This window comes from Canis lupus, chromosome 21 (assembly GCF_011100685.1).
Source record: "Canis lupus familiaris isolate Mischka breed German Shepherd chromosome 21, alternate assembly UU_Cfam_GSD_1.0, whole genome shotgun sequence".
Classification (NCBI taxonomy): Eukaryota; Metazoa; Chordata; class Mammalia; order Carnivora; family Canidae; genus Canis; species Canis lupus.
The window spans coordinates 10018024-10090112 of record NC_049242.1 but is presented as its reverse complement, the minus strand read 5'-3'; the positions used below and the strand labels follow the sequence as shown (position 1 = coordinate 10090112).

General features: G+C 35.1%; 1 long non-coding RNA gene and 2 pseudogenes across 4 annotated transcripts; 2 read left to right on the top strand and 1 right to left on the bottom strand.

The window, feature by feature from the left end:
• Positions 1 to 45760: 45760 nt before the first annotated feature.
• Positions 45761 to 71713, bottom strand: LOC111091491. 4 transcript variants are annotated; one of them, XR_005375502.1, is made up of 7 exons: positions 67889 to 71713; positions 66982 to 67056; positions 50798 to 50850; positions 50032 to 50131; positions 46776 to 47725; positions 46544 to 46650; positions 45761 to 45886 (listed from the first exon to the last, which is right to left on the bottom strand). It is a non-coding gene; the product is annotated as an uncharacterized LOC111091491 (long non-coding RNA). The 4 variants fall into 4 exon arrangements; XR_005375501.1 differs by lacking the exon at positions 50032 to 50131; XR_005375503.1 differs by lacking the exon at positions 50032 to 50131 and having other exon boundaries at positions 66982 to 67053.
• Positions 47996 to 48538, top strand: LOC111091490 (annotated as a pseudogene).
• On the top strand, positions 53815 to 54761 carry LOC100684219 (annotated as a pseudogene).
• Positions 71714 to 72089: the final 376 nt, after the last annotated feature.

Genomic DNA, 72089 nt, shown 5'->3' with positions numbered 1-72089 from the left:
CTTTTTTCTTTTCTTTTCTTCTTTTCTTTCTTTCTTTCTTTTCTTTTCTTTTCTTTTCTTTTCTTTTCTTTCTTTCTTTCTTTCTTTTCTTTTTCTTTTCTTTTTTTTCTTTTCTTTTTTCTTTCTTTTCTTTTCTTTCTTTTCTTTTTTCTCTTTTCTTTTCTTTTCTTTCTTTTCTTTTGTTTCCTTTCTTTTCTTTTCTTTTTTCCTTTTCTTTCTCTCTCTCTCTCTCTTTCTTCTTCTTCTTCTTTTTTTTTTTTTAAGATTTTACTTATTTATTCATGAGAGGCACAGAGAGAGGCAGAGACATAGAGGGAGAAGCAGACTTCCTGTGGGAAGCCTGACATGGAATTTGATCCCAGAACCCTGGGATCATGCCCTGAGGCAAAGGCAGATGCTCAACCACTGAGCCACCCAGGTGTCCCCATAAGGGACTTTCTTATTGGTGCTTTTATATGTAAAATTAGCTCAGAATTTTAAGAATCCCTTTTCTCTTTCGACAAACCTTTCTTCTCTACACTGTTGTCAGATTTAGAAAAAATAATGAAGTCAACTGTGATTCAAACCTAAAGAAGGACCATAGTTCAAGGTAGTTTACTTTTACCCTGAGGGGACCAATGACATTGACTCAGTGCGTTGCAAATATGCAGTGCAGATTTATAGGTTATGAAAGCATATATGAAAATACTTCTAAAGAATATTATCATCAGCATAAATGTCTCATAGCACAAGCTTTGGGGTATGCTGACTTAGTCCAAACTATTAATTAACTAATGAGAAGACACAGTCCAAGAGATTCTGCAATGTCAAAAAAGTCTTTAGTGTCAGGGCTAAAACCCAAATCTCCTATTGCCAGATCATCTTGGCCTCCACTTAACCTTTTCAATGTATCTTTTGGATACAGTCCTTCATGAAATTTTGAATTAGCAGCACCACACAGATATTAACCTCGACCTTTCATGAGATTCCAACCAGAACAAGTTGGAAGGAACACAAAAGCTGAGAAGTCTCTTTCTCTAGGTAATAATGGCTAATGTTTTTATTTTTTAAAGATTTATTTATTTATTTGAGAGAGAGAGAAAGAATGGAGGGAGAGGGGCAGCAGGAGAAGGAGAGAGAGTCTTAAGCAGACTCCACACTGAGTATGGAGTCTGACTTGGGGCTCTATCTCATGACCCTGAGATCACAACCTGAGCAGAAACTGAGTTGGTTGCTTAACTGACTGTGCCACCAAGGAGCCCCAATAATCGCTAATGGTTTTAAAGTGCTTAAATGCAGATACTATTTTATGCTCCACTTATATTAATGCAATCATTTCTTACACCATCCAATAAAGTAAGAATTATTGCCCCATTTTACAGATAAGGAAATTGAGTTACGGAGAAATCAAATAACTTGCCTTTAATCACATAACAGGTAATTTATAAAGCTGGGAATTGAACACAGGTCTGCTCTAAAATCTATGGTTTGCCCACTACATTTATTGCCTCTTACAAACCTTTGGAAGAGCCATCCTGGACTTCTTCTAATTGCATTTTCCATTTTTCAAGGATCTTCTGATCCAAGAGAAGGTGCATTAGAAAAATGTCTATAATTAATTTCTTTGTTTAATTCTGGAGTGTTTTCAATAGCTCTGGTAGGAAAACAGAGTTCTAGGTTGACTATCATAGGGATTTCTTGTTAGTCCATGCCCCACAATTCAAGCCAATCTGAATAAAACTGGATTTGGGAAGTAGGAGATAATATTAAAGGGAAAGCTTAAATACTAAAAATAAATTTTCTCTTTCACTGTAAGTTTGTGATATAATCTTGGAACAGTCAATATCATGGTTCAAGAAAATCTTTTTATTCCTCTTCCTCAGTGACCCATGGTCATTGAGATTTCCCAATCTCAGTATTTCTACATGGGTAATATGCAATGTCATCCAAGAGAGAATAAAGGCAGTTGAGATTCTTCATGTGAGTATTGTTAATAGCTTGTTAATTGCTCCTGACCACAACTTCTAAGAAAGCTCTTTGCAAATTTTCTAGATTCTAGATTTCAATTGTGATCAAGTGTGAAGGTCTAGAATTACAAGTCAATTATGGGCCCTTAACATTTGAGGGTAAATATGATCAATCACTTTCCAAAGCACTTGAGCTTGAGCACTTGAGCACTTGAGCACTTGAGCTCATCACCAAGATGCAAAAATATAGCTCAATTTAGTTCTGGCTGTCCAATCCTTTTACTTTTTGCAATTGTCTACTTTGGAAGAACCCTCAAACAATGGAGATAGATACCATTTCACAATAGATTACGAAATGGCAGAAGAGAAAAATTGGTGTAGTGTGGTAGTGTAAAGAGCACTGATCCTGGATTTGGGCAGACCTGGCACAAATTCTAGGGCTACTTCTTATTTCTTATGTGATGATGCTGTATTTCATGCTCTTAATCTGTAAAATGGAAATAATATCTATATCCCTAAGGTTTTCTGAGAATTAAATGCAACATTAGAAAAAATGTCTACCATATATTAATTTTTATTTTTAATATAAGATTTGCCTTGATTTGGGCTTCTAAGGGTTTTCTTTCATTAAAACTAGAGTTAATTTTTCTTCTAGTTTTATTGCGAAATAACTGATATACATTGTATTAATTAATTAGGGTGTACAATAAAATGATATATCATTGTACACTAATTAATTAATACAATGTATGTCAGTTATATCTATATATATTTATATTTATCTATCTATCTATTGAAAAATGATCACCATGGTAAGTGTAGTTAACATCTATCATCTCACAATTATAATTTTTTCTTGTGATAAGAACTTTTAATATCTCCTGTTAATAGCCTAAAATGTTGGAGAAGGATAGAATTAAAAGTGTTAATACTTGAGCCTGGATGTCTCAGTTGGTTAGGTGTCTAACTCTTGATTTTGGCTCAGGTCATGATCTCAAAGTTGTGAGCCTGAGTCCCATGTCAGGCTCTGCACTCAGAAGGGAGTCTGCATGGGATATTCTCTCTCTCTCTCTCTCTCTGTCCCTTCCCCTGCTCATGCATACTCTCTCTCTCTCGAAATAAACAAAGAAATTTTAAATGTTAAATGTCTTAAAACAGGCTTTTATATAATGGAAGAAATTATAGATTTTGTTACTGAACTAATCTCATTAATTCTCATCTAGGTAGCTCAGGTTTACAGATCTATGTTTGCCATATTCCAAAGCCCTTCAAATAGCTCTCAAGGTTTGTTGTTTTTTGTTCTTCTTCCTCTCCCCAATATCAGTGGTAGACAGTGAATGTATTTTGGTTCCTTCAATGTTAAAATGTGTGTGATATCTTAATAGTAGAGGTTTAATGGACAAACTATATGAAACATTTTATGAACTAGTGTTTTAAAAGATCTGGAGAGATAATTACCATAACTATAAGCCTCTCAAATTACCTACCATACCTAATTAATAAGTACCTAAATATTTTCTTCTTCATGAAGATCTTCCAATCGTAGTATATAATGTCAATCATATTATATAATGTCTATTTCTGTAATAACTATTTTCATGCCCATTTTTTGACTAAAATACTCTATCTTTGGCTTTACAGAGTCTCAAAAGTGCTGGCATCTAGAGGGAAAATATGGTATATCCAGAAATCTGTATCATCTTTGGCTCTTCTTTTTTTCTCTCATTTCCACTATCTACTCACAGAACTGAGTTAATGGCTCTTCCTACATCTGTCCTTACCTGTGCAACTCAGCACTTTTTCCCCCACCCAGTTAAATTTTTTTCAGTAGATATTAATAAATATCTATATGAATAAAAATTCAGTGTGAATAAATATGTCCTTTTTTTTTTACTGCTATGGTACCAATTTCACCTGATCAGCACAAATTTATTGAGTGTATGATGTATCCATTCCTGAAATGGGGACATCAGTAAATAAAATAAATATAGCTCCTGCCCTTTCTAATTTTTGGCTAGTGAAAAAAAACAGAAGCTAAACAAATAATTATAAATACTGAAATAAATATTCACAAGATGTTCTATGTCCTATAAAATGAAAGAAAATAGCAGATACTAATAAGTATTTATTTAACATTAATTTAAGTCAATTATATTTTGACTGATAGGTCACAGATAGTTGTTTGCCCATTATGTTATTGCTGACTGAGCTTTAGCCTAAGTTAAAAAACACATTTGTGCCCAGACACTTTTTTTCTCCTATAAAAGCATTAATTTTTATTTAATGTTTATTATTTCATGGGTATAAAACTTATAGACATTTTTCTATTAGAGATTTGATGAAATGTTTCATCTCCTTTCCTTAGCACAAGAACCATTTCATTGTGTCTATAAGTGCCATAATAAGTTCATTTTCTTTCATGTAGCATGAATTCTTTAAAAGTGCTCTGGTATTATGTAATTTAACTTTTTGATACAATGTAAGGGAATAATAGTGTTTTCAGCCCTTGAGTTCCGTGAATGGTGCATAGCAGGTTTTCAGTTACTGATGAAAATTATAACTTCTGTTTTGATCATATCCTATTTTTCCTGTATGGAATATTGGAGTTAGTTTCCAAACTGACATTGGAGTCCTGGTTCTGTTACTTATCAGGTGTGTGACTTCAGGAAAGTCAATTTTCAGGACATCAGCTTCATCATTAATAACATGGGTGTAGTTATATCTGCCTCATTGAGTTGTGTTCATATTAGAAGACTTGATTATCTGTAAAGTTAGGCATATAGTAGGTGGTTAGTTTCTTTTTTATGATCACATTTTCTATCATTGCCTAAGAATCTAATAATTCTTAGGCACCTATTTAGAAAGAGGAAAGTACAGACTGATATTGTTCTGTGTGCTGCAGGAAACACATTTTAATTGATTTTTACTTGGTATATATTTTTTTCAAAATTTATACAAATTCTGTAATGATTATGAAGAAGTCTCAAAAGCATTATTCCTGGGTCATAATAACTTCTTAGAAAACACAAAATTAGTATTAATGTTGAACTTACTTATTCTTTCCTTCCTTCCCCCTTGCTTCTCTTCCTCTTCCGTTTCTCTCACTCTCTTTTCTTTTGGAAAGAGAGCTATTCTCTGTGTAAGCAACCATGACTTACCAAAGCCAGCCTTTTAGCTATGTTTCCAAGAGAAAGCATTCTTTAGAAAAACTTCTTTCTAACTACTAGTTCATTAATTCTTATTAATCTTAAGAATATAAAGTAATGTATAAAGGAAAAACTATCATAACTATAGTTTTGAGTTGAAAAAATACGTAATATTTTTATGAAACTTTCAGAGGTAAGGAAAAAATAATAATTCTTATTCCACTACATTATACAATTTTTATAAATTTTGTGTATATCTTTCTTATATATAAAGTGTATATATATTTTAAACATAAATGTTCATGTCTTAATTTTAACTTAACTTTATGTGCTACATAGTTTTGTAATTATCATTTTTAGTGGATACTCATTACTTCCTTGAGTTTGTACCAAGATATATTTAAATGATGCTATTTTGTTAGATATTAAAATAACTTCTGTGAGTTATTGTAACAAAAATATATATTGAGGAACACCTGGGTGGCTCAGTGGTTGAGTGTCTGCCTTTGGCTCAGGGTGTGATCCTGGGGTTCTGGGATCAAGTCCCATGTCAGGCTTCCCACAGGAAGCCTGCTTTTTCCCACTCTCTATGTCTCTGCCTCTCTCTCTGTATCTCTCATGAATAAATAAATAAAATCTTTAAAAATTATATATATATTGAACCCTTTTACATACAACTTTATTATTTTCATGGAACAAACTTTCAAAATTTAATTATTAACTCTAAAATAAAGAAAGTTTTTATGGTTCTTTATATATATCACCAGATTATCCAAAATGTTTAAATAATTTTTTCTCCCATTATATACATCAGCTTCACCTTCTACCCTTCCAAAGTACTGGTTTTCCTTCTTTTCTTTTTTCTTTTTTTTTTTTTTTAAGTTTTTTTTTTTTTTAATTTTTATTTATTCATGATAGTCACAGAGAGAGAGAGAGACGCAGAGACACAGGCAGAGGGAGAAGCAGGCTCCATGCACCGGGAGCCCGATGTGGGATTCGATCCCGGGTCTCCAGGATCGCGCCCTGGGCCAAAGGCAGGCGCCAAACCGCTGCGCCACCCAGGGATCCCCCTTCTTTCCTTTTTGCTCTGTTAAATCAACATTTCTTTTTTCCTTCGTTCCTTTCTTTTTTTCTTTCTTTTCTTATCTTCCCTTTCCTTCCTTCCTTCCTTTGACAGAAAGGTGGCAGTTGAATCTTGAGAAAAATTTCCCACTCCAGATTAACTGAAATTTTTGCAATGAGATAATTAAAAACATGGACTCCAGACCCAAACAGCCTATTTTTACTGCTTTTAGTTGTCTTACCTAAACCAAGTCATTTAACTTCCCCATGGTGGTTTTTCCTTCTCTGCTATGTTTGTAATAATAGTACTGGGATGTTATGAAGATAACACATTTTTAGGACATGTCTGGTACACATAAGCAATTAGTAAATGTCTACAGCAGTTGTTATTACTTTTCATTATCTATTTACACTCTCTGGAGCATAAACTCTATGAAGGCAAGTACCTTATCTGCTTTGGTCTCTGCTGTGTTCCCAGAACCTAGAGACAGCACCAGTATTTAATAGATGTCCACAACTATTTGCTGAATAAATTAAAAAATGAATAAATGTTGTTTAATATCTTAGAGATCAGGATTACTATCTACTGACTTCTGACAGAATTGACTGGATTATTTGTGAAGTCAGGTTCTTTGCTGCATCCCAACACATTATTTACTCTGTGTTGATTTATAATTGACCCTCTGACTATTACCAAGACTAGGCCTGCAGTTTGATTTACAGTGTGGTTTTAGCACTGGATACCTCTCAGTTCTTGGAGTTTGAGTATTGGCTCCACGGCATTTAAGTTGAATATTGTCAAGTCATTGAAGCTTAGTTTTCCCAAGGTACAATGATGCTAAAAATTTCTACATAAAATTTATTGAGAAGACTGTCCTCATCACAGTGATTGATGTTTCTCTAAGGAGGATTGAGTAAATCATTTCAGACAGAAAAAAAAAATTCTGTTCTTAAAAATCTACTATAAAAGGGATACCAGAACTTCCTTAAATTGCCCAAACTAGTGCTTAATCATCCTCTCAGGAAATTCTTTCTTTTGGCTGGAGGTGATTTTGGCATACCCTTTATCATGAAAGTATTTGTTTAGTAGACCACCCTCGATGTATATGCTCTGAGAATTCCCAAGAGGATTTTTGTAAATTCAGGGGGATCATGGATTTTTTTGAAATACAGAAACTTCCTCTAAGAGTAGGGTGACCACATTCCCCTAAGGAACCATTCATCTACATCCACTCTTAAGTCTCACACTTCTTATATGGAACCTAAATCCACTTAATGCAATTTAAGCCAATTTCCTGAAGTGTATCTCATTAGAGATGGAGAACAGCTGGCCACTATTTTATGTGTAATAAATCTTCATATGCTTAAGATAGTTTTTAATTTGCTATTTTTTTCCTAAGCAAGCTGCACCTTCCCTGGTTCTCCACACTGTCCTTCATCCCCTATAAGCCTTTTTTCCTCCCATACTAATTTAGATCTGTTTAATCCTCAAATATTACCAGTCATATCATTAATTAAATATAATATTTAAGATGCTTATTCATACCTCCTACAGAATATAATGACAATATAAAAGATGGTTTTAACTAAAATATTTTTCTTAATGATTGCACTACTTGTATTTTTTGGGTCAGTCTACACTTATATAGATTTCACAGTAAGTAAGGATTTTGTACTAAATCACAAAGCATGATTAGTCTTACTTGCTTATAAATAGTAAACATAGTAAGTTTTAATGTTGACAATAGTTTTTATTACTTCCCTTTATAATATCCTCCACAGTGACTACTTTCTCATTGTTGCACTATGTGATCCAAAAATCTTATGTAACTGCTTAGATAACTCAAAATACTCAAGTAATTAATATGTAGTTTTGTTATTGGAAAGAAAAATAATTGATATAACTGATAACTTTAAAACCAATTAGGAAGTTATTTTTTATCTTGCAGACACTGCCTTAATTATTTTATTTTAAAAAATATTTTATTTATTAATTCATGAGAGACAGAGAGAGAGAGAGAAAGAAAGAAGGAGGCAGAGACATAGGCAGAGGGAGAAGCAGGCTCCTTGAAGGGAGCCTGACTCGATCCTGGACCTCGGGATCATGCCCTGAACTGAAGACAGACGCTCAACTGCTGAGCCACCCAGGGATCCCTGACTTAATCATTTTAGATTAAGATTCAATTAGCATACCAACACTTTGAGAACTTTCAATATACTGAATAGTGTAGGCTCTTTTGCTTATATGTCCTTACTTAAATCCCCCAATATATTAGGAGGTAAACAGCCTTCTTCTTCATATATATTTATATGAAGATATATAAACACAAAAAATTGATGTTAAAAAATATCAATTGCCAGGACACCTGGGTGGCTTAGTGGTTGACCACCTGCCTTTGGCTCAGGTCATGATCCTGGGGTCCTGGGATCAAGTCCTGCATCAAGGTCCCCACAATGAGCTTACTTCTCCCTCTGCCTGTGTCTCTGACTCTCTCTGTACCTCTCATGAAAAAATAAATAGAATCTTTAAAAAAATCAATTGCCTAATCACTCTAGGTAAACAATTAGAGAATAAATAAAATGAAAAAGAAACGGTTTTTGTTAAAGTTCCATTATCAACTGCTGACAGGGGACCACCAATGTGGGTGATAACAAAGGAAAAAACAAGTACTTTGTAGTCTTTCAGTACTTGCTGAATACTAAAAACATTTAGATCCTTTTGTTGTTTTTGTCTTGTGAGAGATGATAATAATATAGTTATTCTGAGTTAATCTTAGGAGCTAAATAAACCAATAGCTACATTATACCCATTCCTTCTGAAGTTACAAACTCAGTGGGACAAGACTGAGAGGAGCATGTCCCTCTCTGTTTCAAATGACAGAATTGGGAGAGAAACACCATAGTGGAGCCCTTGTTATGGGTGGTAACTTTTCCAGTTATTGCTGTGCAACAAACCACTAAAACTTCATGGCATTTATTATGCTCACAGTTTCTGTAGGTCAGGAACTTGGAGTGGGCAGTGTGCTGATGGTTTGTCTTCCTTCCATCATGTCTTAGACCCTGTCTGAGTGGGGGTGACTTAGTGTCTGGGAGCCGGAACAATCTGAAGGCTTACTCACAAGCCTGGTGGTTGATTCCAACTATTGGCTTAAATAGCCCCAACTATTGGGGCTATTATCTTGAATGCCCCAATGTCATCAGGGATTCCTTGAACATGTCGGCTCAAGGCAGTCGAACTTCTTACAGAGCAGCGTAGGGCTCTGAAGGTGAACGTCCAAACTAAGAAGACAGAATATGAAAGGCCCTCTATAACCTAGTCACATAATGCCACTTTCACATTTTTCTGGTTAAAAGCAAGTCACAGATCCATTCAGATTCAAGAAAGGAATTCAGCTACACTCTTAGATGGGAAAGTATCACATTTCTAAAAGTACACAGAGTGGGAAATCTTTAGAAAATAAAATCTGCCACAAATATTCTTGGCAGACTGGATAACTTGGATCAGCCCTGCACCTAAGGACAACTAAAAGTGGGAGACAAGATCTTTTTTTATTTAAATATTTTTGAAAGCTGAAGTGCTAACAAGAAGATGGAGAGTATTAGTAAGACAACTTGAACAAAGTGAATCAGAAAAACACCACACATAACAAATAGGCACACAGGATCTGTAGATGTTTTGGAAATGAGTTACAGAAGTTTGAATTAACTATACTAAATGTTTAAAAAATAAATGGAAGATTGAGATATTCAGCAGAGAAGAGGAAATGAATTACATTATGTAACGGATATTTTAGAACTTAAAAATATGATAATTAAAATTAGTAATTCATGGCATCTGGGTGGCTCAGTGGTTGAGCATCTGCCTTCAGCTCAGGGAGTGATCTCAGGGTCCTGGGATTGAGTCCTGCATCAGGCTTCCCACAGGGAGCCTGCTTCTCCTTCTGCCTATGTCTCTGCCTCTTTCTCTGTGTCTCTCGTGAATAAAGAAATAAAATCTTAAAAAAAAATAGTGATTCAATGGATGGCTTAATAGCAGACTAAAAACAATTGAAGAGCTGGCTGAAAAATAGGTCAGGAGAAAATATTCAAAATAAAGTATGGGGAGGCAGAAGGATGGTAAAAACAAAAGAAATTGTAAGAGGTATAGAAATTATAAAAGGACATGTATGTATCAGTCGAGTAACTGAAGTCACAAAGATGAGAAAAAGGCAAATGAAATAATAGCTGAAACTTCTTGAAAACTGATAAAAACATCAACCCAAGGATTAAAGATATTCAAAGATTACCAAAGAAAGGAAATAAAAATAAAACTCCATTATGCAAATACACCAAACTGAGTTTCACAAGATGCAAAAACAAGTAACTGGAGAGAGAGAGTAGCCTTTTTAACAAATGTCACTGGACCAGTTGGACATCCGGAGGCCAAAAATTGAACAACAATCTAAACCTTACATCTTACATAAAAATGAACTTAAAATGGATCATAGACTTAAATGTAAAAACATAGGACTGCAAAATTTTTTAGAAAAAAAAAAATAGGAGACAATCTTTGGAAATTAGGAGCAGACAAAGAATTATTATGCTTGACACTAAATATACAACTGATGAAAGAAAATTGATCAATTGGATCTCATCAAAATTAAGAAATTTTACTTTGCAAAAGACCCAGTTAAGGGTATTAAAAAACAAGTTACAAACAGGGAGGAAATATTTGCAAACAATATATCTGACAAAAGACAAGTATCTAAAATATATTAAAATTCTCAAAACTGAACAGAAAAAAATCTAATAACCAAATAAAAAAATAAGCAGGGGATATGAACAGACATTACTGAAGAGGAAAGAAGTGACCAAGAGGCACATTAAAAGATGTTCAATATTATTAACCATTAAGGAAATGCAAATTAAAACCACAATGAGATATCACTACATGCTTACCAGTATGGCTAAAATAAAAATAATGACAACCTCAAATGCTGATGACAATGTGGAGAAACTAGATCACTCATACACTGCTGGCAGGAAAATAAAATGGATAGTCACTCCGGAAAAATAATTTGACAGTTTCTTAAAAAGCTAAATATACAGTTCTTACACAATTCAGCAATTAATACTCTTGCACATTTATCCCAGAGAAATAAAAACTTATGTTCACATAAAAACCCATACAAGAATGTTCATAGCAGCTTTATTTGTAAAGTCCCAAACTGGAAACTATCCAAATGTCCCTCAATAAGGGAATGGGTACATACATATTATAGAATAACAGTAATAAAACTGAATAAAATGTTGATACACACAACAACTTGGATGAATATTCATAGAACTGTCCTGAATGAATTAAGCAAACCATAAAAGTTACATACTGTATAATTCTATCTATGTAACATTCTTAAAAATGTCAAAATTATAGAAATAAGTATCAGATTAATTTTTCCCCAAATTTTTATTTAAATTCTAGTTAGCTAACATACAGTGTAGCATTGATTTCAGGAGTGGAATTTAGTGATTTATCACTTACATATAAAACCCAGGGCTCATCATAACAAGTGCCTTCCTTAATACCCACCACCCATTTAGCCCATCTTCCACTCACCTCCCTCCATCAATGCTGTTTCATCTCTATCACTAAGATTCTATTAAAGTTTGCTTCCCTCTCTCTTTTTCTCCCCTTCCCACATGTTCATCTGTATTGTTTCCTAATTTACATATATGACTGAAATCATATGATATTTTTTCTTTTACTGACTTATTTTGCTTAGAATAATACACTCTAGTTCCATTGATGTCACTACAAATGGTATTTCATTCAGCTGAGTGATATTCCATTGTATACATATACCACATCTTCTTTATTCCATTCATTAGTCAATGGACACTAGGACTCTTTCCATAGTTTGGCTTTTGTTGATAATGCTGCTATAAACATTGAGGTGCATGTATCCCTTCAAATGAGTAATTTTGTATCTTTTGGATAAATACCTCATAGTACAACTGCTGGATCATAAGGTAATTCTATTTTTAACTTTTTGAGGAACCTCCATACTACTTTCCAGAGGGGCTGTGCCAGTTGATAGCAGATTAATTATTACTATATGTTGGGGATTAGAGGTGGAGGGGTGAGGGTGGGAAGAAATAAGTCCAATTATAAAAGGGTAGCATGAGAGATTCTTGTGATCATGAAACTGTTCTGTATTTTCACTGTGGTGGTGGTGACGTGATAAAATTAAATATATACACATATCCATGTATGCAAATTAGTCCATACAAAATTAGTAAAATCTAAATAAGAAGAGTGGATTGTATTAATGTGAATTTCTTGATTTTGAAATTGTTCCATAGTTCTGTAAGATATTACATTGGGAGAAACTGGGAGAAAGGTACATGGAATCTCTTGACATTATTTCTAATAACTGTGAATCTCAATTATCTCAAAATAAAAAGTTAAACATACAATATAAAGTAAAACCACACAAGCACATTATAATGTAACTGACTTAATTTATGTAAGAGATAAAATCTTAAAAGAAGCCTTAGGAAAAAAAAAAAGGTTACTTTCACAAGGGCATCAATTACATTGGCAGCCTCTCAATAAAAAAAGGGAAGCCATAAGACATTAGAATGATCTCTTTAAACAGTCTAAGGACAGTAACTACTAATTCAGAATTCTATACCCAGAAACCTTGTTTCTGAAGAATGAAGAGAGATAGTATCAGATAAACAGGAATGGAGAGAATTATCACCGGTGTCACTGCAGTAAAGAGTTTGCTTTAGCAGGAAGAAAAATGACCCCAAATTGAATATCAAAAATGCAGGAAGTTATCAAGAGCAATAAAAATAGTTAAATACGTCACTAAATCTAAATGATTATTGACTGAATAAATGTTTGGAGCAAGTTCAAAATATATGCAGAATCAAAACAAAGGACAAGGATGGCTTATAATTCAGAGCAGGATAAATGGAATTGTCTGAGTGTAGGGTGAAAGTACCAATTAAGATTAAGCCTTGACAAGTGAAGCATGTTTTAATTTAGGAAACAGGAGTTAAATCCAGCCCATGGCTTTTAAATGTATGGCCTACAAATAAATTTTACACTTTAAATCATTATTAGAAATATTAGAAACAAAGAAGAGTATGACAGAGACTTTATGTTGGTTGGCAAAGTCTAAAATACACTATTTAAAAGTTTACTGACCTTTTTCCTAGAGCAACAAGAATAATTTTTTTAAGCTAATAGAAAAAAAATGATAGTGAAAAAATTTCCTAAAGGAAGACAAACAGAGAGCACAGGACAAGGAGATAGCACTGAGTAAAATGGGAGAGATAAATGAAATGCATCAGTAATTGTGTCAAATGTAAATAGAATAAATGCTATAATTTTAAAAAGAGGTTACTACTTTATATTAGATAAAAATAAAAACCTAATTATGTAAATTTTACACATAAAGCTCAGAGGTTGAAAAATAAAATGATGATAAAATATATAATATCCAAATAATAACACCCCAAAAAGCTCATTTATCTAGATTAATACAAGACTTCAATATAAAAGCATTGATAGACCTTGCAAAAGACATTTCATAATAATGAAGTCTTTGATTTGCTAGAAGATATGTCAATTCCAAGTATGTATAATACAGTCTCTCTTTTTTTGAAAAATTCACAATCAGTGAATTTAACACACTTCCTCTTTAACTGATAGAACAATTAAGCAATCAGTATGTGTGTGTATGTGTATATACATATATATAAAAGATATGAACAACGATAAATTAAGTTTAACTTGCATTTATGAAATATTGTACCTAACAACTGTAGAGTTCACATTATTTATGATTATACACAGAACATTTCCAAAATTGACTACATATGTTTTATAACAAAGCAAAGTCTTTGCAAATCTTAGGGTATTAAAATCCTGCAGAATATATATTCTCTATTATGTCATTAAGCTAGAAATCAATGACTAAGAAGATAACTAGAAAATAAATCCCAAATTCCTAATGTTTTGAAATTGGCAGATAAACTGCTAAAAAACCCAGTTTAATAAATCACAGTGGAAATTGGACAAAAGAAAAGGTGCTGACTGATAAACAGTAATTTTCAGAATAAATTGTTATTTGAAAAAGAAATAAAGTGAGAATAAGGAAATATATACATATCTGCTCATTTGTGCAAAAATAAACAGAAAAGTAAACTAATCAGATTGGTTTTCCAGAAAAGAGGCATAAGGCTAGAGGAACAGGAAAAGGAGTGGGCTGGAGTGGGCTTCTCTAGTGAAACTTTATGTACAGTTTTGACTATAAGAAGCAAGTTTTTTTTTTTTAAAGAAATTAAATCAACAGGGGATTACAAACAGAAACAAATGAATCATATTGTATTTCAAATGTATAAATTAAGCACACTTGTAAAGACTGAAGGAAAGACTTGCTTGACCCAACTAACTCTAAACCAATATTTTGATTATATACCGTTAAGCTAAAGATGACTCAGACTACAAACAATAACACATTTATTAATAGGTTTCTTTCTTCATTGTGGTATGGGTTAGCAATTCTCTGATTAAATACATATCCTAAGATTGAGAAAATATTTTTGGATAGTAGCAACCAGATTTTTGTCAGAAAAGGGGATCACAAATATGGGAATGTTGTTGTGACGTTTATTGAAATTTGATTGATCAGCATGAATTTATCCCTAGATTGATGGACAGACAGAATGATTAGATAGATGATAGATAGATAGATAGATAGATAGATAGATAGATAGAGATACACAGAGTCCAGATTTTATTTTATTTATTTTATTTTTTATTTTTATTTTTTCAGAGCTCAGATTTTAAATTCTAATTTCTATTTTCTACTACAAGCCATGCCAGCTCTTTGGGAACATGGCTAATTCCTGGGCTGGGCATGGAAGAGTCCACAATAAACCTGGAATAATTTGCTCTACCCGAAGTTAAGGAAGTATTAAAAACAACAACAAATATGGTGCATGTCAAAAGGCATAGAAGCTCATTTGAATGGGCTTATCAAGTCTGGATCAATTTTAAGTTTCAAAATTAAAAATTATATTAATGAGTCATACATCATAGAATAAAATTAGAATCCATAAGTCCACACTTATATAAATGAATTAAATGTAGAGAAAGGACTCCCCCCCCCCAGTAGAATGCCAATTACTAATTGCAGAAGGAATTATGGCATTTAAAAAGTCACCATTTTGGGTGCCTGGGTGGCTCGGTCAGTTGGGCATCAGACTCTTGATTTTGGCTCAGGTTATGATCTCAGAGTTGTGAAATGGAGCCCTTCACTGGACTCCTTGCTCATAGCAGAGTCTGCTTGGGATTATCTCTCTCCTTCTTCCTCTGCCCCTCCTCATACTCTCTTTCTCTCTCTATCAATCAAATCTTAAAAAGAAAGTCATCATTTGGCAACCACTACTGTAATAATAGAAAGTCCCTGCTGAAATTTGAGGGGACAAGCTTGATGAGAAGCAAGATATTCATACCATTTCAAAAGCATCTCACAACAGCATACATATTAATTTAATTTTATTTTTTTCATATTAATTTTAAAAAGGAAAATAGCATTGTTATAATGTGAAAACTGACAGATACCACCTTAACCACATGTTCAAGGTTAGGATCACCAGTCGTGGAACAGATAGATAACATGTACTTCTTGATATGTTGTGGTGAGGACACAGCATCATGTCTGTGGTTGATATTCCTGCTAACGATGCATAAAACGAATCAAATCATGAGGAAACTACAGACAGACTGAAACTGGGGGACATTCTATGAATTAAGTGTTTATACTCTTCAAAAATGTGAAAGGCATGAAAGGCAAAGAAAAAGTAAAAGAAACTTCCTGCTTAAAGGAGACTAAGTAGTTATAATAATTAAATACAATTTTAATTGTATTTTTATTTTTGCACTAAAAATTAGTAGGTCAATCTTCAAAATTTGTATATGATCTGTAAGTTAGATAAAAGTATTTCATCAATTATACAGTGATTGTATAAGATCATGTGCTTACTTTAGAAATGAAATATTTAGGGAAAGGAGGGCATGATGTCTGCAACCTGTACTCAGAGTTTCAGAGTTTGTGCTCATTCTCTCTTTCTGTCAATAAAGCTGAAGCCAATGTAGTAGAATAGTAACATGGAGAATAGGAGTGAAATATGTGTGAAATCTGTTATTACTGTTTAGAAAATATTTATGTCTAATATTGTTTCAAAATAAAAAGTCAAAAACTGCTTTATGCCTATTATAGACTGTTGGCATTCTACCCGTATAGTGGTGCACCTACTTCTGGTCTCTGAATGCTGTTTACTGGTAACACGTGCAGTTCCTTGATGAGGACTTCTGTCTGCCTGCAGGTGCATTATGGTCCCTCTGGAAGGAAAGCCAGAAGTGACAGAAAGTTAATGCACTGGAAAAAACCCTCAACTAATGATGGATTAGAATATATGGTGGATAAATACTCCAGACTCTTTGACTCTTTGTTGAGGTAAGGCTGAGATACATATTAAATTGTCTCCCAGAGTTCAGTGGAGGAATTAAGTTCTAGTTGCCCATGCTGTTAACTTGCTTAATAATTTATATATTCTATTGGCTTTCTTCCCTAACTTCCCTATTGTTAAGCCAGATTGCTGTGATTTTCTCTCAAATACATCCTTGCACTTGAATCTTCGCTTGGGAGTCTGTTTTGAGAGGAACCAAAGAAGATAATTACTAAAGGACATGACAATAAATAGATTCTCTGTGTTGAATGCTGGAATTTATATCACATATTGGCCCTATGACTATAAATGTCCATTGCTGGTGGTGAGTAGGGTAGGAATAATTTCTGGTATACTGTAACATCATCATTATTAAGACATTTACCTTTAGTAAATTGAGATGACACATGGGTGACAGAGAACACATTGGTGTACACAATATATCTTGCATTTGGCAGATATGGGGCATTAATAAGGATTGTGGAGTTAGTTGGTTATTGTTAATCAACATTATAGTACTGATGGAATAAAATGATAGGTTTAGGACTACCAATGAACTCAAGGTCCAGTGTCAATGTCAGAAAGTCTTATGGCAACATTTAGAGAGCCCCATGTCCTGCAAGTGAGACTACACCAGCAAACTGTCTGGTTTTGAGAGTAATGAAATACATGCAGAATTCACAGTCCTGACAAGACTATAGGAGGGACTCTGAGGTGGGCTGGGATATTTGGGTGTATGTTCTTGACAACTTTCAATTTCTAGATTCCATTGAATATTCTGGGATTATGAATCATCTACTTCCCCTTATAAGAGTATAGCAGCCCCTTGGTAGATGAAGGCAACTTTTTATTAGCTACAGAATGCACAAAGTCATCACCTGACTCATTATGTATGGCCAGAGAACCCACAGGTGACTATATTATCAAAGGATATTCTTCTTACTACAGTAATAAGAGATCCCTTAGTGAGGGAATAGAGCTTGTTGGAAAGCCTTATGATGGTTATATTCTGTAGACCATGTTATCAATAGGAAATTCAGTCCTGGAGTCAATAGTGATGGGATCTTGAAATGAGCAGCATTAAACTGCAGGAGGCAAAGTAAACATAATTAGTACACTTGGCAGCAAGGCCAGAATATCAGTCATGGGTCTTGACACCCAGAGTTCTATGGCAATGGTTAAAAGATGATCGTATTCTTATGGGTCAAACAGATGGGGGAGCAATAAAATTATTAGTTAAAATATAGAATCAAAATAGATTAAAGTGGTACGATAGATCAATAATAAAGTAATATTTTTCAAGTGGCCCCTAACTCACAATATATATTAAAACTGTGTACATAAGAAAAACAGCAAATGTTTAGGAAGTTGTACAATAGTCCTATGCTTTATTGTTATTATTTTTGTCCATAATACACAAATAAATTGACTGCTATTCATCTTTTAAGAGCCCAATATTGAGTGCTCATGTCATTTGGTCTCTTCTGAATGGATTAGAAAAGCTTTGGATGAACTGTGCCTCATGACTTCTATTCTTCAAGCCAATAGAGAAATAAGTGAAGCAAGAGTATATTTCTGACCTGAGTTTTTCTGACTCCTACCTCAATGTCTTTTTTATCCCAGCATACTGAAACAAATATAAAATAGCACTTCCAATTTTGTGTCATAGTTCTTTTCTTCTTTTTAAATGAGTCATACATAGCATATTTCATTTTGTTTTTGAGTTGTATGAGCTCCTTATCTATTTTGGATATTATCATCTTATTGGATATAAGGTCTGAAAATATTTTAGGTTGCCCTTTAATTTTGTCGATAGTTTTTTTTTTTTTTTTTTTTTTTTGCTGTGCAGATGCTTTTTAGTTTTATGTAGTCCCATTTGTTTTTGTTTTTGTTGCATTTATTTTCGTGTTAAGTCCAAAAGCGTCATTGCCAAGACCAAAGCCAGAAGCTTATCCCCTGTTTTCTTCTAGGAGCTATAATAGTTTCAGATAATAGGTTCAAGTCTTTAATCTATTTTGAGTTGACTTGTGTGTATGGTGTAGGATAGGGGGCCAGTATCATTCTTTTGAATTCAGCTTTATAAGCACTCTTTGTTGAAGAAACTATTCTTACCCCCTTGTATATTCTTGACACCTCTTTCTGGTAAATTAATTGACTATGTATGCATGGGCTTACTTTTTGGCTTTCTATTCTGTTCTATTGAAGTATGTGTCTGTTTTTATGTCAATACCATATTGTTTTGATTATGATAGCTTTGTAATATTGTTTAACATCAGGAAAGGTGATGTGTTTAGCTTTGTTCTTTTTTTCTTGAAATTGCTTTGGCTATTTGGGGTCTTTTGTGGTTCCGTACACATTTTAGAATTGCTTTCTCTATTTCTGAGAAAAGTGCCATTGGAAGTTTGATAGAGATTGCATTGAATCTATAGATTGCTTGGATAATATGGGCCTCTTAATAATAAAACAATTTCTACTGCATTAACACATAATGCCATTCCACTTACTTGGGTCTTCTTAAATTTCTTTTAGCAATGTAGTATAGTTTACAGTGAACAGATCTCATAATTCCTTAAAAATAAAATCTTAAGTATTTTATTCTTTTTAATACTTTTGTATCAAAATAGGATTATAGGACTGTTTTCTTAATTCCACTTTCTAGTAGTTTATTTTTGGTATTGGTATATAGAAACACAACTTATTTTGTGTTTCTTGCATATTGTATATTGATTTTGTTACTTGCAACTAAACTAAAATAATTGACTATTTCTAACAGTATTTTTGGTGGTCTTTAGAGTTTTTAAAATATATAATGCCATTTCATATGCAAATACAGACAGTTTTACTTTTCCTTTCTTATTTGGGTGGCTTGTATTTCTTTTTCTTACCTAATTGCTCTGTTTAGGACTTCAGCACTATGTTGAATAAAAGTGAAGAGATTGAGCATCCTTGCCTTGTATCTGACTTTAGAGGTAAAACTTTCATTGTTTCATCACGGAGTATGATGTCAGCTGTAGACTTGCCATATATGGTCCTTATTATGTTGAGGTATGTTTTCTCTATACCAAATTTTTTGAGAGTTTCTATCATGAAAGGGTGTTGAATTTTGTCAAATGCTTTTTCTGCATCTACTGAGACAATCATTTGATTTTTATTGTTCATTTTGCTAATATGATGCATCATATTTATTGATTTATAAATGTTAAACCATCCTTACATCCTTGGAATAAATCCTACTTGATTGTGACATATTAGCATTTCATTATATTGTTGAATTCAGTTTGCTAATATTTTGTTGAGGATTTTTACATCTATGTTCACCAGGGATAATGATCAATAATTTTCTCTTCCTATAGTGTCCTTCTTTGGCCTTGATATCAGGTTAATCCTGCCCTTGAAAAATGAGTTTGGAAGTATTCTCTCCTCTTCTATTTTTTGGAACAGTTTGTAAGGATTGATTTTTTTTTTTCAAAAAAAATGTTTGGTAGAATTCAGATTCTTGATTTTCCTTGTTGGGAGGTTTTTGATTGCTGATTTAATCTCTGTTATTAGTAATTGGTCTGTTCAGATTTTCTGTTTCTTTCATAATTCAGCCTTGGTGGGTTGTATGTTTCTAGAAATTTATACATTTCTGCTAGGTTGTCCAATATGTTAGCATAGAATTGGTCACACTAGTCCCTTAATGATTATTCATATTTTTGTGGTTTCCAATGCAATGACTCCTCTTCTATTTTTAATTATTTGGTTCCTTTCTCTTTTTTTATTGGTAAGTTTAGATAAAGGTTTGTCTATATTTAAAAAAAATTTCTTAGGTCCAATGATCTTTTCTATTAGTTTAGTCTCTATGACTATTTCCACTCTGATCCTTGTTTTTTTACTTCCTTCTGTTAACTTTGGGCTTAGTTTGTCTTTTCCTAATTCTTTGATGTATAAAGTTAAGTTACTTATTTGAGATCTTTCTTTTTTCTTAAACAGGGATTTATCTCTATAAACCTCTCTTAAAACTTCTTTTGCTATATCCCATAAATTTTGGTATATTTCTATTTTCATTTGTCTCAAGATACATATTTTTTCAATTTCTCTTCTAATTTCTTCTTTGACCCATTGGTTGTTAAAGAGCATGCTGTTTAATCTTCACACATTTGTAAATTTTCCATTAACTGGGATATTTTATAATAACATAATAAACTAGTTGGAAGCCACTCTATACCAGGTAAACATTGTAATAGGTGGTATAGCCATCCTAATATGGGTAGAATTTTGAAACATGATTTATTTACTTTTGCTTTTTCACTGGGTATTATCATGTGAGCATTTTATATGTCATGAACACTATTCAGGATTGCAACTCAATTATTTTCAACAAATATTTATTGAATATTTACTGTTTCAGGGATTTTGTAAATTGGGATTAAGAGTGAGCAAAACACCCTGAAATCCCTGTAACAGCTTAAACCACATGATTCCTTATATCTTTGCATCAAAAAATAAATTAAGAAGCCTATAGATCTTAACATTTGAAAGACAAATCAGCCAATTGTAATACATGGGCCTAATTGAGCTCTTGAATCAAACAAACATTTTTTTAAAAAAGCAGTCCTGAGACAATTGGAAATTTGAATATGATAGGTTATTTGAGGCTATTACATAATTATTGTTAATTTTAGGCTAGATAATGGCATTGCATTTATGCATTTATGCTTTAAAAAGATTACTGTATCTTTTAGAGATACTTAAAATACTTTGAATGAAATAATTTGAAGGCTGAAATTTGGTTCAATAAAATATGAGAAATAGAATATAATGAGAGTAAAGATGAAACAATAATGTGCATGAGTTGATAATTGCTGAAGCTGGGTTATGGGTGCTTGGGGGTTCATGATATTTTGTCTATTTTTGTATATTTGGAAATTTTCCATAATATCACTTAAAAATCATAGCCAGTAATTATTATTGAAAATCATATAACATTGTTGTTTTTTTTCCTTGAATGTTACTGAAGGTATATATTTTTCTTAACTTATCTACCACTTTTACTGATAGTCTGAGGAAATACATAGTAGATTTGTGATATATCATTTTTCTCATTTGTATTTTATTCACATGCCCCTATTTTTTTAGAACAATTGTAAACAATTTTGTTTTTTTCATCATTGCTTAGAGTAAAATTCAAGAATCTGTCTGACAACCACTGAATATATAACCTTGTTTTCCTGGGGCGTACTTAAATTTTTTATTTCTGTTATAGTCCATCTCTGGGTATGTACTGACAAGCCTTTTGTTTTCTTAGGACTTTCTAAATATATTTCTCAGCAAGGAGTCTAGTGAGGCACCAGATTTCAGCAAGTTCCTGAGCATTATTGAATTATTTTCCCTGTTGGCCTATTGAGAAATTGTTTTTCAACAACCTGAGGCTTTGTACTCATACTTTTCTGGAATAAATTGTTCTCATTGTCTGGTTCTACATGACACCAAGATAGTTGAAATGAAATAAGCAGGCTATTTTGGGAACCTGAGGTGAGATTGTCTTGTTTTTCTTTTCCCGCCTAGAAATTTTTGAACTTAGCAGAAGTTATTTTATTCATTACATTTAAGTAAAACCATAGAGTGGTTTCAGCACTGAAGGGTCTACAAGTTCAACATGTCTCATTTTTTCTCCTAAGCAAGTGGCAATTTATGAACTTGTGCCAGGCTTGATGAAGTTAATGCATAGTCACTGATACACAAGAAGGAACAATTATGGATAATGCCCTGAAGAACAAGAGAAATAAAAATCTGGACAAATTATGCCACTAGATTGTAAATCTAAACAAGAGAAAAGGGGGAAGACAGAGGTGTCAGGAAGCAAAAAAGAATGGGTGGAAGCCAGATAGGAAGGAAAGACAATTTTCTGTTTGTAATGACTCAGGAAGGAAATAAATAGTTTAACTGAAAAAAATAATAAATCATCCTCTTCAAGTTTGAATTATTTTCTTCCTCTCTATTTATGAAGCAGGAATGAGATGTGACATTAGGAAAAATGCTAATAATAACAATAATATAAATACTAATAATAAACTAATAATAAACATTTACTGAGTGCTGATTTAAGAGCCTAGAATTATGTTTAAAATTGTCATACTTTTCCACTATAATTATAGTTCCTCAGGTGGGAAGTAGTATGATTGTTTCCATTTTATAAATGAGGAAATGGAGGCAAAAAGAAGTAAAGCACATTTCTGGAGTTTCCAGAATAAGGAAAAAAAGGGCCAAATTTGAACTTGGATACTGTCAGTCACTCCACGGCCAGAGCATGTAATTAAGTGCTCTATTAAATGACTGGATAATTATTCAAAAATTCCCCCAAAAGGAGTTGCAGCAAAATATGTAACTTTAAACAAAGGAGATGTTTAGATTCAGTCAATATGTATGAAAAGCATGGGTCAAATTCTACACTGGTCACTTTTCACATATTATCTTTCTTACTTAATCCTCATAAAATATTCTGTAAGTATATGGTGCCAGCTAGTAAGTAATAAGGCTTGGTTTTTTAATTCTTATTCAGATTCAATGATATTTCCATATTATCTTTCTCCAAGAAGCTACCAAAGGATTTATATTGTTCTTTCTTCTAGCTTGCTTGTAATTTTTTTTTTTTTTGAGTATGGTAAAACATAGAAGTTTACTTTTAGTGACATTTACAATTTTGCACAAACATGATCATTATCTAGTTTCATAACACTTTCATCATCCCAAAAGGAAACACCATGCACATTAAGCAGTCTTCTCTATTACCTCCTACCCCAGCCCCTGGCAACCACTAGTCTGCTACTGTCTCTGTGGATTTGCCTATTCTGGATATTCATATAAATGGAATCATACATGTGGTCTTTTGTGTCTAGTTTCTTTCACTTATTCTAATGTTTTCAAGTTTCATTCATGTTGTAGCATGCAGAAATACTTAATTAGTTTTTATGGCTGAATGGTACTCCATTATATGAATATAGCATGTTTTATTTATTCATCACTTGTTGGTCATTTAGTTCACTTATTTGATTTCCTTGATTTGGCTATTGTGCTGCTATAAAGATTCATGTGCATGTTTGTCTCAACATCTGTCTTCAATTTTGGGGGGTAAATACTCAGAGTGGAGTTGCTGAAACATATGGTAATTTTTTTTTTAACTTATGGAGAAATGTCCAGTTTTTCACAGTGCCTGCATTATCTTTCATTTCCACCAGCAACGTGGGAGGGAAGGTTCCAATTTTTTCCATAACCTCAGTAACATTTGCCATTCCCCTTACCCTTTTTCACTGGTGTTATCTTACTGCATATGAAGTGGTATCTCATTGTGGTTTTGATTTGCATTTGTCTAATGGATAGTAATGTTGAGCATCTTTTCATCTGCTTGTTGGCCATCTATATATCTTCTTTGGAAAAAATATATATATTTAAGAGATTCAAGTCCTTTGCTCATATTTGAATTGGGCTGTTGGTTCTTTGTTGTTGAGTTGCTTTTTCATATGTTCTGGATCTTAGATCATTATCAGATACATGATTTGTAAGTATTTTCTCCTATTATGGGGACTGTTTTTAACTTTCTTGATAATGCCCTTTGATGTGCAAAATATTTCATTTTAATTTAGTCTAATTTATCTATTTTGAGTGTATGTTTTATAATTATTATAAATTCTTGATGAATTGTCACTTTATATGTAATGTGATTTTTCTTTTTGTAATTATTTATTTTTAAATTTAATTTTATTTATTTTTTTAAGATTTTTAAAATTTATTCATGAGAGACACACACAGAGAGAGAGAGGCAGAGACACAGGCAGAGGGAGAAGCAGGCTCCAAACAGGGAGCCTGATGTGGGACTCGATCCCAGGACTCCAGATTCACGCCCTGGGCCAAAGGCAGGCAGTAAACCACTGAGCCACCCAGGGATCCCCTATTTTAAAATTTTTAAAGTCTATTTGACTAATATCAGTATAGCTGCCCCAATTCTCTTTTGGTTTTGCATGTCTTTCCAATCTTCATTTTTACTCCGCTTAAAACTTCAGAACTTATCTGAGTCTCTTGTAGACAGTATATAGTTAGGTCATTTTTAAAAAACCCATTCTGCCTATCTCTGCCTCTGTCCTTTAACCCATTTAAGTGTTATTTTAATCCATTTATATTTATAATGATTACTTCTGCCATTTGATATTTGTTTTCTTATGTCTTATATATTTTATTTCCTCAACTCTTCCATTAATATCCTTCATGTATTTAAATGACTTTTCTAATGTACCATTTTGATTTCCTCATTTTATTTTCTCTCTATATTTGTATTTATTGTCTTAGAGGTTATTATGAGTAAGTATGTAATTACTTACATAACTAAGTTAACATCCTTAGTACATAAAAATCTAGTCTAAACTAATGGTAACTTAGCTTCAATAGTATAAAACTTCTGCTCCTATGCAATTCTGTCTCTTCTTATGTTGTTACTATCGCAAATTACACATTTGTACCTGTGCTCTCATTGATGTGGATGTATAATTATTGTTTTTGCATTTGTCTTTTATTTATTTATTTTTTAGACTTTATTTATTTATTCATGAGAGACCCACAGAGAGAAGCAGAGACATAGGCAGAAGGCGAAGCAGGCTCCCCATGGGAATCCCAATGTGGGACTTGATCCCAACACCCTAGGAACATGCCCTGAGCCAAAGGCAGATGCTCAACCACTAAGCCACTCGGGTGTCCCTGTCTTTTAAATTGTATTTAAAAAAGAGGAGTTGCAAACTGAAAAAAAACAAAAAACAAAAAAACAGCTTTTATATTTAACTATATAATTACGTTTACTCGTATTCTTTATTTTTTCATATGGCTTCAAGTTACTGTCTAGTGTTCTTTCATTTTATCTTGAAGGATTACATTTAACATTTCTTGTAGAGCAGGTATAATAGTGACAAACTCTCTGAGCTTTTGTGTATCTGGGAATTTATTAGTTGATCCTTCATTTTTGAGAATAGTTTTGTTGGATATATAATTCTTGATTGTCTTTTAGATCTTGAAGTTTATTACACACTGCCTTCTGGCCTCCATGGTCTCTCTGAGAAACTGACTGTTAATCTTATTGAATATGCATTGTACATGATGAACTGCTTCTCTCTTGATGCTTTGAAGATTCTCTTTTTGTCATCATCTTTTGAAAGTGTGATCACAGTGTGTCTCAGTGTGGATCTTTTGGTTTATCCTGCTTAGTTTTTTGAGCTTCCTTGAGGGATCCCTGGGTGGCACAGCAGTTTAGTGCCTGCCTTTGGCCCAGGGCACGATCCTGGAGAACTGGGATCAAATCCCATGTCGGGCTCTGGTGCATGGAGCCTGCTTCTCCCTCTGCCTGTGTCTCTACCTCTCTCTCCCTCTGTGTGACTATCATAAATAAATAAAAAAATTAAAAAAATTTGAGCTTCCTTGATATGTAGATTAATTATTTCATCAAATTTGAAAAGTATTTAACCATTGTTTGTTCAAATAATTTCTTCTCTTTTCTTTCTGGCTCCTTGCCTGAGACATTCAAAATGCTTGTGTTGGTAATCATGGTGGTATCACACAGGTTCCTTTGGCTCTGTTAATTTTTTTTTCCATTCTTTTATCTTTCTGTTCCTCAAATTGAATAATTTCAATTGATCTTCAAGTTTGCTTTTTCTTTTCTTTGACTACTCAAAACTGCTATTGAGCTCTTGTAGTGAAATTTCACTTTAGTATTGTAGTTCTCAGCTCGAGATTGTCTATTTAGTTAGTTTTGAAAGTTTTCTACTTATTTATTGATATTATATATTAGTTTTATAGATTAATCTATTCTGTAATCATTCTCCTCTTTCATTTGATTCTTTGCCAATGGTCTCCTTTAGTTCTTTGAACATATTTAAGACAGTTGATTAAAATCTTGGTCTAGTAAGTCCCATTTCTGGGCTTCCTCAAGGATGGTTTCTGCAATTTTTTTTTTCCTGTTAATGGGCTCTACTTTCCTAATCTCAGATTTTTTTCTGTTAAAATGGAACATTTTAAATGTTATATGTGATAACTCTAAAAATCAGGTCCTCTTTCTAACATTCCCACTGGGTTTGCATTGTTGCATTTTTGTTGCCTGAAGGCATCCATTTACTCAGTGGCTTTTCCAACATATATTTGCAAAGACTGTATTTCTTGTCATGTGTGGTCACTGACATCTCCAATCCATTAGCTTAGTATTCAGCCAATGACCAGACAGAGATTTCTTTAAACTCCTGGAGCCAAAAAGAAAGACAAAACAAAGCAAATGGAATTTCTTCAATGCTTAGCCAAGATGCCTACAATTCTGCCTTTGGATTTTCCTAGGCAGAATTTGCCTAGGGTCCCCTCAGCTTTTTTCTGAGCATGTATTCATCACTAGGCCTGCATTTGACCCTCTAGTTTCCCAATATATGCAGAATCTCTTAAAAGCTTTCATTCTTCCATCTCTTTCCTTAGCCTTATTCTTCCTAGGCTTTTAGGTATATCTGCTTCTTGTTGGCTTCCTAGGCATTTAGGTCTGTTTCATTTGCTGTCCCTTGCCCCAAGGTGGCTATGGTAGTATAGGTTTTTAAATATTTTTGGAAAATGCTACTGAAAGGCCACTCCAGACCTGAGATGTCTTAAAAGAAGGGGAAACAAAGGCAGCCTCTGAGCTGATTGCTTAGCAAACCCAATCAGGTCAAAATACACAACCACAGGTCAAAATACACAACCACAGTGATCCATGATTATTTGAGAATGAGGTTTATACTGATTTATCAGGTCTCTAGAGGAATGTAGGTTGTGGTCTTAGCAGCTGCTGCTGATCTGAAGAATGGAGGATGGTAGGCTGTAAGCAAAAATGTTGCAACATTCACTAAGTTTAATTTGTAAATTTGGAATAAAGAAATATATCACAGTATGATGATAAGAACTGAGGTAGATAATTATAATCAGCTTCCAAAATGTCCAAGTACATAGTAAGTGTTCAGTAAGTAGATGCTATTGTTATCATTGCTTATGAAAAAGATGTGTTTATTCTTGTTTTTAGTTACTGTGTTGTAGACAAAGAGCAGAGTAATTCTTTATGAACACACTGGAAAACACTTTAACCATTTGCATACTAAATCAAGAGTTAGCAACTACTGACACATGGCTAATCAAGGACACATTGTTGCTTTTGTTCATACCACTCTCACATTCTTCATAATCATACCTTGTCAGTAGGGTCATATTTGCCTATTGATGAACTAGTTACTTTGATGCATTATTTACTTTGATAGTGAATTTCAAGGGACAAGATATAGTTCCTACCTCCAAACACCTCTTCCATCACTTTTGTCAAGATGGCTGGAATATCCTTTGGGTTAAGGTATTAAAGATGTGTCATAAGATAGATTTAAATTAGATGAAGTAATAATTCATATGTTGTCGCTGGTTTTTTCAACTTTGTTCCATAATTTCATTGTCCATGTAGTTGGCTATTTAAATATTAAATGCTGATACAGTCAGAGGTCCCTAAGTTTTCCAGGATGAGTTGGAAATCTGGATAGGACTCCTCATGCTTTTCATTTAAAAGATTCTGGGGATACATATTGACTAAACTTTTTAATCAAGGAAAGCAGAAGACACTGTACTTATTCTAAGTATTAAAGACTTAATATTGAAGTTAAGAGATTACAAAGCAATGGGAAGAGTAGAGAAACAAAGAGTAGAAAGTCAAGTTTAAAAGTCGGGGAAACTGCCTCAAAACAGACCAAAGCAATGAAACTAAATTTATTAGTTCCATGATATGTCATTTGTTGCAGGGTATTCCTACATAAAACTTAGAAATATGTGTCCTGTAGTCAGAGGACCAGCGTTTAGATTCTGGTTCCATCATTTACAAGACATAGTACCCTCAATAAGTTGTTTAACTTATTGTTTGTAAGCCTAGATTTTCTTATCTGCCAAATGGGCATGATAACAGCAGCCTAATTTATGGATTATTGTGAAAATTAATGTAACATTAAAACACTTAATTTTGTACCTGATATATAGTATATACTAAGTACTGCCTAACACGGGACATAATTCAATAAATGTTCATTAATAAAAATTAATGGGATCTTAACAATACAACCACTTCTGTTGATTTTTTAAGATGTGGATCTTTCTGTATAGCAAAAGTATGGTGAATTGTAGCCAATTATTTGATGTTTTCAGCTTTGTGAGAATATTTTTTAGGTGGTCTCATGAACTATAAAAGAAATCCCTAGAACCAAAGTGCATTCAGCTCTGCTGCCTAGAAGTAAAGTCAGTGGACCTCACAGATATCATTGTGCAATTTTTATAACAAATCAAGGAAATTATTTTCTCATATTAACTATATCTACTCTAACATTTCATTGTAACTACATTGCAAACCTGAACTTTTTTATTATACTGTAAATGCAAGTTCAGAATGTAGACTCTCTGTTCTCTTAAAAGGTATTATTTCTGCCTGAGGTGTAGCTATAAGCATTTGAAAGCCACAACACAACTTTTAATTAGCTAAATTATCAGAGAAGGATTCTGCAAAATACTGTTTCTTTCTCTGGAGCATATAGGATAGCCTCAGAGTACAACTTAAATTTCTGTGTTCCCAGAAAACGTGAATCTCCTTTAGCAGTTGTGTAATACAAACCAAGCTGTTAATTAATTAAATTGCTGTGGCAACAAAATATTCTACAGGTAGCTAATCTGATAATAAATCTACAGCATCTTTTTTCCTTTTTAGATAGTCAATAAGAAAGTGGCATAAAGTTGCCACCATCCTAGTTTATGTAACACACCAATATTCTATTTTTAAAAATCCTATACATAACAACATCATTATAGTGGTAACCAAGGAATGAGGTTAAAAGGTTAATATTATCTCTGATATTTTGCTATTTATTATTATAATTTTGTATTCATTGGTTTCTAGGTGCTACAGTTTTTGAGTATTTTTATGGAAAAGGAATTGCCTTTTGTTAATATAGCCTCAATATTTTTGTTTTCGGCAGCAGTTAGCGAATCAAATTTAAAGTGTGTCATATGGGATCCCTGGGTGGTGCAGCCGTTTGGCACCTGCCTTTGGCCCAGGGCGCGATCCTGGAGACCCGGGATCGAATCCCACGGCAGGCTCCCAGCGCATGGAGCCTGCTTCTCCCTCTGCCTGTGTCTCTGCCTCTCTCTCTCTCTGTGTGACTATCATAAATAAATAAAAAATTAAAAAAAAATAAAGTGTGTCATATGCCAAACATAGCATGCTAGTTACTGGCCACACAAAGTCAGCTTCCTTGCCATTAAGTTGCCTGTGGCCTAATTGGGAAAACAGGCTTATAAATCAGTGATGATAAATGTGGTAGACAAACTTTAAGGTGACTCTCATGATATCCATATCTTAGTGTTCACACCCTTGTATAAATCACTTGCAGTGTGGGTAGGACCTGTGAATTACTTTTAACTAATAAAATATGGCAAAAGTTATAGGATGTGACACCTGTGATTCCATTATGTTATATAAGACTCTTTTTCAGTTAGTAGACTTGCTCTAGAACCTTCCTCCCCTTGTTGCCTTTGAAGAGCAAGCAGCCACAAATTGTACAGCTTTAAGTGAATAAATTATATGAACAAATTGAGTGATCTTGGAAGCTGATCTTTCATCCTGGAGCCTCCTGATGAAAACCCATCCTTTAATGACACCTTGATTGAATTTTTACATAGTCACACAGCTTAGCTGTGCCCAGAATCCAGACCCACACAAACTGTTACATAAATGCATGTCATTTTAAGCTGGTAAGTTTGGGTAATTTATCATGCAGCACAGAACACTAATTCAATGGTTCAGTGTTAATCTTATAATTACACTATTTGTGGAGCACAGGGTATGCACACTAAACCCACATTCTAGGACCAGGAAGAATTTCTGGAAAATGTGATTCCTGAGGTAAAATTAGATGAATTTTACCTAGAAGAGGTACAGGAAAATTTAACTTGGACTTGGCCAGAGGAATGAGGAGTAACATTTCAGAGAGAAAGAAAACCCAGTATGAAGTCACAGAGGCAAGACTGTGACACTGTTCAACTGTATATTTTTGTAATGTAGCTTAAATTTTAGTATATATTTTAGTGTATTGAGAAATGAGAGCTAGGCAGGGGCCAGAGTTCATATTGAACTTTCTATCCTGGCTAGATTTCCAAATTTATATGATGAGGAAACCTTCAATAAAATTTAAACCAAGGAAGATATGATCAAATCTACATGCAAAAGCATTTTAGCTTAGAACATATAATACACGACTAGTCAAAAGCCAATTCTAGATTTAAGAAAAAAGATTACAAGGATAAGAAGAAACAGGCCTCTCCCTCCTTTCTCTTTTATTTTGTCCCCTGAGTACTCCCACAAAAACCTCACCTCCTTGTATTGAATCTATTTACCTGCATCTCTAAAAGACTGTTTCCCATGGGCACCAATCATGGCTTACTTACTTTTGTTTCTCCAGAGGTTAAAACAGTACTAGGTACATGATGAATAGTACTACACCATAAATTGTTTCGGGCTTAAAAATTGCTATTGTTTTAACAGAACATTCAGGCATAACTCTTGTGAAATTGAGAGTAAGTTTGGAGTAAGTATGAGAGAGATCAAATTAAGAGCAAGGATTTTTACCTCAGGAAACATTCCCAAAGCATACCTGAAATAAATGGTAAGATAGTAGATTTTGTTACTATTTATCAGTCGATGATATAATGTGTATACTACCCTTATAGGCTTATTTAAAATATTGTGTTTTGAGAATGAAAAAGGCAATAATATCCAGTAAGGAACTTAAACAGGCACATTGTATGCAACAAGCTTTGGAGTTCATTTTAGGCTGTAATTAGGATTGGCAAATGGGATTAGAACAATAATTAGCAAGTACATTTTTAAAATAAAATTGCATTATAGACCTTTGGGTAGTGGCCTTACCCTACTTTGAGTCATATTAAAACATTTTGAGAAAACTCACATGATAAGCATCATCGTTCTTTTATTCCCCCCCTCTTTTTTTTTCTAACCCCACTGGTGTAGTCTAGCCACTTTTACTTTTACATCTAAATTATTGTACTACCTTCCTGGTTAATATCATTGTGTCCAAATTAAGACTAACATTTTGGAAGGAGGATAGATTTTAGGTCAAATGGACCAATATTGAAGCCTAGTCCTCTGTCTCTTTGTCAAAAACTTAATTTCTTCAGGCTTAAGTTTCTTTCCTTTTCATGAAAAACAAACAAAAAAATCACTCCCTATTTGTAAGGATTATTAGGAAGATTAAGTAAATACTTTATATATATTTAATCACAATGAATATAATATTTATATATTATTAATTATGTCTTATTTCTTATCAATTAAATAAGATCAAATAAACTAGATATTTACTGTGAGGTAGCATGGGATGGAGGAAAGAACATGACCAATTGGACTTCATCTACAATCCTGTCTTTATTTCCTACTTGCTGTGTGATTTTGGGCAAGTTACTTAACCTTTTAATTCATCTATAAAATGTAGGTATTGTAAGAATTTAATGAATCAGAAAATGTATATGCCTGGTACATAGCATATACTAAATGTATTTTATGGACATCTCTGCCAAGGATAGTATTCTATATTCTAAATAAAGATTTTAAAATTAAAAACTTATACATGACCTTATGAAGTTAAAAAAAATAAATGCCCAAGCAAACAGATTATGTCAAATAGATATTTTCTACCTACATTTCTCACTTTAATATATCCTTAATGAGAATTCATGTAAATCTTCTGATTTAGAAAATTTAAAGTACAACTTGGGTATAGCTTCAAAAAGGCAACCCGAGGTAAGAATCCTAAAGTAAGATTCAAATGTTGTTTAGGAATAAAGTTATTTCAATGGGCTAACATAAGTATTCCAGTTCCTATGGGACAGAAGCAGCAAGGCATCATGGAAAGAGTGGGATCTTTGGAAATAAGTAGCTTTGATATTGAATCCACATCTCAGTATCCTTAAAAAAGTGGAGATAATAATTCCTATTTGAGGGTTATTATAAGCATTAAAAGATATAAGATATGGCACATAAGAATATTTAAATTCTAGTGGTGCCTAGATGGCTCAGTTGATTAAGTGTACAACTCTTGATTTTGGTGCAGGTCATGATCTCAGTGTTGTGAGATCAAGCCCTGAGTCAGGCCTTGCACTTACAGAGCTTGCTTAAGATTCTCCCTCACTCTCTTCCTCTGAGAGTGAGAGGCCCTCACTCTCTCTCTCTCTCTCTCTCCCTAAACCCACCTAAATTCTAACTCATTTCTCCTGTTTCTTTCCCTTTATAGAAGACATAGGTACATCCATCTATCATAGTTTGATTATAGCAAACAAGATCACTCTGATTCTATTGACTTGAAAATAATCTTCTTATGGTAAAGAGTTCAAGTTGGAAAATTTTCTAGGGATAATATCTTCTGGGAAGTTGGTATGAATCTTTAATTGCTCGGTAACATTTATATCATTATAAATTAAGATTGACTCTGTTGTAACTATCAGTCTCCTCTCTTGAATTGTGTCTATAACTGAACTTGGCCAACTCTAATAATACAACTGACTTGATCCTAAAAAATAGAAATGAAATTTTGGATGTAAAAATGTACTTCCATGATTTAGTGAAGTACTTGGCATGTTCTTAATATATATGGATATTGGCATGCATGGGTGGCTCAGTGGTTGAGCATCTGCCTTCAGCTCAGGTCATGATCCTTGGGTCCTGAGATTAAGTCCCACATCAGGCTCCCCATGGGGAGCCTGCTTCTCCCTCTTGCTAAGTCTCTGCCTCTCTGTGTCTCTCATGAATAAAGAAATAAAGTTTAAAAAAAATTAAAAATAAAAGAAAAATGCAAAATAAATAAATAAATACATAAATATGGACATAATAAATTTTATAGGTAATACCTGCTTATGATGCCATGCCTAAGGGAGCCAGATAATAATCTTCTTGATATTTACCCATTAATAAATTCAACAAATATTTATTAAGCTTCTACTATGTGCTAAGCATGCCTAGGTACTGAGGATAAAGCATTAGATAAAAGACAAAAGTACATGCTCCCATGCATTCTAAATTCTAGTGGGTGGGGGAAAGATGTCTTATTAACTGAAGTTTAACTACATAATAGAAGCTTTTTTTTTAAAGCAAATTTTCTTTATGTAAAATTATGACTTTATAGAGATATCTAACTATAGACACAGCTGACATTTTTCTAGAGTTTTTTTAAATTTTTAATTTATTTATGATAGTCACTCAGAGGGAGAGAGAGAGAGAGAGAGGCAGAGACATAGGCAGAGGGAGAAGCAGGCTCCATGCACCGGGAGCCTGACGTGGGATTCGATTCTGGGTCTCCAGGATCGCGTCCTGGGCCAAAGGCAGACGCTAAACCGCTGTGCCACCTAGGGATCCCTTTTCTAGAGATTTTAAAGGCATATTTAATCATAGAACTATCTACAGAACAAAGACACTGAAGCACTAACTTATTCAATAGATGTTTTAGGGGTACCAAATATATAATAGACAATGAACTAGGATGGTGAAAATGTGAGAACTAATAACATATATATTATCCTCAAGTAGTGTGCACAGTGTGCAGCCTGGTAGGCAAAACAAACAATTAGCCAAACATTTATAAAAGTGAGTGGAACTAGTCCTAGTATTGGCTAACCACACTGGATGAAACATGGTAAGATGGGAAATTTGAGTCTTTTAGGTTACTATTTTGCTATGCTCATTAAAACAGCCTCTGACAGTAATAAAATAAAAGTAACAGCATTAACATAAGAATTAATATCTAATTTATTCTCAGTATATTGAGAACTTCATGAAATATGATAAAATTGTTTCCTTGAATACATAAAAATACTGGTATTATGTGCTTTGAAAATCTTTTTTGGCTGTGGTCCAATCTAAACTTGTCAAAAGTCAGAAGTAAGCTTTCCATCATCACCATCATCAATTTTCCAAAGTTCTAGAAACAAAATTATACACATGTGTAATTTTAAACTTTTTTGACTATGGTAAATTTGAGAACAATTTAACTGTCACAGCAGGAATCATGGATAATATAGAATTAAAGAAATGAGAACAATGAGATACCATCATTACTGATAAGTACAGTCTAAAATTAGCTGCTGTAGTGATTTTAGGCATGAATGCACAGCTGCACCTTATACCTCTGAGAATTGTTTGCCAGAATCCAGTTTCTAGGAGCTCATTTTTAACTATCAACTTTTGCAAACTTAAGTCATTGTTTGTTAAAATTTATTTTTTTCCCTATATCAATTTTAAACTAATCAAAGTCACATTAAAAGACTATATTCATTAATAAATATTCAATCTAAAAATATTAATTACTTTTGAATTAGATACATTTTTGAAAATAGTTTGAATGCTTTTACGTGTTCTGTAAGGTAACGCTTGGTATCTCACACAATGGGTGATCAAGAAATATTTTTGGAAAAGTGGAAAATTAGTCCTCTCTCCTTCCTTATTCTACTTCTTATATTTGTTCTCCATTTCTCTTTCATATATTTGTTGAATAGCCCTTTCTTTCCTTCACATATTGAGTAACACTTTCTCTCAAGCTCCCCAATATTCCTACTATGGGGAACACAGACTTGAAATTTAGTTGGAATTGTATGTTTCGTGGAATAATATAAAGGTCAATTTTCCTTCAGGAAATTTTAAAAATCTAAATCTATTTTTAAATCTACACACACACACACACACAATAAATAAAAAAAATAAATCTACACACACAAACACAATATTTGTATATATTTTTCAAAAGAAAGTACCATCTCTCCTCCTGCTCAAAATCACTGCCAGGTTTAAAACACATGGGAAACTAGTGTTCTTCGGAAGGGATCTGTGCGGAAAGAAATAACTGAATGGAGATAAAAGTTAACTAAAAAGAGATATGGCATTTGAAGTTTCATCCTACAAAGGAGTTAGGAAGCTGGTTATATTGAGAGACATAATTCTGACAATATTTGAACACTTAGAGACTCAATAGATGGAAAATGGGGGGGGGAATCAAGAAATCAAATGAACAAGTATTTCAAGGTAGTTAAGTTGTGTTGGGCACAGACCAAGGGATCCTATGATTGAATCTGTAACTCTAAACACAGTGACAATGAATCACAATCTATATATTATTGCTTGGATCATATATTGTGGAGTCCTGTCCACACTAATTTCTCATCCTGTGACTCTCTGGGGTAGACTTTCATCAGTCATATTTATATAATAGGAAGACCATTCATTTCATACTAGAGACTCTAGCTCTGTCACTTGTACTGGCTGATGTTGGGTAACTTCTTGATCTCATTTGATCTTAATTTCTTTATCTCTAAATAACAACAATAATACCCAACAATAATACTTTGCAGTATTGTAATAACGTAAAATTGACACATGTAACATAAATATAAAACATATATATAATATAATATAATATAATATAATATAATATAATACTGAAGCATTAATGCCCTACACAGTGTTATTTTGATAATTTATACAGAAAGAGATTTAAAAATGTAGTTTTCTGGTGATTATAAGGCAACAACTTTTACAATAACTTTTTAAGATAAGTGTTTTTAAATGTTTTTGACTCAATCCTTTTGAGCCCAAAATAGGGATTGATTCTCTAATGATATAAGATATATAGGAAATAAGTTGTCTTTAATCAAGTTCCTCTGGTGATATTCCTTCAGAGACTAGGTCAAAACTTAAAATTAATTTTAATCAAAATATTGTTTAATTATTAAAAGGTAAATTACTTTGAATCAATTTAAAATTGCCCAGAAGATTTGTGTCCTCTTAAAAATAACATGTTTCTTGAGGGGGTGGTTCTAAATATGTTTACTTGTATAAAATCTTCTACAAAAATAGATGAAGTTAATAAATAACATTGCTACATTTTAAGTCAATATATGCCTCAGAGTTGAAATGAATTATGCCCAAAAGAAGTTCAAGACACAGGTATAGGAGAATAGATTTTTAAACCCCAAGACAATTCATTTTTGTCTCTTTGGAATATTTATTATTTTAAGCTGGCTATTTTTAAGAAACTGCAGACACAAGAGAAGCTTCAAAAAATGAGTAGAAGTTACTCTTTTATAAGAGACATTTACATGTATGAGGATTATCTCCATTTTAAGGATACCTTCCTATACCAGAAAGAGCTAAACTGCGGACCCACCCGGGATGCCCTAAAATAAAGTTTACTGTGGTGCCTGGGTGGCTCAGTTAGTGAAGCATCTGCCTTGATGATTCTCAGGTCATGATCCCAGGGTCCTGGGATTGAGCCCCACATCGGGCTCCCTGCTCAGTAGGGAATCTACTTCTCCCTCTTCTTCTGTACCTCCCCCTGCTTGTGCTCATGCTCTCTCTCTCAAATAAATAAAACCTTTGAAAAAAAATTATTTTCACAATATCTTATTTACTGTAGAAAATGGCTATCTATAAATATACCTCAGATAGCTCTTATTCCAGCCTGTTGAACCAAGATCTAAAGTTCAGAATGGGTAAGACATAAAATGTTTCCTTTATCTTCCTTCTTTTCTCCCTCTCTTCCTCTTCCTTTTTCTGTCTTCTGTTCTTTGCAAACTCTTATTGAAAACATACTTGCTTGCTTAATTTTCTTAGGTGCTAGAACTTAAAAAAATAAAGTAAATTATGCATACCTTTCTCTCTAGGAGCTTACAAGTGTTGCTATAAAGATAACCACAATAAAACAACCTAAATAACAGTGGCCTCTTTTATGGTATAGTTTCATGGGTGGCAAAAATGGTCTTCCTGTTGCAAAAAAAAAAAAAAAAAAAAAAAAAAAAAAAGGCCTTCCTGGTGAAAAAACAAATGCTTTTGATTGAGGAACAGCAGCACATTGACGAGTCCTTGAAATAGGCAAAGGGACATTCCTCTATTGACTCAACTGCCTCAATGTTAATATTTTGCTAAAGGCAAATGGCAATCTTAGCCCAACCCTCAGGATCCTATAAGTCTACTTTAACATATAAAAATTCCTTTAGAAGTTTCCTTTATCTCTACCGCCCAAGATACATGTTGGCAACATCCTCCAAGCACATGACCCACCGATATACATCTGAAGGGTCTCATGACTCAGGTTTTATTAGATGGTACTAAGTGACCTTTTCTCAACAATAGCTAGCCTCCTCAAGGTCCTGGAAACCTTGCTTCCAAAATTCCTTGGAGAATACGTTATCCTCACACCCCTCCCAACTCCCGGTATATAGTCAGCCACCTCTCACAGGACCCAGGCAGCTGCTCTTGCTGCCCATGGGTCCTGTCCCTGTGCTTTAACAAAACCACCATTTTGCACTAAAGAAGTCTCAAGAATTCTTTCTTGGTCATTGGCTCCAGACCTCACCTATAATTCCAAAATTTCATTACTTTGGAGTCAGGCAAGCTTGAATTTGAAGTTTGGCTCATTCATTTGTCAGCCAACCAGTTTGATGCAAGCCTCCTAAGTCTCACTGAGCTTCGATGTCCTCATTTTTAAAGCAGGGAGAATAATGACCCTTAGAAATTCTTTGAGAATTAAAGACTGTTTAGAGCACACAGCCCAACTATTTTGCATCTAGTAAATACTATTTTTATTTTTTATTTTATTAATACTTGAGAATTCAACAATAAAAACTACAGAATGTTAAGGGCTGGTATGAGCATATCTTTAAAGATAACCGAGGTTTAGTTCATTGTGTTAAAGTTAAAAGCAACAAAAACCAAACCAGATAAAACAAAAACTTGAGGCTTAGCATGGGGGGTAATTCCATAGTGATTAGTTTAGGGTCATACAAATTGAAAGTCAAAAGACTAAGAGTACACTGCTTATATAAGATTAAGATTCTTTTCCTTAAGATTTTATCCCCTTTCAAAATTCAAATTACCTTAGAGAGTTATAACATCTTATTCTACTTAGTTATAATTTAGTATTACTGTTTATAGACTCACTAAAACATTTCATGAGATAGTCATAACTTTCACATTTCAGATAAAGTTAGAAACTGTAGATAAAGATGGAATATACCACATATCCTAAGGAAGAAAACCTTGCAGAAAGAAGGCTACATACGGAACACCAAAGGACAGAGGAAGAAGCTCTGTGTTTGGCACTTTCCCATGGTATTGCATTATCTTTTTTGTTTTTCTTTAAGCCTATGACAATGTTATGAGGTAAGTGACATTATATCCATTTTGAAAAAAGATCTGAGGCTCAATGAGAAATCTGGAAATGAGCAATCAAGTCTGTATTTAAAATTATGTTAGTTTGACTTCCCATGGTGATCCCATTATATCATCAGGTCTTCAGCCAAGATTAGGTTCCTAATGAGCAGTTCTGGCTAAGCCCCACCTTGCTGCTCCACCCAAGTTCTAGTCCCAACATAAATTTATAGACCATTTGTTAGTCTAAAACAAACCAGCAACTCTTATTAAAAGACCATTACTAAAAGGAAATGGGAACTCAAACTTTGAAAAAATGAGTAAAAATTTAAAATTAGACCTAAAGATTAAGAAAAAAACAGACTAGATATTTCCTTTTACAACTATCAGACCAGGGCTTCCCTAAGTTTTGTTTCCCTTTTCTTTTCTTCTATCCCCACAGACCTCACTAAGGTCATTGGGTTTATAATAGCAGTCATTCTTAAATTAATGTAGCACTTTATACTTTATGAGACATATTTATATCTATTAGTTCTTTTGACTCCAGTAGCAATCCTCAGAGGCAAGATTGGCAGGTAACTGAGACTTTTTTCTTGTAGGCATCCGGACATATTAAGAGTATTAGCAAGAATGGCAGAAAGGATGAAGACAACAGGCGGGGTTAGGGGCATGGCATGGGCAATTGAAAGGGCAATTTGTCTCCTGCATAATTGCTCACAGTGGGCCTTGGTGGGATAAAGTGAACAGGAGGAAATCGTCATAGGCTCAACATTCATGCCTTAGTCATCCAAAGTGTTTATTCAATTCATTGTAAAAGGCTATCATTCATTTTGTTTTTACTTCTAAGGAGTAAAGACAATCATAATCATCATCCACAGTCATAGATTGAACACGTATTTTTTTTTCATGTAGGGAGGACACAAAAAATAAAGTAATAGTTGCCAACCTTTAGGAGGTTAATAGATAATAGAATCAACCCTGGGCTCAAGCTCATCTTTCTCACTTTGTATCTTAATGCATCAAATGTTACATTTACTCAATGCTTATGAAATATGGTATTCCTAGTCACTATATATCCTGATTTATCTCATGTATGCCTCAAAACATGAGAGGATTATATATATTTGCCCATTTAAACCAAGAGTAGACATGTGACTCTCTTTGGTCAATAACATTTTGGCAGATATGATATGTGTTATTCCATGAAAAAGCTTTTAGAACCAGTATTCAGCTCAAAATACTCTATGATTGTGGAAGAACAAAGTGAAATGAAATTTCTGTCATACTGGATCAGTGAGTGACCACAGTGAGCAGAGTCCTCTTATGAACCTGTGATAGACATATAGTATGAATAAAAGACGTACTTTATTGTTTTATACCATTAAATCTTCAGGCTGTTTATTACTACAACATAACCTCACCAATCCTGACTGATGGAGTATCTAGTATTTGTTGAAAAAATGAATAAAGGGTGAACCTGTATTTAGTGTCTAATATTTGCACATGACTTATTTTCTATAGAAGGCTAAAAGTCGAATACTACATTTTGCAAATAATCTATTAATACTATATTTATAAAATAGAATTTATAAGTTATAAACATAATTATTTAATAATAATTTTATTTTAGGATTAGCGACAGTTTAATTGAGTGGTTATTATGCAACAGGGTTCATAGAGGGCTATAATAAGAATGCGAAAAGAGAGGATTTCATTTAATAATTTTAGTCTTTAGTCTATTTAATATTTCTCTTCCCCTCTCTCTCTCCACACACACAGACACTCACGCACACACACACACACACACACACACACTTTCTGTACTTGTTAGCAGAGCAATACAACTTTATACCTTTCCATTCACTGACCAAAAGTCAGAATAAGAACCCAAGAGATATGTTGAAATAGGAACTCCATTTTGTTTGATCTTGGACAGTTGCTGTGATTGTAATTGCTGTTATTTGCTCTTCTTGACTATAACCACAGCATTACAGGACAACAGTCATTTAAATACCATAAGCTGAAAATAACATGGTTAGGAGCCATGTCTGATGTTCATATGTGGTTTCTTGGCGTCGCATGTGCAGATCCATCTGTTAGATGGAAGCATGCCTACTTATAAGGTAGTGTGCCATTTTCTTTGGGGGTAATAATGCTAATTAAGAATGCTTTTCAGTGGGCAAGTTGCCTAGTGTTACAAGTACCATTTCCCTGTTGAGTCTTCTCTTTTGTTTCTATATTGACACTTTGTATAAGCCTCTTTAAATCAACCTACTTCTTGGATTTTTCTTTTTCTTTTCTTTCTTCTTCTTTTTCCTTTGATTGGGAAAGACTGCTTGGACATAGGCTATAAGCATAAAATCGAGGGGCATACTAAGAGCAATGCACATTGATCAGACTCATTTTGAAAGTCAATTACCAATGAAATCAAACACGGTTTGAGAAGACAATAAAGTCATTTCACTTCAGATTACATTTTTCTTCTTTCTCTTCCTTTCTTTTCCTTGGGATGTTTGCTGTAGAAGCAGGGCTCAAGCACATATACAGAACAAGAATGCTATTTATGCTATTAAATGCATAAAGACATAAAAGACCAGTGAATAATCAATAATTTAATTAAATTATTATAGGCACAAAATTGATCAGGTGAAAGTGTAACACACTGGAGACCAGATTCCTAGGCTGTAGGTCAAAAGGTCAGGGAAAAATTAAATGAGGTGTCATTGAACTAAAGAAAGATAATCATAAAAGCTGCTATGGAGAGTGAAAGCTAAATAGTACTGGAATTACTTGTTTATGTTAATGAGTTTTAGAAATTAAATTCAAGTCAATGCAGATTTATAAAGCGTTTATTTATGCAGCATGTTGGTGATGGGGGATTGTGGGGAGGAGAGCAGGATAAACCTTAATGCTGTCTCTGAAGGAACATATAATTTAATGAGGTGAGTTAAGAAAGAGGCAATTACTTTTGATACAAGGTGGAAGGATATACACACTAAATAAATGGAAAAAATAACATGTTATAGAAACATAAAGGAAGAAATATTTGTGATTATTTCATTGTAGAAGGCTTCTAAAGAAGAGGCCATATAGGACTTGGAACATTAAGGTAACAGTGTGTTCCAATAAGCAAAGAATATAAATGGTGGAGGGGACTATGTTATGTTATGTACTAACATAAGGACCACCACGAGTTAAGGCAAGGAAGTTGAAGGTGGCTTTGCAATATTGGTAATAATGAGTCCATTGTTAAATCTTGGAGAGTTCTCACCATACAAAATCTTGAAAGCTGTGGTAATACATTGTAGGCTTGATGCGAGGACTGGGGAACCAGAATAGCTATTTTAGAAAGTTGAGTTTGGCAGCCCCTTGAAAACTGTTTCCGAGAGGTGAGAAACCCAAGTTAGAGCATCAAGTTAGAAGACTATTTTAGAAAAAAAAATTATTGTGACAGAGTCTCTTTTTTGTACTAGCTGCCACTTTGAAGGTGCAAGTCTCTTTAAAACCACCCATTTAAATTTATGTAGGCTGAATATCTGGAAACAGAAAAGAAATATGAACTAAAGGTGAAGATTGATTAGCTAAATATATCTTAATAGAAGACTAAGAATTTTAAATGATACACACTTAACATACCCACAGAATGAAAAAAAAGAGAAGCTTTATATCAAATATAAAGAGTGATGATATAAAAGTCAGTGTATGAAGTGTCATTCCTTGATATGATAACAGCCACTATATGTGATTATATTTCTTAAATTTTTTTTCTTTGCAGTAAATAGGAAGTGAACATTGTTGAGCATGCTAGCATCTCTTCTGCTTTACTTCTGAGAATAATTTACAGAAAGGATTTATGAGAGAGAGGAGATATTTTTAAAATATAGGCAAAATAAGTTTTAGAAAAAAAAATACAGCCACTCAACCATTAGAAATGAGAAAATAAGGAGACTTAAGAATAGGTAGGGGCAGTTGTAGGCCTCTGCTAGCTGAGACTGAGAGAAGCTCTTTTAACTTCAGTTTTGCTTTTACCACAAATCAAGAAATTTGTCGATGACATCTACCCCTTCAAATGCAGATATATTGCCTGAGGCAGTTGTGTGAGTCTGATGTTGCCCAATGGAGACTAGAAGGGAAGGATTAGATAACAGGTGTGCTTGTTTAGCAATGTGTGATTCTGTGAAAATTCAAGGTCTCTAGTATTATTAATTAATAGCTTCATGAAATCCCACCTCAACCTTCTTCCCATAGGCTTTGCTCCTTTTTGCTTCCTTACCCTCATCTGAGGGAAGCCAAATATATTAGCATTTAGAGCACGGTCGAAGTGTGCCCAAGGAGAAGCCTATTTGGAGTAAGCAGACTTGAATTATGAGAAGCAAGAATTGTATTATGCAAATGTTCTATTAAAATTACCCTAAAATTAAATTTAAATTACACCTTTTCACACAGAATCAGGCATTGAAAATGAGAATAGATTTGAAATGCACTGGGCACTGAGGAAGGCTCTCTGTACTTCTGCCTTTTCAGCCAGAAGAAAGGTAATGGGCAGCAAGATCATTCAGGGACAAAAAGACTGAAGAGCATGCAAAAGTCTAATATGGAACAAGTGGCCCAAAGACCATTAACAGTTGATGCAGCATCTTAAAGCATAAATCTTTTCCTACATATTTAGATAACAATTACCTCATTTTACTACAATGCCTTCTTTATATATAGTTTTTTTTTACCTTAGAGAATATGTCAGTAAGTACATTAAGTATAGTAATATAAAAAGTACAGTCTTCTCACTCTTGATCGAGCCCACTTAACTGGTCTCCTAAAAAAGACAAATATCTTATTTACCTGAGGAAAATTACTTGTCTTATGTTTGGGAAGAATACTCATTATTCAAATGGCAAATCTTCCTGTTATTATGAAAGGCAAAGATAAAGGTACTTTATTTAGGTGGAAGTGATGTATATAAAAGGCTATGATAATATTCCTTAAATTTCACTCTTCTTAAAATTACTGGACTTAGGCAAATATTTTATTTATTTATTTATTCATTCATTCATTCATGAGAGACACAGAGAGAGGGAGAGAGAGGCAGAGACACAGGCAGAGGCAGAAGCAGGCTCCATGCAGGGATCCCAAAGTGGGACTCGAACCCGGGTCTCCAGGATCACACCCCGGGTTGAAGGCAGGCGCCAAACCGCTGAGCCACCCAGGGATCCCAGGCAAATATTTTAAACTCTGTAAATTGGATGCAAGATTTCTCTTCACTTCAGTTACATACAGATAGCATGCTTTGTCTAATGAAGACACAACACAGTCTTCCAAGGCACAATTCACTTCCTGGGCATAACTACCTTCCTACTCTTTCTCTGGTCATCTCTGAATATGCCTTTGAGTAAAATCTAGTCAATGAAGTCCTAGCTGGCCTCTTGGGTTAGGAGGGGGCACCTGCAATTTGCTCTAATTCCTTGCAGCTGGAAGCAATTCTTACCTTCCATTGATCAATGATCCTATAATCAGTGTCACTGTCATGGTAGACATACTTATTCGGGACCTCAGCATGGGTGAAAAGTGCAGGAATGGTTGACATTCTGCTCTTTATTTTTTGTCCAGGGCACACATTAATAATCAACCACAGTGGTCTTTTCCAATGAGTCAGGGCTTGGCTTCAAATCCTTTCTAAAACAGAACTCTAGATAGACTCCACTAGTCAATAAAATTTTTCATGAAAGATAAAGGGTATTTTGTTTTTGGTTTTGTTTGTGTGTTTTTAATATATATATTGACTTTAGGATAAAAAAGCTGGGTTGTAGTCCCAGTTTGCTACTTAGACAATCACTTAGCTTTATTTACTTAGCTTCTTTAAAATTGGTTTCTCATCTACCAATTGGGGTTTATAATGACTTTTCTGATTATACATGTGGTTAAATGTGATAAAACTTATCTGTTTCTTTTTTTTTCTTTTTTTTTTTAGAGAGAGAGAGAGAGTGTGTGTGCGTGAGCGAAGACGGGGGACAATATAGGGAGAGGAGCAGAGAGAGAACTTTAAGCAGGCTCCATAACTCCAGGGAACCCAACTTGGGACTTGATTTCATGACCCTGAGATCACGACATGAACTAAAATCAAGAGTCAAATGCTTAACTGACTGAACCATTTATAGCACTTTTTAAGCTGTAATGTGCTATTCAGATATAAACTATCTATTCATTTTCTGCTAGTGTGGGAGTGCCTAACATAACATTTGCCTTGCAGGAATATCTTTCGCCTTCTCCTCAGCCTTAACTAAGAATGACTAGAAGCTCTCTGCTAACTTCTGGTCTCTTTCTTCCTTCCTACAAAGAGAGACTTGGAGAATTTTTCCCAAAAGTTTTATGAGTTTCAAAAATTAATAACATTCCAAGTCTCCTGTCAATTGCTCTTGTTGCCAGTACTCCTACATAATTACTTATCCACGTGAAAATAAGGATTCCAACATCTCTTGACATTTCAGCCCTTTCTGTCTACAATAGATCAGCATCTTGTTTTAGGTGTTTGGTATCTTGTGTGTTTGGGGAGTACTGACTAGAAGTACATATGTGATTCCAAAAAGGCCCATAACAGTGAAAAGTAAGATACATAGTGGCATTTGAAGGAATAGTTTAAGGCCTAAATGAGATCTTAAACTATTCAAGTTCTTCTACCTTAAAGGAGTTTCAACAAACAGGTTAGTTAGGAACAGGAAGTTAGTTCTCTTTATAGTATCAGATCTCTAGTAATTATTAATCTTATACCCCAATAACATTTATTTTCTACCTTAACTCAATGGTAGTAATGCAAATAATCACTAGTTTGTCAATATATGATTTAATTTCATCCATCAATAGGAAGATGCTTTAGTTTCAGGTACTGTTTATTCATTCATTAACAGCTACTGAGAGTCTTCCAAGTATGAGGCCCTGTGCCAGGAACTCTGCATGGCTGTCTTCTAGAAACTTACATTCTGATGAGGAAAAGAGACATGCACACAAATTATGTATGAAATATTTTCTGTATGCAAACACTAAACATAGGTAAGGTTACTTCAGAGCATGGAAGAAAAGAGCAATGAGGTTTTGTCTTTTCCCTTCCACATGCATAATTTTTCATCATCCGTGTTCTCAAATTCTCTCATTATTGACAGCTGTGCTAATTCTTTTAGCAGATGCTCTAAAAATATGCAGTGACTAAGAAACATCTCTTTAGTCATGACCAGGGCACTCTATTTTGATCAAAAAAAGTTTGCATTTATTAATTCCAACTTTTGGAGGACAACATTATATATATTGTTCAGGAACTTTTTCAAAATATCTTGACAGCTTCCTGGTCAATACTAAGAGAAGACAAAGCTATTCTTTGTTACTTGGGCCTTCTCTTTCAGGTTTGGGTTCTTGCCTGGGAGAACTGCTTCATTTTCAGGATGCTGGTATAGGGTATGACCTCACTATTCAGGTGTGCTCCTGTTTTCTTGCACAGTATAGACAGTTTATACTTAAATTTCCATGAGTATTACTGTATAACACAATACTATACCACAATTATCATGTAATAATAACTCCATAATCTAGTTATCATATTAGTATTCTCTCCATTTATAAACATGATACAATTTCCTGATTACCTGTGTCTCCATGGAAATTTACTCAATGTCTGATTTCCTGACAATAGCTGTATTTTCTAGTCTGGAAGTAAAGGTTCCAAGATTTTTCACCATACAAATGAGTACATCTGTTCACACAGCAGAGACAAAGTAAACATATTTTTAATCTTCTTAGAATAGTAGGGAAGAAAAAGAAGCAACTTTAACCGAAGAGGGGAATTCATAGTTGAAATAGATAGGATTTGGTGTATACCAATGTCAAAGAGGAGTGAGTTGAGTTGTTCCAAAGACCTGAAACCTCCAGGTCTCAAAGACTGGTCCTCAAGAAGGATGACAGCTTCTGTCATCTTGTTTCAGAGTTTCCAACAACAGTGACATTGCATAGTATCCCATTGTCTGATGCTTTCCTGTTTCAACAGTTATAAAATCTTATGCACCCTGTTGATTGTAGAGATGACCATTTGCAAAAGCAAAAGTAACCTGGTACAGCTTTTTAAAAATTACAGTAAAAAGCTCCTCACAACACGGTATTGATCTCTGATTCAAAACAACTGTCATTTTCTAATTTAAACAGCTAAATTTCTACCCATAGCCTGTGATATTTTTAAGGCCAGAAAGTTATAGCTCAGTGTTTTACAAAGTAATGTTTTCTTGATGGGTTATTAAGTGAGGAGATTGACCTGGACACCTTAACAAGACACGAATATACATACATTTCCAGTATGTCTTTTCCAACTTGATGAAAGAAATCCAATAATAACATTGAGCCTGATGTCCTTAGCCTTTTAAAGCATTGAACGTGGAATAACTGTTTTGTAGAACTTAGTTTATTGGTTCACTCATTGAATGTCATGCATTATCATCATTTATGAACATGGTAGCCTAGTAGGGTATGAACCATATCTCATTTCTTTATTCCCTAGCACTTTGCACAGGATTAGGTACATAATGTTATGGTCTATTTGGTCTCTTGACTGTTAAGGTCTACAGAATAAATTTAAATAGTCAATTTATACCAGAACCTTCATAGTCCTTATGAAAACCTCAGGGTCTCAACACTTCTTTCTTTATACTTTCTTCTGCTTCTTTGTTCAGTGACTTTTTTTTTTTTTTTTGGTCTCTTCTCACTTCTTATCAAGCCATAAATTATTAAACACAACTGTTCAACTTCTCTTTACTGAAATTACATTTATTCATTGGAATCTAAAAATAAAAAAGAATGAATTAATTTTCCTTTGGCTCGAGTGCATATTATTTTTCTCACCATAAGTCACTTAACACAAAAGCTTACATTTTTTGGTGAGTCAAACCACAATAATGTTCCTTTTTTCTCTTCTATTGATCCCACCCACTTGAAAAAATACCACCAAACATAAAATTAAAATAGAATTGGTAGTAGGAGGATTAAGTTTATTAAAAATAAACTTGGATGCTGTGCAGATGCTTGTAGTCAGTGTCTAAGAGTGTAGGTCTATGAGCCGGCTCCAGGATGAGTACCACCCTTACACAGTGGAAGAGCCTGGTGACAAGGAACCTGCTTTGAAGCAGTTCTGAAGATGAAGTGGATGTGCTTTTACATGGAACTCCTGACCAAAACGGAAAACTCATCAGAGAATGTCTTACTGGAGAAAGTGAATCATCTAGTGAAGACGAATTTGAAAAAGAAATGGAAGCTGAATTAAATTCTACCATAAAAACAATGGAGGACAAGTTATCCTTTCTGGAAACAGAGTCTTCCTCAGGAACTAGAAATGTTGGAACATCTCTGACAAAGTACTATAATGATATATATTTTGATTCTGATTCTGAAGATGAAGACAAAACAGCACAGGTAATGAAGAAGAAAAAGAAAAAAATGACACAGGATTTCAACAAATGATGAGTTATTATGTGATCCTGAAAAAGATAACAGAGATCAGGCCTCGGTTGATGCACAAAGAAGAGGCTACCATGGTTTTGGAACACAGAGACCACATCCACCACAACAGCCTGTTCCGTATAGTGATGCTGTCTTGAATTGCCTTGCCTGCATGACCACCCTATGTCTTGATTGCCAAAGGCATGAATCATACAAGACAGTATAGAGCAGTGTTTGTGATGAATTGTTCTGTCAACAAAAAGGAGGTTCTAGGATACAAAATCCCAGAAAACAGGAAGAAAAGGCGAGGTCATAAGATGATAAGGTCTAACTATGAAGATGCTGCAGAGCTAACAGAGGCACAAGTGGAAATAAACTATCACCTGGGCATGTGCATGAATGTTCTCCTGAAGTGGCCACCTATGACAAGTATGAAGTCTTTCATTTTTTCAGAGTTTTAGCAAGTCATTCTTTTTTTTTTTTAAGATTTTATTTATTCATGAAAGACACAGAGAAAGAGAGAGAGATACAGAGACAGAGACAGAGGCAGAGAGACAGAGGCAGAGGGAGAAGCAGGCGCCAGGCAGGGAGCCCAACATGGGACTCGATCCCGGGTCTCTGGGATCACGCTCTGGACTGAAGTCGGCGCTAAACCGCTGAGCCACCCGGGCTGCCCAATGTTTATCTTTTTGGAAGAGAATGGTTGTCAACCTCCATCCCTCCACCTCATTTAGAAAAAATTTTCCCAGCTCTGATGGGACGGATTATTCATTCCCTTTTTGATGGGCATTTGGAAACTATGGGGCTTTTCATGTACTAAGCTCTTTAGAATTAAAATGTTCGGGAGTATACGTCAAAAAAAAAAAGAATAAACTTAATGAGTTGAATTAATGAGTTAAACTTAGTAGAGGCTATTACTGTATTTATGAACTGAAGGAATATTTCCATTTCTTGGAAGATATGCTTATACAATTAACATGTAGCCATAGAAGAAAAAAAATTTGGTATTCTCTTCACGTTATCACTTTCCAAAATATGCCTTTAGATTAATCTTACCTGGATCTACATCTCCACCCCTGCATCTTTATCTCTCTGTCTCTTTCTCTAGCTCATCCCCTTAAAGTCTATCATCCACTTTCTTCATCTCCAAAGTAGGAACACCGTGTAATAATAAAGTAATAAAGGACAATGTGAAGATTAAATTAAGTGAAGCAAAAGAAAGGTATTCTGTTTAATCTACATTAGTAGATAAATATATTTCTGTTACTTCCATTGTAGGAGTGTTTAGATTATAAGATACACAAAGGACAAATCTTACTTGGCAGCTGTCTTATAAATCCAGATAAGTTTGTTATGTATTTATTGAGGGATTTATAGTCTCTAGAGAATTTTCATGGTGAGTGTACTTCTTTTGAATTATTTTGCTCTTCCCCACTCCCTTCTCTGGTTAGTTGAATTCTCCATAGACAAATAATGTAGTTAGCTGGGTAGGTAAGATACAATTGAGTTCTCCTGGGATTTCTATAGTATGGATTCAACATTTACAGAAATTCAACTTAAAAATGAGAAATATTCATTAAGAAGAGAGTTATCTCTTCAAGTTTCCTCTTTAGAAATGATGGCTGTCTTAAGGTTTACCATGAATTATTACCTTTTCTTGCTGTATGTTTTAGGTCCATTTTCTCAGCCCAATGAGATTGCAATCACCCCAATGTCATTGTTGTGTCTGGTACATTGGTCTCTACAATGTTCTGATTTTGTGTGATGACAATGAAATGAGAGCAATAAAAATGAGTGTTTTAGTTTAAATGTCGTTAAATGATACAGTTTGGAGCTTAATTCATGGAAATTATGTTTGTGTCATTGTGAGATAAATTACATATATGGAGATCTATTTTAGAAACAAACGAAAAGCATTTTGGGGCAGTACTCTCTAAATTTTGATTGAAAAATACTCAGACACTAAAATAAATACTTAGAATAAAATTTTCTTTCTTTTTTTGTTTTATTTCATATGGTTTATTAGATACCCTTTATCACATTTAAGTGATACACTGCCACAAAACTGTTAACAATATATCTAAAGACCTATGAGATGAGGATATATGATATTTGAATAGGGAAATGCAATGGTTATTTAATTTAAATAAATGTCAGAGAATTTTATAGTACTTACTGTAGAGTAACAAATCATATTAAGTCATACTAAGAGACCATTATTTAAAAGTTATCATACCATAAGGATCCCTTCTGGTCTTGTAGTTTTGCCAGAAAACCACAATTAAAACATTCCAAGTTTCATGGAATATTGTAGTTGCTAATTATATGGAAGAGTAAGAAGTCTTTGAAATTGATAATAATATACATACAAATTTGTTTAAAATAAGTAAAAATGAGTATAAAATATCCAATTTTACCTTGTTACATTGGAGGTTTTCAGAAGAGCTGCTTTCACATGTACACATTTAATCTGAAAAATAACAAGGATTGATTAGTCGTTGAGTTTATGCTGTGCTAGAGAATTTATTGTAGGAACTTAGTTTTGAAATAAAACTGGGCAAGAAATATTTTTGAGAAATTGATAAAAAATATTTTGATAGCTTTTCTTTGAGAAATGAGAATATCTATTATCAAGAAGTGACAGACATGAAATACTATACCTAACCAGATCATTATTTATAAGTGCTCATAGTACTTTTACTTCATGTATACTCACACAGGAAGTTATTTTTCTCCTAGTAAAGTACTGATTTAAAAGGAAATTTTCAACTCAAATATGAAAAAATGTGTACATACTTCTGGACTCCATCAACTGACATCTCAACATTTATATTTTACTATATTTTCATGATAATAACTATGTTAAGCTGTAATTTTTTATGTATTCTTTCACAATTTTTTATGTACCATATTTTTCTGAATATTGTGTAAAATATTGCATAGGGTTCCCAGATTGGGATGTACACTATATATGATATACCTTTAAGGAACTTAGTACTATCAGAGAGGTGACTGTTTTCAAAAATCATCTATGGTAGTTGACTATTCTATATTTAGGAAACAATAGTAAAAGAGGAAATGGTGACAGGGAATATATATAAAATTTTTGAAGAGTTTTGTTGTAACTCATAAGCAATTGAATAATAATAAAAAAGTAAATGTAAAATAATTATAAGTTAATATGTGGAATAAGGTCATGGTGGTGATGGAATAGAATAAAATCAAGTGTATCATTAAACTTTCAACAAATGGTGCTGGAAAAATTGGACAACCATATGCAAAAAATGAACCTTGACCTTTATCACATACCATATATATATATTTTTTGGACGAGCTGGATTTTTATTTTTTATTTTTTTATTTTTATTTTTTAAATAAATTTATTTTTTATTGGTGTTCAATTTACCAACACACAGAATAACACCCAGTGCTCATCCCGTCAAGTGCCCCCCTCAGTGCCCATCACCCATTCACCCCCACCCCCTGCCCTCCTTCCCTTCCACCACCCCTAGTTCGTTTCTCAGAGTTAGGAGTCTTTATGTTCTGTCTCTCTTTCTGATATTTCCCACACATTTCTTCTCCCTTCCCTTATATTCCCTTTCACTATTATTTATATTCCCCAAATGAATGAGAACATACACTGTCCTTCTCCGATTGACTTACTTCACTCAGCATAATACCCTCCAGTTCCATCCACATTGAAGCAAATGGTGGGTATTTGTCGTTTCTAATGGCTGAGGAATATTCCATTGTATACATAGACCACATCTTCTTTATCCATTCATCTTTCGATGGACACCGAGGCTCCTTCCACAGTTTGGCTATTGTGGACATTGCTGCTAGAAACATCAGGGTGCAGGTGTCCTGGCGTTTTATTGCATCTGAATCTTTGGGGTAAATCCCCAGCAGTGCAATTGCTGGGTCGTAGGGCAGGTCTATTTTTAACTCTTTGAGGAACCTCCACACAGTTTTCCAGAGTGACTGCACCAGTTCACATTTCCACCAACAGTGCAAGAGGGTTCTCCTTTCTCCACATCCTCTCCAACATTTGTGGTTTCCTGCCTTGTTAATTTTCCCCATTCTCACTGGTGTGATGTGGTATCTCATTGTGGTTTTGATTTGTATTTCCCTGATGGCCAGTGATGCGGAGCATTTTCTCATGTGCTTGTTGTCCGTGTCTATGTCTTTGTGAAATTTCTGTTCATGTCTTTTGCCCATTTCATGATTGGATTGTTTGTTTCTTTGCTGTTGAGTTTAATAAGTTCTTTATAGATCTTGGATACTAGTCCTTTATCTGATACGTCATTTGTAAATATATTCTCCCATTCTGTAGGTTGTCTTTTAGTTTTGTTGACTGTTTCTTTTGCTGTGCAAAAGCTTCTTATCTTGATGAAGTCCCAATAGTTCATTTTTGCTTTTGTTTCTTTTGCCTTCGTGGATGTATCTTGCAAGAAGTTACTGTGGCTGAGTTCAAAAAGGGTGTTGCCTGTGTTCTCCTCTAGGATTTTGATGGAATCTTGTCTCACATTTAGATCTTTCATCCATTTTGAGTTTATCTTTGTGTATGGTGAAAGAGAGTGGTCTAGTTTCATTCTTCTGCATGTATCACATACCATATTAAAAGTTACCATAAAATATGAAGTATCATAAACCTAGGTTTAAAACTTTAAAATTATAAATATCGTAGAAGAAAAGGAGAAAAATCTCTGTGTATCTAACTAAGATAAAGATTTATTAGATACAACAGCAAAAGCATTATCCATGAAAGAAAAAAAAATTAGCCTTCATCAAAGGGGAAAAATCTACTCATCAAAAGATACTGCCAAGAAAGTAAAAAAGGCAAGCCCCAGATAAAGAGAAAATATTTGTACAACTCAAATTGATAAGGCTGCAGAATATATAGGTAACTCTGAAACTCAATAAGAAAATGAACAACAGGACAGCCCGCGGGGCTCAGCAGTTTAGCACCACCTTCAGACCGGGGTGTGATACTGGAGACCCAGGATCGAGTCCCATGTCAGGCTCCTTGCATGGAGCCTGCTTCTCCTTCTGCCTGTGTCTCTGCCTCTCTCTCTCTCTCTCTGTGTCTCTCATGAATAAATAATTAAAATCTTATTTTAAAAAAGAAAATGAACAACAACAAGACACAATAAAGAATGGCCAAGTCTATAAACAGGCATTTTACAAAAAACAATACACATATGGTTAATAAGCACATTAAAAATAATACTCAATACACTCAGTCATTAGAGAAATGCAAATTAAAACCCTAATGAGATATCCTTACATACCAATTGGAAAAAAATAGAAACATCTAACATTACATAGTGCTGATGAAGATGCAGAACAGATAGGAGTCTCACACACTATTGGTGTGAATATAAAATGTTACAGTTACTTGGTCCTCGGGCGCGGTCTGTGGAGCTTAGCGGACATGGCCAGCCACCTCGTGCTCTGTAACGGCGCCAAGATGCCCATCTTGGGGCTGGGCACCTGGAAGTCCCCTCCCGGCAAAGTGACCAATGCTGTGAAGCTCGCAATCGACCTTGGGAACCGCCACATCGACTGGGCTCACGTGTACCAGAATGAGAATGAAGTGGGCTTGGCCATCCAGAAGAAGCTCAAGGGGCAGGTGGTGAAGCGAGAGGACCTCTTCATCGTCAGCAAGCTGTGGTGCACACACCACAAGAAGAGCATGGTGAAGGGGGCCTGCTAGAAGACGCTCAGAGACCTGAAGCTCCACTACCTGGACCTCTACCTTATTCACTGGCCCACGGGCTTCAAGGCCGGGAAGGAGTATTTCCAACTGGATGGGGAAGGCAATGTGATTCCCAGTGACACCAGTTTTGTGGACACGTGAGAGGCCATGGAACAGCTGGTGGATGAAGGGCTGGTGAAAGCCTTCGGAGTCTCCAACTTCAACCATCTCCAAATTGAGATCTTAAACAAACCTGGCTTACAATATAAGCCTGCTGTTAACCAGATCGAGTGCCACACATACCTCACTCAGGAGAAGTTAATCCAGTACTGCCAAGCCAAAGGCATAGTGGTGACTGCTTATAGTCCCCTTGGCTCCCCCGACAGGCCTGGGCCAAGCCTGAGGACCCTTCCCTGTTGGAGCATCCCCGGATCAAAGCGATCGCAGCCAAGCACAATAAAACTACAGCCCGGGTTCTGATCCGGTTCCCCATGCAGAGGAATTTGGTCATGATTCCCAAGTCCATAACACCCGAACGCATTGCTGAGAACCTTCAGGTCTTTGACTTTGAGCTGAGCACCGTGGACATGACCACCTTACTCAGCTACAACCAGAACTGGAGGGTCTGTGCCTTGGTGAGCTGTGCCTCCCACAAGGATTATCCATTAACTGAGGAGTTCTGAAGCTGTTGGTGCCTGTCCGCCCAGGTGCCCCATGTCCCTCCTCCCGTAAGTAGCGTAGTGTGGCCTCTGCCCCTCGGTGGTGGGTCTGTGACCTGCTGACGGGCCCGTGAGGTGTTGGGTCTCAACAGCAGTATCAGTAGGTTAGAGTCTCTTCCAGTTTTGCCCTTCTTCTTGTCCAGCTCGGGAACGTAGGACCCTGGCACCCTTTTCTGACTAAGTTGAATCCACAAAGTTGAAATAGTGCCACTAACACCTGGATTTTGGCTACCAGGAATGGTAACCCTTTCATCCAGACCTCTTGCCTGAAATAATAAAGAGTTCTCTTGTGAACTTGAAAAAAAAAATGTTATAGCTACTTTAGAAAATAGGTTGGCAGTTTCTTCTAAAGTTATGCATGTATTCACCATAATTCCCAGCAACCTCACTCCTAGGTATTTATCCAAAAGAAATGAAAAACTGTGATCATCCAAAAACTTGCACATGAATGTTTATGGAAAATTGGAAATAATTCAAGTTCCTTCCCTGGTGAATGAATAAACTCAGATACATCATAGAATGGAATACTATTCAGGAATAAACAGAACAGACTGATATATACAACATGGATGAATTTCAAATGAATTGCATTAAATAAAAGAAAATAGACACATAAGGCTGCATAGGATATGATTCCATTTATATGACATTCTGGAAAAGGCAAAATATGTAAATGGAAAACAAATTAGTAGTTGCCAAAGGCTGAGGATGGGAAGGTATTGACTATAACAGGTATGCCCTACAACAGGGAATTTTTTGGATGATGGAAATGTTTCATATTTTCATTGCAGAGGTGATTGCATAACTATATGCATTTGTCAAAATTCATGGAACTGTATGATTAAAGGTGTGAACTTTACTGTATGTAAATTTTACCTCAATAAGCCTGACTCCCTGTCCTTCAAAAACAACGCTGCTTGGTTGTCATCGGTGTATCCAGGGATATGACTAATTATTTTGATAACTGGTGAAGCATATCACTTGGAAACCAAATAAATAGTTGTTGATAGGAAAATTTCTCTTCATGAACCTATTCCAGCTAATAAATATACAAAATAAGATAGAATAATACTATTTTGCCATTTTTAGAGATCTAGTCATTGGTCATCAATGGCCTCTGACATCACATAAGGAGAGACACAAAATATAGCCTCTTCCTGAGGAATACACATCCTCTATGCAGTAATTTTGCCAGAAAAAAAGAAAAAGTGAAATCAAATCAAGACTTTATATGCAACTAACCCAATTTTTGGGAAAATGTGGCAGATAGAAGAACATATTATAAAATACACTTTGTAGATAAAATCAGCAAAATCCAGACTGTGGAAACTCTATAGTTTTTCAAAAGTAAACTATAAGGGGAGGGAGGAACAAAAAAAAGATGGAAGGAAACTATAAGTAAAAAGAGAGACATAAAGGATACATTTCAATGTGCAAACCTTGTTTGGATCCTGATTCAAGCATACAAATGAAAAAAATGTTTAAGAGACCATGGGAAATTTGATCACTACCTAAATATTTCATGACAAGACATGGCAATTTTTTTTAAGTGATAACAATGGTTTAAGTTTTTTCATTTGGGGATAGACACCAGATTACCCATAAATGGAACTATGTGATTGGTGTTCTGGATATGCTTCAAAACAATTTGGAAATGGGGAACTGGGTCTAGGATACAGAAAAAAAAAAAAGATTGGCTATGAGCTGATAAGTGCTGAAGTTGAAGTTGAGTGATAATGGTTCTAAAGGTTGCTTTTATGATCCTGTCTCCATTTGTATATGTTTTATAATGTCTATAATGAAATATAAAAAAGAAAAGAAAGAAAGAGAAAAGAAGAAATGCAGGGAGAGAACAAGAAAAGATAGAAAAAAGAATAAAAATGTTCCTGCTGATGTCACAATAATATTGTACTTTAGAGATTACAGAACATTTTCATTCAATATTTCAGGCTAAAGAAACCACTTTTCTGCCAGACACAGGATACCTGCCATAGCTTGAGACCCAAACCAGCATAATACATATAAAAGATACTCAATAAACATTCATCAAAAAGATTAACAAAAAAAGAAGAAAGTACAAAAAGAGATTAAACTTAAGTAAATATGAGAATAATCCTTTTTCTGAGACAAGTAAGAAGTGAATGAACACATGCAAAGTTAGGTACTACTTTTAGGCAGTTGTGAAAAGTAGCTCATTGATCTGCCCAATGCGGACATTGTGGTCTTCTAAAAGTGGGCTGGAACTCTGCTGGGGCATGCAAGTGCAACGGGGAGTTTGAGAGGAATGTGGGTATTTGCTGTGGGCAACGGGCTGTGGATACCCTGGGGATATCCCAGGAGGAAACAGAAATTTATCAGTGTCAAGGCTCTTTAAAGTTATTATGTTTGTTTTATTTATAAAGGAACCCACGTCCCGGGAGAGATTTTATCTATACCCTTTTATGCAGCTCATTTTACCAGTTTCTTTCTTTCTTTCTTTTTTAAACCTATCCTACCTTCTAGGCCAACATTCAATTTCATTTTTTAAAATAAACTTTGGATGGATCTCTTGCCAAGGATATAGTCATTAAATCTTTACCAAATATTGTTAAAAAGCTATGGGAAAAGACAGCAATGTACCATGGCAAGAGATGATTGCATGGACATTTGTGCAGATTTCTTCACTGGAGTTTAGGTTTGTTCCATGTATTAACCCATGTAAAAAACAAAACAAAACAAAAAGCCAGATGAATTCATTTGGGACAAAACAGATAAACAAAACCAAACCAAACAAACCTTAAAAGACCAGTAGAGTCTGGGAATTTCTTCCTTCCCTCCCTGTACCTCCCCTTTCTTCCCTTCGGTTCCTTTTCTTCTTTTTCTTTTTCTTTTTTTTTCTTTCTTTCTTGAGTCTAGAAATTTCTCATATTTCAACCTGGGAAGGCACATAGATTTTCTGGAAGGGACACAAGGCTAATTGGTGGTCATGGTTACAGCCCAGGCTTTGGAGTCAGCAGGTAAGCTCTTATTGCTACATTGACCAGAAGAACCATGTGAGCAAGTGACTTAGATTCTTTGAGCCATGGTTTCCTTACGCAAACAGGAAAGTTACTGCAGGTTGATGGAGGAAAATAACAAATTTGGAGGCTGGAAAATAATCTGACTTGCTTAATACACAAAGTCAAAATTGACTTCCATTCTTTCTGCAAGGGGAATGGGACCATTTAATAAGAGAAAAGGCAGCATCAAAATGATAAATGACTGACATTTGAGTTTCAGTAAGAAACCCATGTCAATTTAGACTAAAAGCTTCTTAGACTCTGTTCCCATTTTTTTAAATGACAGAATGTTAAACATAGAATTTATGGATTAAGAATTCACCTATAAATTTCCTCACTTATAAAATGAGGATGACTGTGAGGATTAAATTAGATGAAGTGGAGCATATGTAGTGTACCATGTGTACATACTATTTTTGATCCTCAATAGATGTCATTGCAAATATTATGATATGCCTGCTGCTGCAAGCCTTAATCCAGTTTAGTAGATTTTGTGCCCAGAAATGATTACAAGGACACCAAGAAGAGTTTGAATAGCCTTTTTCTGAGGAAATTTCCCCATCACTTTCTGATGTTCCTTTCACAAGAGACTAGGCCCTTCCATCCGAAAGCTTAGATATAAGAGAGGGGGCGCGGCAAGATGGCAGAAGAGTAGGGTCCCCAAGACACCTGTCCCCACCAAATTACCTAGATAACTTTAAAATAATCCTGAAAACCTACAAATTCGGCCTGAGATTTAAAGAGAGAACAGCTGGAATGCTACAGAGAGAAGAGTTTGTGCTTCTAACAAGGTAAGAAGGCGGAAAAAAAGAAAAGAAAAAAATCAAGTGGGGAGGAGCCCCTGCAAAGAGCCGGCTAAGGCCAGGTGGCAAGAGCCTCCAGAACAGGAAAACCCAGCCGCGGAGAAGCAGGAACTTTTAAAAATCTGCACCGGATTCTTCCCGGAGGGAAAGATGTTCTCAGGGAACTCGGGCAGGATCCCAGGAGGGGCAGTGGAGCCCCCAGGTTCCCAGGGTCAATAAGGGGAAGTCTCCCCACCTCTCAGGCTGAGCACAGGAAAGAGCTGGAGTGCACACCCGGTGGGGCCTCGGGAGAAGCTCAGGCACCGGCTCCGCACAGAGAGGGCTATGGCCCGGAACACGATTCCAACAGTGCAGGCCCCATATCCCAGGGTGCCGGGGGACACAGCCTGGGATCCCCCAGGGACAGGCAGAGGCTGGGAGGGCCCAGGACAGCAAGGACGCCTTCCCCAGGTGTCCCCCAGCTGTGCAGGTCAGCTTCCCCGGCCCCCATGAGCATCCAGGCCAGCGCGGACTGGGAGCTGAGGTAATTACTGCGGGAGCTGACTCCAGGGCTGGAGAGCTGGCCACCGCCAGTGTGGTTGTTCCTCCTGCTGTCATCCTGTGCCTGGGATGGAGCGGGCCACCAGGGAACAGAGGCCTCTAGGGTAAACAGCTCCCACTGAGCTGAGCACCTGGCATGGGACGGGGCAGCTCCCCCGGGTACACACACCTGAGAACTAGCATAGCAGGCCCCTCCCCCAGAAGACCAGTTAGAAGGACAGGGGAAGAGCAAGTTCTTGACCCAGCAGCACTGGAAAGCTCCAGGGGAAGTCAAGGGGTTTACAATATATAGAACCAGAGGATACCCCTCCTTTTTTTTTTTTCTCTTCTTTTTTCTTCCTTTTTCTGGTACAACTTGTTTTTAGCCACTCTGCACTGAGCAAAATGACTAGAAAGAAGAACTCACCACAAAAAAAAAAAGAATCAGAAACAGTACTCTCTCCCACAGAGTTACAGAATTTGGATTACAATTCGATGTCAAAAAGCCAATTCAGGAGCACAATTATAAAGCTACTGGTGGCTCTGGAAAAAAGCATAAAGGATTCAAAAGACTTCATGACTGCAGAGTTTAGATCTGATTTGCAAAAATTAAAAAACAATTAAATGAGATGCTATCCAAACAGGAGGTCCTAACAGCGAGGGTTAATGAGGTAGAAGAAAGAGTGAGTGACATAGAGGACAAGTTGATGGCAATGAAGGGAGCTGAGGAAAGAAAAGAAAAACAATTAAAAGACCACGAGGAGAGGTTAAGGTAAATAAATGACAGCCTAAGAAGGAAAAAAATCTACATTTCATTGGGGTTCCAGAGGGTGCCAAATGGGACAGAGGTCCAGAAAGTGTATTTGAGCAAAACATAGCTGAGAACTTCCCTAACTCAAGGAGGGAAACAGGCATTCAGATCCAGGAGATAGAGAGACCTCCCCCTAAAATCAATGAAAACCATTCAACACCTCGACATCTAATAGTGAAACTTGCAAATTCCAAAGATAAAGAGAAAATCCTTAAAGCAGCAAGTGACAAGAGATTTCTAACTTATACGGGGAGAAATATTAGATTAACAGCAGACCTCTCCACAGAGACCTGGCAGGCCAGATATGGCTGGCAGGATATATTCAGGGTCCTAAATGAGAAGAACATGCACCCAAGAATACTTTATCCAGCAAGGCTCTCATTCAAAATGGAAGGAGAGACAAAGAGCTTCCAAGATAGGCAGAAACTGAAAGAATATGTGACCACCAAACCAGCTCTGCAAGAAATATTAAGGGGGACTCTGTAAAAGAAAGAGGACACCCAAAGATAACCCACAAAAACAGGGACTGAATGGGTATTATGATGACACTAAATTAATATCTTTCAATAGTAACTCTGAATGTGAATGGGCTTAATGATCCCATCAAAAGGTGCAAGGTTTCAGATTGGATAAAAAAGCAAGACCCATCTATTTGCTGTCTACAAGAGACTCATTTGAGACTTAAGGACACCTACAGCCTAAAAATGAAAGGTTGGAGAACCATTTACCATTCAAATTGGTCCTCAAAAGAAAGCTGGGGTAGCAATCCTCATACCAGATCAATTAAAGTTTATCTCAAAGACTGTAGTAAGAGATGAAGAGGGACACTATATCATCCTTAAAGGATCTATCCAACAAGAGGACCTAACAATCATGAATATTTATGCCCCTAATGTGGGAGCTGCCAAGTATATCAATCAATTAATAACCAAAGTTAAGACATACTTAGATAATAATACAGTTATACTGGGAGACTTGAACACGGCACTTTCTACAAATAACAGGTCTTCTAGGCACAACATCTCCAAAGAAACAAGAACTTTAAATGATACACTGGATCAGATGGATATCACAGATATTTACAGAACTTTGCATCCAAACACAACTGAATACACATTCTTCTCAAGTGCATGTGGAACTTTCTCCAGAATAGACCACATATAATAGGGTCACAAATCAGGTCTTAATCATACCAAAAGATTGGAATTGTCCCCTGCATATTTTCAGACCATAATGCTTTGAAACTAGAACTCAATCACAAGAAGAAATTTGGAAGAAACTCAAACACATGGAGGTTAAAGACCACTCTGCTTAAAGATGAAAGGGTCAACCAGGAAATTAGAGAAGGATTAAAAAGATTCATGAAAACTAATGAAAATTAAGATACAACCATTCAAAATCTTTGGGATACAGCAAAAGCAGTCCTGAGAGGGAAATACACCACAATACAAGCATCCCTCAAAAAACTGGAAAAAACTCAAATACACAAGCTAACTTTGTACCTAAAGGAACTGGAGAAGGAACAGCAAATAAAGGCTATACCCAGCAGAAGAGAGTTAATGAAGATTCGAGCAGAACTCAATGAATTAGAGACCAGAAGAACTGTAGAACAGATCAACAAAACCAGGAGTTTTTTCTTTGAAAGAAATAATAAGGTAGATAACCATTAGCCAGCCTTATTAAAAACAAAAGAGAAAAGACTCTAATTAGTATAATCATGAATGAAAAAGGAGAGATCACCACCAACACTAAGGAAATACAAACGATTTTAAAAACATATTATGAGCAGCTATATGCCAATAAATTACACAATCTAGAAGAAATGGATGCATTTCTGGAAAACCACAAACTACCAAAACTGGAACAGGAAGAAATAGAAAACCTGAACAGGCCAATAACCAGGGAGGAAATTGAAGCAGTCTTCAAAACCTCCCAAGACACAAAAGTCCAGGGCCAGATGGCTTCCCAGGGGTATTCTATCAAACGTTTAAAGAAGAAACAATATCTATTCTACTAAAGCTGTTCTGAAAGATAGAAAGGGATGGAATACTTCCAAACTCATTCTATGAGGCCAGCATCACCTTAACTCCAAAACCAGACAAAGACCCCACCAAAAAGGAGAATGATAGACCAATATCCCTGATGGACACAGATGCAAAAATTCTCAACAAGATACTAGCCAATAGGATCCAACAGTACATTAAGAAGATTATTCACCATGACCAAGTGGGGTTTATCCCCAGGATGCAAGGCTGGTTCAACACTCGTAAAGCAATCAATGTGATAGATCATATCAACAAGAGAAAAAACAAGAACCATAGGATCCTCTCAATAGATGCAGAGAAAGCATTTGACAAAATACAGCATCCATTCCTGATCAAAACTCTTCCAAGTGTAGGGATAGAGGGAACATTCCTCAGCATCTTAAAAACCATTTTTGAAAAGCCCACAGCAAATATCATTCTAAATGGGGAAACACTAGGAGCCTTTTCTCTAAGATCAGGAACACGACAGAGATGTCCACTCTCACCACTGCTATTCAACATAGTACTAGAAGTCCTAGCCTCAGCAATCAGGCAACAAAAAGAAATAAAAGACATTCAAATTGGCAAAGAAGAAGCCAAACTATCCCTCTTCGCAGATGGCATGATATTGTACATAGAAAACCCAAAAGACTCTACCCCAAGATTGCTGGAACTCATACAGCAATTTGGCAGTGTGGCAGGATACAAAATCAATGCCCAGAAGTCAGTGGTATTTCTATACACTAACAATGAGACTGAAGAAAGAGAAATTAAGGAGTCAATCCCATTTACAATTACACCCAAAAGCATAAAATACCTAGGAATAAACCTAACCAAAAAGGAAAAGGATCTATACCCTAAAAACCACAGAACACTTCTGAAAGAAATTGAGGAAGACACAAAGAGATGGAAAAATATTCCATGCTCATGGATTGGAAGAATTAATATTGTGAAAACGTCAATGCTACCCAGGGAAATTTATACATTTAATGCAATCCCTTTCAAAATACCATGGACTTTCTTCAGAGAGTTGGAACAAATCATCTCAAGATTTGTGTGGAATCAGTAAAGATCCCGAATAGCCTGAGGAATATTAAAAAAGAAAACCATAGCTGGGGGCATTGCAATGCCAGATTTCAGGTTTTGTACTACGAAGCTGTGATCATCAAAACAGTGTGGTACTGGCACAAAAACAGACACATAGACCAATGGAACAGAAGAGAAGCCATAAATGACCCCTCAACTCTATGGTCAATTAATATTTGACAAATCAGGAAAGAGTATCCACTGGAAAAAGAACAGTCTCTTCAGTAAATGGTGCTGGGAAAATTAAGCACATTAAGCACATGCAGAAGAATGAAACTAGACCATTCTCTTACACCATACACAAAGATAAACTCAAAATGGATGAAAGATATAAATTTAAGACAAGAATCCATCAAAATCCTAGAGAACACAGGCAACACCCTTTTTGGACTTGGCCACAGCAACTTCTTGCAAGATACATCTATGAAGGCAAGGGAAACAAAAGCAAAAATGAATTGTTGGGACTTCATCAAGATAAAAAGCTTTTGCACAGCAAAAGAAACAGTCAACAAAACTAAAAGACAATCTACAGAATGGGAGAAGATATTTGCAAATGACATATAAGATATAGGGCTAGTATCCAAGATCTATAAAGAACTTATTAAACTCAACAGTAAAGAAACAAACAATCTCCAATCATGAAATGGGCAAAGGACACAAACTGAAATCTCACAGAGGAAGACATAGACATGGCCAACAAGCACATGAGAAAATGCTCCGCATCACTGGCCATCAGGGAAATACAAATCAAAACCACAGTGAAATACCACCTCACACCAGTGAGAATGGTGAAAATTAACATGACAGTAAACAACAAATGTTGGAGAGGATGTGGAGAACAGGGAACCCCCCTGCACTGTTGGTGGGAATGTGAACTAGTGCAGCCACTCTGGAAAACTGTGTGGAGGTTCCTCAAAGACTTAAAAAATAGACCTGCCCTATGACCCAGCAATTGCACTGCTGGGGATTTACCCCAAAGATACAGATGCAGTGAAACGCCGGGACACCTGCACCCCGATGTTTATAGTACCAATGTCCACAATAGCCAAACTGTGGAAGGAGCCTCGGTGTCCATCGAAAGATGAATGGATAAAGAAGATGTGGTCTATGTATACAATGGAATATTACTCAGCCATTAGAAACGACAAATACCCACCATTTGCTTTGACGTGGATGGAACTGGAGGGTATTATGCTGAGTGAAGTAAGTCAGTCGGAGAAGGACAAACATTATATGGTCTCATTCATTTGGGGAATATAAAAATTAGTTAAAGGGAATAAAGGGGAAGGAGAGGAAATGAGTGGGAAATATCAGTGAGGGTGACAGGACATGAGAGACTCCTAACTCTGGGAAATGAACAAGATGTGGTGGAAAGGGAGGTGGGTGGGGGGTTGGACTGACTGGGTGATGGGCGCTGGGGGCGGGGGGGGGGGGGACACTTGACCAGATGAGCATGAGTGTTATGCTATATGTTGGCAAATTGTACTCCAATAATTTTTTTTAAAAGGAGATTACACAGGGATACACCTAAGTGATTCATAATGAATTTTTCCTGAGAACAAATTTTGATGAAGAAAGGTAGGGCACAGAGGATGAGGATACTATGCCTTGGATAGAGTAGCAGCCGCTTCTCCCTGCCCATCACTCCCCAGAGAAGACAAGGTCAGGAAAAGGGAGACCATTCAGGGAAGCTTGTTGCCTAGTCAGTGTGATGTCAATGCATTTTGAAGAACTGATGTAGAGCCATTAACTAACCAGAATGGTTTTAGCTGCTGTTTTCAGTAGACCCAACCAGGAAGTAGGCAGATGCACCCTGTCTATTGTGCCCTTTCCACAATGCAGGTACTCAGCACTGGCTTTGCTGAGAGAATAGAAATGCAACAGCAGAAACCCCAGAAACTCGTTTTCAAGGGATGTATTAAAATTCAGATTGACTGACAGAATAGAGGAGAAGTTGAAAAAGAAAAACAACTCCTCCCCTGATTTGTCCCCACATTCAAACTCCCGGAGTTGGACTAACTTTGAAACAGACTTGAGCCCATGCACAACCAAAGTGTCAAATAGAAAATATTTCACCAACTTGTGGATTCTGATTCTATGGCTAAAGCAGTTTTGGCACCACCCTTTTCAATCCCTATTTCATGAACATTGATTAGTTGCCTGCTTTAAATTCCTTCCCCCATAACAATTACACATAAAAGTAAAAGTGATAATCACTGCAAGAAGATGCAGAAATTTTCTTCCTCTTAAAAGAAAGGGCAGCATTGTTAAAAAAAAACAACCCAACAAACACTAATTAGTTGGATAAAATTACAAATTCATCAGAGTTAAAATGTTCTCCACCAGGAGAAAATGCAATTCAACATATGGTATTGGAAATATGCAAAAAAGGATTTTCCTGTGCTATTTTCTGCAGTTGGGAGTTTGGCCTTAGATTATTTGTGGGTTTCCAAGTATTTGAATTATGCAAGCTGGTTGACTGAGTGGCCTCAAGCATTCAGGAGACAAGCTTTTTCAGCTCATAATAAAAAATGAGTTTCTTTGCAAATGTATATCAAAATCTGCAGTTTCAATTTTCAGCAATTTTGGGGAATGTAAGAAACTTTTTTCAGTTAAATTTATATGCTCAGAGTTGCTTAACATGGAGATTGCCTAAAGCAAAAAAAAGAGAGAGAGAGAGACAGTACAACATGAAGATGGATATCTTGAAAATGGTCTTCAAATTAAAAAATAAATTTAAGAATAATGTCAGATGAGCCTAGTTTTGAGTATTTATTCATCTTGTTATAATTTTAAGCATATGTCTTTACACTTGAAATTAGCAAATGCCTAATGTACAAAATAACTGACGAATAGAGCTGTAGACATTGATAATATTCCAAGAACATTTAGCACTTCTCAGTGAAGGCCTATTCTATTTTGTAGCCTATCAAAAGTTAAAATAGGGAATGATGAGTGTAAATGTATTTCCTCATCTTACTGTTATTTCTACAAAGTCTACATTTAAAATATTCACCCAAAATCTTGCTCTGAAATAGCATTTCTTATGTCAGAGTTTTATATTTCTGAGTTAATGTTCTTAAAACTCTTAGGATGTCTTGCCATGGAACATTCCCTAAGGCAATCAAACCAAGGCTTTGGGGAACTCATTCAGATTTAAAAAAAAAAATTTCCTCATAATGTAAAATCATTTGTTTGATTTTGGTTTATATATTTGATTCAATTTTAGCTATGGTTTTGAGGTCACCTTTACCTTTTGCCTGTGGGTGAAGAATTACATAAATAATAGTTGTATCTTCAGAATGTATATATTGTGCATGATTACTTAGCAATAATAATTAGCATAACGTTTAGACTTCTGAATAAAAATATATATTTATTTTTCAAGACCAAAGGGACTATATCAACTTCACTCAGGTTTTCATCCATTTTACCAAAGGGAGTTGCTTGTGTGAATTGCATTCTCCAACATATACTGGACCATTTCTCTTCCTTTCACTAACACCCCTGACTTCTGTTTTTTACTTTACTTTTAACCAAGGCCGAATGAAAGGTCTGATGACATAATAGTTTGTCAAAAAGTCATAGAATTTTCCCTGAGCACAACTTCAGTTTTATATTATTTAGAGCTCTTTAGTATTAATGTGACAGAAAATCCAACCGCAAGTGTTTTAAGCAAAAAGTTAGTCTTTTGGCTTATGTAACTGTTAAGTCTCAAGGGTGGTGTTGCATCAAAGGATTCTGACTGAACTCAAAATCTTCCCAGAGAACCTAGCCTTTCTTTGTTGCTTCTCTGGCTCACTTCTTTATGTGGACTTTCTTATTCTGCCAGTGGTGGCATATGTCACACCAACTCTATATCCACTTCACTCAAGTCCTGTAGGAAATAATGTGTGCTTTTACCTCATGAGTTTCAGCCAAAGTCTTCTTGGTCTTAGGTTTCTTGACTGGGTCATATATACATCCTTGAAACAACTGCTGTGGCCAAGAGAACACAAAGCATGGATGGGTTTAAATTGACTAGGGCCAGATATTTGCAAATGACCTATCAGATAAAGGGCTAGTCTCCAAGATCTATAAAGAACTTCTTAAACTCAACAGCAAAGAAACAAACAATCCAATCATGAAATGGGCAAAGGACACGAACCAAAATTTCACAGAGGAAGACATAGACATGGCCAATAAGCACATGAGAAAATGTTCTGCATCATTGGCCATCAGGGAAATACAAATCAAAACCACAGTGAAAATATCAGTGAGGGTGACAGAACATGAGAGACTCCTAACTCTGGGAAATGAACAAGGGGTAGTGGAAAGGGAGGTGAGTGGGGGGTTGGGGTGACTGGGTGACAGGCACTGAGGGGGGCACTTGATGGGATGAGCATGGGTGTTATGCTATATGTTGGCAAATTGAACTCCAATAAACAAATTAAAAAAAAAACCTGACATTTCTAAATAAATAAATAAATAAATAAAGTAGGGCCCAAATCTGGGGTCATGGTAGAGGACAATTTCCTCAGAAGTCCTTGGCTGAAAATATGAAAATGATGGCAATCGCCAGAAGAAATATAGATTCAATGGCCAAAAGAACATCTTTTCATGAAGGTTCTATCTTACACATTTTTATTAAGCTATATTTTAATTTTATTACTTTCAATATGTTCTGTACTTTTGGTTTTGGTTTCTTATAATACAAAAACTATTTATAGAGTTTTAAAATATCCAAGTAGTGGTATATATTAGTTTGCTTAGATTACTAACAAAATACCACAGACTGAGTGGCCAAAACAACAAAAATTAATTTTCTTACTGTTCTGGAGATTGGAAACTGAAGATCAATGTACCAGCAGGACTGGTATCTGGTGAAGGCTCTCACCTTGGGTGGCAGATGGCCACCTTATCTCTTGTGCTTCTATGATTTTTCCTTGGTGTGTGTGGTACATGTGGAGAGAACAAGAGAACAAGGGAGCTCTCTGGTGTCTCTTCTTATGAGGACACTAATTCTATTAAATCAGGACCCACTCTTATAACTTCATTTAAACTTAATTTTTTCCTTAAAGGCCTCATCTCCAAATATAGCTACATTGGGGGTTAGAGCTTTGGCATATGAATTTGAGGGGCATAAACATTCAAACCAAAACATTTTTTAAATTCTAATTTATATTATTATTAATTTCTAGATTTTTTTTCAGGCTAACCATAGTGTGGCGGTTAAAAAGACAAATTCTGAGGGGATCCCTGGGTGGCTCAGTGGTTTAGTGCCTGCCTTCGGCTCAGGGCATGATCCTGGAGTCCCAGGATCGAGTCCCACATCAGGCTCCCTGCATGGAGATTCCTTCTCCCTCTGCCTGTGTCTCTGCCTCTCTCTTTCTCTCTCTCCCTCTCTCTATGTCTCTCATGAGTAAATAAATAAAATCTTACAAAAAATAAAGACAAACTCTGAGTCACTTTACTTTGATGCCACTTCCCGCTTGTGAATTTCACTTGAGCATTTCACTTAATACCCCTGTATTTGGTCTCCTTAACTGCAAAATAACAGAGGAGAGTATGGGGGGAGGGTGAAATAAAGGGAACCAAGAGTACACTTATTATGAGCAAGACTATAGAATTATTAAATCATTATATTGTACACCTGGAACTGATACAACACTGTATGTTAATCATACGTCAACAAAAAAATAACAGTCCCTACCTTACTGGGTTTTAGAGGATGAAAGTGTACTTAAAACTGTTCCTGGCACATAGGAAATGATTAACAAATATCTCTTCTTTTCCTCCTCTTTCATATTTACGTAATTCTTCCCTTTTTCTTCATTTTTATTCAACTGGAATCTACTACTTCTATTTTTTAGGATTTGTTGAGTTTTTCTTCATTGTGTCACATTTGGTAATGTTTATAAATGTTTGATACACTCTTCAAAGACAAGTATAGTCTTTTACTAATGAAGCTTTAAATAAGCATAAATTGCTCACCCTTATTACATATTTAAAGGTATTAATTCTATGAATTTCTGGTAATTGTGCTTTATATATTTTGATTGAATATTGTTTTTCACCTGAAGTACTATGCCAGTTTGGGAAAATAAGAAAGGTCAACAGCAGGCCAAAATTCCTTTCTTTCTTCTCTCAGGGATGTTCAGGAAGGAAGAATGATCCAGGCCAGTCTTCTGTATGCATGCTAATAATCATATCTGATTCAGATAGTAATGCTAATACTAGTGAAAAGATAACAAAGTTCTTATCTATGAAACAATTTTAAGTGGATATACTTGTTGTGGTAGGTCAAATAACGGCTCTCCGAAGATGTCCATGACTCAATGTCTGGAATCTGTCTTGGTTATTGATACATGAGAAAAAAGACTCTGCATGCGTAATTAAGGTTATGGAACTTAAAATCAGGCAATTATCCTGGATTAGCTAGGTGGGCCCAATCTAGTCATAAGAGACCTTAAAAACAGAACTTTTTGTAGATGGCATGAGATGCAACAGAAGAAGGTAGAAATGATGCAACAGAAGGGAAAGTTAGGCTGATTCTGTAAGTGTGAGAAAAATCATTGCTAGAGTTCTGCAACATGGAGGCTGTGTGTGATGACTGGAGAGTTGCCTTTAGTTGCTAAGGGACTCCCCTACCTGACATCCAGCAAAGAAATGGGGACCTTGGGACGCCTGAGTGGCTTAGTGGTTGAGCATCTGCCTGTGGCTCAGGGCGTGATCCTGGGATCCCGGATTGGGTCCCACATTGGGCTCCTTGCGGGGAGCCTGTTTCTTCCTCTGCCTGGGAGAGATTCTTCCTTAGAGCCTTAAGAGAGGAATCTATCTATCTGACACCTTGATTTTAACCTTGTAAGACCCTCTGACTTCTGACCCAGAGAAACTGTAACATAATACATTTGTATTGTTTGAAACTGACATCTGTGTGGTAATTTGTTGTGGCAGCAATAGAAAACTAACATGCCTGGATTGCCTCTGTTGCTTAATTTTAAATACATACAGAATTGTGGGAGCACCGCTGTCTGGAGAATGAGATATAAAATTGAGAAGTACCATAAACAAAACAATATCTCCACACACATTTCTCAAAAAACACTCCAGATTAACTCTGAAATCAGAATGTAGGATAATGAGAAGGAATTTAATTGGGTATTGAGTCTGACAGCATCAAACTTCTCCCAAGGAAGAATGTTTGCCTGTGCCTTGTGTTTGCTGTATCTTATCATTTATTAGGAAAATTGAGTATTAGAAAGATATATGATTCATGTGAATCTGATTTGACAATTAAGCCATTTATGCTACCACACAGCTATGTCCTCTTTCCCAGTAATGACTGTTATTATAAATTGTCTATTTGTATCATGTAATAATGTATTATGTAAATTCAAATTCTTTTTAATATTTAAACCTTAGTTTTTATTCCTATTAATTTTATTATCTATATTTTTCAGATATGTCTTTATCCATCCTTTCTTCAGCCTTTTTTAAGTAGGCTCCAACATGGGGCTTGAACTCACAATCCTGAGATCAAGTCCTGAGTTGAGATCAAGAGTCAGATGCTTAACCAACATTGGCCACCCAGGTACTCCTACCCATCCATCCCTTTATTTTTGACATTTCTACATCCCTATTTTCAGATGTCTCATCTGTTGCATGTAGTTGATCTGTTTTTTAATGCAATAGTGTCTTTTTCTATTAATATGTAAGTTTTTTTCTTTCTACTAGTATAATAAATACAGTTTGCCTAATATCTGTCACTGAACTTGTTTTCTGTTCTAGGATTTCCTTGCTATCACTTTGTTTTCATTATGGAAACGTATTGTGATTGTTTTAACTTTTTGTTTGCCTCTCCTTAAGAAAAATGTGATGTTTACAGTTTTTTTAAATTCATTCATCTTTGTGATTTTAAGTAAAATATGCAAGCCATTATGTATTGAGTCTTTTTATTATAAAATCGAAACAATGACTATTGACTCCACAAGAAAAGATGAAAGAATTTTCTCATGACATGATATTATGAAGTGTATTTGGCATAAAAATTATTTTACTAGAGATGTAATGTGAGTAGAACCTCTTGACTTTCATATTTATTATTAATGTCAGTTTGTTGTAAGATATTTCTCTAAAAAAATAAAAATAAGGGAGAACAGTTTGCAAGGCAATCATATGACATGTAGTTTTCCATTGCCAATATATTGACATAATACCTCTTTTCTTATCATGAAGCAAGGAGCAATAACAATGTGGTACTGTGTAAGTTGGCTTCTTTTCAATGCATTAAATGAGAGACAGATTCTGAATTTGCTTTGGCATTAATGAAATGTTTCTAGACTACATTAATAGACTAGACTGACTTTTGTGATTCTTGGTTTCTCACAGATCAATCTCTCAGGTGATGATTTATCAGAAAATGTAACAAACCTGGGCTAAATTATGATCCACAAATCCACTGCCAGAATGTTGTCCTTAAGGAAGTAGTTTATAGAATTTTTTTTATAGCCTCCACCTGTGAGTTTTGGGATTCTGAAAGAGGGCACTATAATTTAATAAAAGTAACATTTCAGAGAGAAAGTCTAAGTAAAAATTCCTAAATGCAGATGCTGCTTAGAAATCTTCATTGTTTCCTCATTGTCTATAAAATTAAAAATCCTTAATGTATTTGTAAAGATTCTTTTTAAGATGTAGGCCTGTTTCAATCACATTCCCACTAATTCCCACTTATGTAGTTTTGAATTCCACTACATCCAACATCCCCTCATTCCCATCATACAAAAAAAAAATCACACCTCTTCACCTTTATCCACGCTGGTGGATCCTCCACGTAGAATGCCCTTTTTTCTTCAATCCTTTCCATGGAGAAGTCCTATAAATCCTTTAAGAGCCAACTCTATAAAAAAAAAAAAAAAAAAAAAAAAAGCCAACTCTATGAAACCTTCCTACTTTTCACTCAAAATTAATTCATTTTTTCCTTTAATGTATTTATATCATCTTTTATATGCTTCTCTTTTATGCACAGATCA